This window comes from Myripristis murdjan, chromosome 2 (genome assembly GCF_902150065.1).
Source record: "Myripristis murdjan chromosome 2, fMyrMur1.1, whole genome shotgun sequence".
Taxonomy (NCBI): domain Eukaryota; kingdom Metazoa; phylum Chordata; class Actinopteri; order Holocentriformes; family Holocentridae; genus Myripristis; species Myripristis murdjan.
This window is the reverse complement of record NC_043981.1, coordinates 891,483-963,571: the sequence shown is the minus strand read 5'-3', so window position 1 is coordinate 963,571 and position 72,089 is coordinate 891,483. Positions and strand designations below refer to the sequence as shown.

General features: G+C 40.0%; 1 protein-coding gene across 1 annotated transcript; it reads right to left on the bottom strand.

The window, feature by feature from the left end:
* Window positions 1-24,629: 24,629 nt before the first annotated feature.
* Window positions 24,630-68,251, bottom strand: mdka (midkine a). The gene is made up of 6 exons (XM_030071366.1): window positions 68,109-68,251; window positions 32,508-32,546; window positions 32,054-32,133; window positions 26,661-26,828; window positions 26,126-26,287; window positions 24,630-25,057 (listed from the first exon to the last, which is right to left on the bottom strand). The coding sequence occupies exons 2-6, from the start codon at window positions 32,531-32,533 to the stop codon at window positions 25,029-25,031; spliced, it is 465 nt and encodes a 154-aa protein (XP_029927226.1). The 5' UTR covers window positions 32,534-32,546; window positions 68,109-68,251; the 3' UTR covers window positions 24,630-25,028.
* Window positions 68,252-72,089: the final 3,838 nt, after the last annotated feature.

The following is a 72,089-nucleotide window of genomic DNA, read 5'->3' as shown; positions in this document are numbered from 1 at the left end:
CATTAATAACATAACATCACTTATGTCAGCTCACACTGGACTTAAATTCAGGTTTCCAGGGTCCTCCTGCCTTCCTCCTAGCATGTATCAGTCTAAGTGATTACAAATATTTGTGTGATACATCACAAACAGATGTAATCCAATTACATAATACATTTCCCTCAAAACATAAATGAGAATGCGCTTTAGTTGTATGAAAACTAGTGATACTGATGAATTTCATAAACATTATTATCTTGTTCCTTGGATATTGCACGGAGCTTAGTGACCCACTGGCCTGGGGAATATTTCACGGAGGTGGTGGTGGTGGTGGTAACAAACTCAGAGCGTAACGTGGAGTTGAACAAAGCTGACATGGAAGTCCCCGAGTTTTGGGTTTCAGAACAGCTGAGAATGAGTACAATCAACTCTTGAGTTGAACCTGACTGAGGTGCGTCCAGATTGAACTTACAAAGCAAGCATTGGTGGAGCGCAGATAGAATTTACCATGGCAAATGACAACAAGGAAACCAGAGCTTGAAACCAAACCAGAAACCAAGAAACCAAACTGCTTAGTCGTTTTCATTCTGTTTGACTCTGTGTCACAGAAATTAGATTTTAGTTCATCTAATCTTGCTTCTTGAAACCAAAAATCTCAGGTTCCTGTTGACTCTGAGTTAACAAATTCAGGTTAGTCAGTAAATTACCCCCTGGTGTTGGTGCAGTGGTGGGCCAATCAGGTTTACATCCAAAACTCTGGATCCCAGTGTCAAAATTCATCATTCCCTAAAGATGAATCCAAACAGGACAGCAGAAGCTTAGAAACTGTTCATGATGAAGAGAATATGGCTCATCTCTTTTATGAGTTATTATCAAATGGGGAAGAAGCAAATTCCAAAGAGACCTTACTGAAAACGAAAGCAGAAACATTTTCCTTTCATAGTCAGTTGCTGTTCTCAATAAGAGACACTGGAGATTTAGCAGAAAACATCAAAAGCTTCTCCTCACCCTTCCCTTTATTCTCTGCCTTAGAGTATCTCTTCATTTTATCTTTATTCTTCTTGCTCTCATCCCCCTTAAACTCTCTGTCCAGCCAGGTTTCCGTCCAAGTATATTTATTTATTGCATGGTATGGTGTATTGAGCTAGAAAAGTGGAATGGAAACAGAAAAATTCCCTAAACCTTGCAAAAAAGTATTAAGAAAAACATTTTATCTTTAGAGACATTATGCAATAAATAAAAATATGGATTTGCCATCATCAGCTCAATCAGTTTTCACTGTACACAGTTCAAAAGTTGTTTTTGACTTTTTACACTGTCTGTAAAATATCAGTCTGTCTCTACTGTCATTGTGTGATCATTAGTTGGTGCATCAGAATATCACATATCTATCATGTGTCTTCATATGCCTTGTTTCTAACATATAAGTGTTGATTGATGTTGAATGACAGGTAGTCAGTACATTAGAATATTGTTGCTTCAGACTCCATAGTTGTTGTATGGCCATTAATGACACATTAGAATTTTGCCAATTGCATTGCCCTAAAATGAAAGTTTGAAATATGGCAACATTTGAGCTAACATTAGAATTCAAGGCCCACCATTTTTCTGTTGCATATGTTTTTTGACATTCAGGAAAGGTATTTCTTCACTTGAAACCACCTGATGGAAATGCTCCTGATTCACATTTATTTTCTATGGACACTTAAATGGAAACATAGTTTGTGTCTGTAGCTCACCCTGTTTTATGTTTCTCACAAATAGTTGGTTGCTGATTTTTACTCTTCTTTTTGATTCTGTCTTTTTTACATTATCTCCTCACCCTTATTTTTTTTGTACTACTGCTGTTTCCATTTATTTTTCTACTACCACCACTACCACTACTATTTCTCCCTTCCATGTGAAATCTAAATTCAGTTTTTGTGATACCTCTACAACTGCATTGGGTTCTTGGAATATATGTCATAAATCTAATCCTTTATTATTTTACTCTTATCCTGGTGCGTCCAGTAATAAGATTAGGGCAACAGCTAATGTCTTGAGACCGGCTGTTCAGTGTGATATGAGAGCAGAACAAAGACTAATGGGAGAGGGAGAGAATGATAGAGACACAATGAGGATGAATGGATTGGGGGATGAAAGAGTGAGGAATGGGGAGACAGCAAAAGATGAAACCAGACTGAATAATTGACTGTACTCTCATTATTATTCAGGGACTTCTATATGTCAAGGACAACTTATATTGTTGGCGGAAGTGACTGACAGACTGAATCACTGGCTGGTTGGCTGACCATCTTCCTGGTTGATTAATTTGCAGACTCATTAGCTGATAAGCTGACAGATTCACTGATTAAATGCAGGACTTGCAGAGTTGGGAAGAAAGTAGACAGACAGGCTGACTGGCTTGCAGACTATTTGAATTAATTAAAGTTGCACTGGGCAGGATTTTATGTAAAAGTCCATCTGTCTTATCAGCCTCAATCATGCACTATGGCTTCAACATGGAAGAGCACCCCATCCCTACTAATTGAGACTCTTGATTGGACACATACGTAGAATCTAAATTCTGGTGTTGCTACAGTATGGACACTGAGGGGAAAATGACGCATTAAAAGTCAGAGGAAAATTCCAGTTTTTACTTTCTTGGTGTACCCACTTCCCTTCACCTGCTATGTCTACTTGTGCTTAAGGCAGTGATTTCCAACATTAAATAAATACAGTAAATTAGTAAAACATTACATCATAGTACCCATGATCATTTGATCATGGGTACTGGGGACTTGACCATGACCATGGTCATTTATTTGTCTTTCTATTGGTCTGTCTCATGTTGATGCTCATCATTTAGGCCTATAACCACAACATTACAAGGCCAGCTTTAGTAAGGAAAAGCTGTCTGCTTCAGTGCCTTCTGCTTGCCTTCAAAACAGTCCATAACAGATGAAAATGTGAAACTCAAAGCATAGTCAAATACACCTAGAAACCAAGAAATCTAAAAACTTGTTGCAAACTGTGCTGTCTTCTGTGTTTTCTACGCCTTGCTTTGTTTAATTCCACATAACTATGCTGTATTCACAGGAAGTCAGACCTTAGAAAAGCTTTCTTATAGCATGAGGATGTTTTCCACCAGTCAAGATACAGCATGATTGTGTCAAAACTGGAAAAAGATGATTGATAGTTCCTGCCAATCAGGATTGTGTTCTGCAATTACCTTCCCGGATGATACACTGGCGTCCATAAAATTTCGATTACATGGCGTCATAGCAATGTGTATAACATTGGAGTTTTATTCATATTCAAGACAGCTAAGCTTACATGACAAGAAAAACACTAATTGAATTTCTTGAGGTCTACAAGAAATGGTTCTGTGACATTGTAATGGGAAAGGTCAGCATTCAGCAATGCAAGCTTGCAATTATAAAAATTAAATACCTGACTTTTACTGACCTTGAAAGACTTTGAGACTTGTTAGGACTTACTCTTAAGCAACTTAAGACTTGACCTGGACTTGCCCTTAAGTGACTTGAGACTTGACTTGGATTTGTCTCAAATGACTCTAGACTTGACTTGGACCTGTACTAAAAGACTTTAAAACAGCTCTGTATATGGGCATACAAATACAGCCTGCTAGCCAGCTAGTTTGTGGACATTAGATTGCTATGGGTTTTGGTGACAACATTCATGTTATTGAGAGCATGAAATCTGCCATTTTTGGTGAACCTATAACCTTCTTTCTAGTGCCACCAGCTGGCTGAATTGCCAATAATGTGTGGAGCATATCTCCAGATTTATACAATGGATCACCATGATATTTGGTGACAATATTCATGTTGACTAGTGGTTAAAATGTCTCCATTTTGGTGACCCTATTACCTTCCCTCTAGCATCACAAGCAGGTCAAATTGTTAATGTTTCACACAAATATTTATAAAAGGCTTCGCACTGCCATGGAATATTGTGACAACATTCATGTTGCCTAGAAGATGAAACCAGTCAATTTTGGTGACCCAATGACCTTCCGTCTAGCGCCACCAGCAGGTCCAGTAGGGTGGGACATATCTCCAGAGCTATTTGATGGAGGGCCATGACATTTGGCAGCAACTTTCATGTTGGGTAGAAGATGAAATCTGTCCATTTTGGTGACCCTTTGACCTTACCACTAGCACCACCAACAGGTCAAATTATTAATATTATATACTAACATCTCAAAAAGTTTTTCATTGCCATAAAATTTGGTGACAACATTCATGTTGCCTAGAAGATGAAACCTGGCAATTTTGGTGACCCCATGACCTTATTTGTAGTGCCACCAGTAGGACCAGAGGGGTATCTGCACTTCTTGTCATCTTATTAATGTTACAGGGTCTACAATCAGTGCCCCTCCTGGGCAATATTTCATTTGCACAAGTCTGGTCAGATCTTATATCTTATACATCTATACAGTCATTCAGACTCACAGCATCATATAGTCTTGTTAGAACACTATGGAGGCAATCAACACCAGGAGTGACAGTGACTGTGGGTATTAATTAACAAGTAAAGTCTACTTTGGACTACTGACAACATCTTAATACCAAATCTCTGTGGCAAATATGGAACAATCCGCAGACATAACATTAGCTGATAGAAATCATATTTTTTTGGCCATAGTTGGAGGGAAACCTGGTTGCCACTTTAAAATGCAGTGCCAATGTGTGTCTGTGTGGAGCACTGTCCTTACCACTGTACATATCAAAAGTAAATCCAGGTCATCATGACCAGATGTTGCTGGGTAACCACTGATGGTCAGTTTATCCTCCTGTTATTGTAGATTGTTTGACAAGAGCTGCATTTACAGAGAAACATAACAACAGCTTTTGAACTTTCTATATTACAGATTTTATCTTCTCATGTCTGGAGAAAGCCACACACAGTGCATTTCCTCCCTATTAAAACAGAGTAAGAAGTATCACATAATTTTAAAGTCAGATTTTCTGTTTCAGAGTTTTGAAAAAACTGTACAGCTACCAAACTGAATCAAACACCTGAGAGTACACCTAGGCTTGGTGTTTCCTTTAATTTGGTATTTACCTGTATATCACTGACCAGGTGATTTTTTTGTGTTGACCTTTAGGAGAAAACCAATATAATATATAATACAATGGTAGCAAAACTATCTCTAGTAAAATACACCACTGTATACACAAACATGAATTTTAATCCCACTGCTGTAAATACACAACACTTCACACATGGTTAAAATAGTTCTAAATATTTGAACTTAAATCTATCTTAACATACCGAGAGGCAACATATTCCTTGTGTTTGAGATATATTTATCTTTCGTTGACCAATGTATAGAGCATGTACTTTAAAGTGATCTCTTGACATTATGAATTTTATTCTTTAATGATATATATCACCCAGCTTTCCACAATGTGGGTAAAAAAAAAAAAAAAAAAAAAAAAAGACTGAATGAGTGAATAAATAAATCAGTAAGCTAACAATGCCAATAGTTAACTACATTTCAACAGTTTCAAAATGAAACCTTTTCACCACACTGTGACAAGCAACTGAAGAAGAGATTTTGAACATTCACAATGTCAAGGCATCCCTTTAAGAATATGCCAAATGTTTTATATCTGAGGTCTCTTACTAAATAAATAAAAATGGAAAAAAAAGAAAAAAAGAAAATAAATGAAATGCTAAAATAAAGGAAACAACTGCACAAAGAGTCTTAGTCTTGTTTCCTTTAATTTTGGCAAACATCTGTACATAGAGGGGTTTAATGTTGTTTGCTTAGAATTTAATATACCACTCAACCATGCCTGGGTTCCCAAAAGCATACAAGAAGCTACCAAAATACAAACAATGGAAATCCGTACAGTCAGGCAAGTACTTTATTTTGGTTGCAAGTAGAGGCTTTTGGGAAGCCCCCTAGATCTGTACAGTTTTGTCTCTATAATGCATTTCCTATTTCTGGTTGTTTGTACTTTTCTCTTGTACTTTGTGATTTAAAACACTGTTTGATTGGATGTCTCACTTTCAAAGTATCCGTGAGGACAGCCTTGGACAATACACATCTAGTGTTACCTGTAAATGAAATGTATTAAAGAGGCAATGTGCTCAAATGCAGGCAACTATGAAGCATATTGCCTCCTTCTGTTTCAGGGTAACGTGTTGTCTCAAACTGCACTCAATGATACATTGAAAATGGCATATCCTTTTTATTAAGTGTGCTCATGAATTTACCAATGGAGTATGTACAATGAATATACTATATATGTACATGTATTATGCAAGAGAGTATTTCAAAATTTAAACACTAGGGTCAGGGAGAGACATTCAAAAAGAATTTTAAATGAGGAAACTTGGTTGCATTTCTTTTTTCTCTTTTTGGAATGCCAATGGTGTTTTTTGTTTCTTTTTTGTCTTTTATCTTTGTAACCACGCAACAATGTTGGCAACTGGAGACAGCCCCTCCTAGTGGTGTTGTCAAGCTAACATCAAATGGTAACCAAGGTAACACATATAGAAACTACACACATCATTCCTGCCTGTGAAGGTTTCAGTGAAATGGAACACAGATTTCAGAACATCAGAGCTGACCTAGATCGGGAGGAGCAGTTCATTAGGAAATATGATGTGAAACACTGATCAACAAGACAAAAGCCTCAAAGAAAATCATACTAATTGAAGCCTATAAGATGTTAAGATATCAGGATTCAAGTATTCACTGAAGACTTGAATTAGAAGAATAATTATCTTGTTGTGTTGTAAAAATTGGTCTATTTTTACTATACTTTTTCTCAACTGATGCTCAGAAAAGTCCAAAACTTGACTGACATTGTGAGGAAAAGTTTGAGAGCAACATTGGGTAAAAATCTGCAGGACTGGAATGAGTAAAAAATGGTTTCTATTCAAGTGAGCCGTCTACAGCAGTAATATGGCTGAAGATCACGTTGTCATGGAAATGAGCATCAGTTGGTGCATGAGATGCAGAGAGCAGATGTGTTGCCATGGTGAAGGCTTCATCATCATCGTTATCAGCTGATCATTCCAGTCGTGTCGAGATTCCAGCTCTCAGAGTCTCATTATGGAAATGAATAATCGCTTTTGCCAGAAACATCAGATATTAGCTGGTAATTCTGAGGTCAGAGGATATTTCTGTGCAGTAGGCATGACAGACACACACACACATACACACACACACACACACACACACAGTGTGTACACAGTTAACTGAACTTCAATAAAGCTCTTGACCAACAAGTATGCATATGAATCTGTGTGGGTATATTTCAGTGTGTGCTTGTGTGTGTGTGTGTGTGGAAAGTACAGCAAAGGGTAAGGGAAAGAGGAAAAGGAAAAGGTTTATTTTGGGTTACAGTTAGGATTAAGAACTAGGGATCGATAATTTTCACTTCAAAAGACATCCACATCTAGCACTAATATACTGCATTAATATAGGATAAAGACAATGTAGGCTGCATTTTACATAGAAATCAAATATGACACTGCAAAATGTGCTCTATTAGCAGTATGTTTCTTCAAGTCAGTGTAAATCCTCTGTTCACCTGATATTCAATGACTGAATGATTTCAGCAACAACAGTGGAGGAAAGTGGCAAGAAAAGAAATGAAAAAGACTTCAATGTGACCATATCCACTGTGTGCTTCTGCTTCAGCACCTGTGGTGGCTTTACTGAATACCTCAGCCTCAGGCTAGATGCTGTTTAAAGTTAGAAAAAGTCATCAGGATGAGTGTAGGGAGGGAACTTGACAACTGAGGGGGAGTGCAGTGGGTATAATCACTGCCCCATGGCAAAAGTTTCCCATAGTAGCTTTGTAGGCACATACATGCAAAAATGCATATGGAAGTACAGCGTTATTATGGATCTATGAGGGACCAAACAGTCATCCAGAGGCAATGTGGAAGTGTGCAAAATTAAGTGTTTCACTTATTATACCCAAATGCTTGGTTATACATGGTTAACATAAACAAAACCAAGTAGGAGGATACATTTACAAAAAACGACAGCGATAACAAATAAACCAAACTACGTATATGGGTTGCTGCGGGCTCACTACTCAGACAAAAGGAACTATTAAACTAATGACATATATACTTGCCTGGTCAAGCCATAGACAACATAGGGGAAGACTAACATTAAACAATCACATTTCACCATTTGCTTTATCCATGCAGTCTTATTTTCTGGATTATTTTACATTATTTAACATTTTGATACAAAAGGCATTGGTTATCAATTTAGAACTGTGCAACAATCATTTCAGCTTCCTTCTACCCAACCAACTGCTACTCTTGGCTCCTTCCAATTACCCCCTTTTTACACTTTAGCCCAACCAGTTAATTCCCTTTTGACACCAAAACTATTAAAGGAAGGCTAAGATGGGGCCTCTGACCTCATGAGAGCTGTGGGGTACGACACATGCACAATGTATTTGGAGCTGCAATGGTGGAAGGTTACAGCAGACGGCGCTAGATATAAAGGGATGGTGTCCACTCAGGTGCTCTTCGGTTGTGTTTACGAGGAAGGTAGCCTTGGTATTATATAATTGGTCATCATCTGTTGAGCCTTTCTGCAAGTGCAGATCAGATTTTGTTGTACCCAAATCACATGATGCAGTATAACCCTCCTGTCCCCTCCTTCATGTTAGCCTCCTTGTTTGAAAGCAGGAGGTGGGCTCCAAGGCAGTAGGTAAACTTCCTCAAGTAAGCCAAAATGACCCATGGCTAAACTGAGAACTGAAAAAACTGGCTAAACTGAAATGACAATGGACGGCTTGCAAACTAATAGCTCAGGGAGTCAGTGAGAGACCGCTTGAATTTATGAATGAAAGTACAGTGGATACTGTTACGCTTGGAGATAAGCAAAACACTGCACTCATCGGAGATACTGGATTATACACCGGAAATCTGATGAGTCCATCAAACCGGTGAGACTGTTCTGATTTTAGTTTCCCTGGAGTTAACTGAATGGAGACGTCCGTTTTGAAGTTTGACTATGGATTACAGTTTTCTTGCTGTGGAATTATTAAGACTCTTACCAAGGATGTTTTTCTTGACTGTGGGAGCAGTGAGTTTTGGAAGTTATTGACTCTCTTTTTTTTTTGGAACAGACTTTCTGGCTGTATGGTGAGTGCACAGTGGAATAGTCAGTAAAATGCAGCTGGCGTTTCAGTGATCAGACTGAAATAATTTCACTTCATACAGTGTGTGGAAGAGCATAGTATTGCTTTTGTCATGACATATGGCAAATAGATCACGCTAACCTCTCAGTCTTTGACATTTGTCTCCAAATTCCAAATGTATAAAACTGGCTATAAATCCTAAATGGTTCATGCCATATTTTTGTTCAACCCCTTAAATCAAAGCTGAAAGTCTGCACTTCAATCACGTATTGATTACTCCATTTCAAATCCACTGTGGTGGTGTACAAGGGCAAAATTATGAATATTGTGTCACTGTCCAAATACCTACAGACCTATCTGTATAAGTGGAACCCGTTTAAAACACTCTCAGAGAGGCCAACCAGGTTTTCAAGGCACTGGATAAGAACATTATTAGTTGTGTTGAAAGCAATAATATAAACTTTAAAAATATCAGGAGTAACCCTCAGCAAAACATGCAAGGAGGACCAAAAAAACATCTTTTATCATTTTAATAAACTGACAAAGTGATTTCTTTACTCATCATGCAGCATTTAAAAGAAAAGCTAACTTCAAAAAACAACACAAAAAGTTTGGAACACATCAAAAACATTACGGTAAAATGATTTTATTGAAGTTAAACCAAATGTGAATCAGCGGATGACATAATGATAGCAGATATGAATCTGCTCTGTAGGGAGCTTTTTATTTCTTGATAAAGGCTCTCTTCTCCAGCACACATCAAAGACAGCATGAGCAAGACAAGGTGTGTGTGTGTGTGTGTGTGTGTGTGTGTGTGTGTGTGTGTGTGTGTGTGTGTGTGTGTGTGTGTGAGAGTGAGAGAGAGAGAGAGAGAGTGTGTGTGTGTGTGTGTGTGTGTGTGTGTGTGTGTGTGTGTGTGTGTGTGTGTGTGTGTGAGAGAGAGTGTGTGTGTGTGAGTGTGAGAGAGAGAGAGAGAGTGTGTGTGTGTGTGTGTGTGTGTGTGTGTGTGTGTGTGTGTGTGTGTGTGAGAGAGAGTGTGTGTGTGAGTGTGAGAGAGAGAAAGAGACAAACACAGGCCAAAGATTAAGTCACTGAGCCAAGATCAAAGTCAAATGTAATGAGCCCGTAGCAATCACAACCAACAGTGGTGCCATGTCACCTCAGATTTTTTGAACTCTTACTTGTGTATGTGTTGAGAGGGGGGTTGAAAAGTTCGAGTTTTTTTCTCGGAAATTTGCCACTTTAATGTCAGAGAATATTTGAGTTTTTTTCCCCTTACATTTTTTTCTCCATACAATGGCCCTAATACATCATTGTAGAGTCCTGTCATGTCAAGAAAATTATGTTGAGTGTTGTTGTGTCTTGTCTCGTGACTTCCTGTTTTATTTTGAAATTTAACTCTCTTCTTGTTTCAGGTCACTTGCCCTTCCCCCTCGTGTGTTTCCCCTGGTCTGATTGTCTGCCCCGCCCTGATTGTTTCCACCTGTTTCCCATTACCTTGTGTGTGTAGTTATAGTCCAGCCCTGCATTCCAAATCACATACTTATACTTTTTCTTACTGCAGCTGCCCTTACAAAGTATGTAGTTCAGTATGAAATATGCATGCATATGCATACTATTGGGACACACTACATACATCATCCCTGAAGTCCGGCCCTCTCGCTCACTTCCGCCGCCGTCCGTAGCGCCACATTTGAATGTTGTTGTCAAAATGCCGGTGCTGTTTCATACTGCGCTGTCCTCTGTCATATTTATTATCTTCTGTCTTCCTGTCGCTTCTGCTGTCACTGAGCGAGTTTTGTGAGATATGTGTTTTGTTGTCGTCCGTATGTGGGCGTGGCCTGTACACGCAGCTCAGTCAGTGCGACATAACGTCCGCTGCGCAAAGGATTGTGGGTCAGAATGGCCAGAGCAGCATGCTGACATGCAGACTGCGAAATCTGACCGGATGTAGTAGAACATCCTGGTACTCTTGGTTTACTGCATCTGACATACTATGTATTGGGACACACTAAATCTTTTTTTTCCTACTAAATAGTATGACAGTATGAGTATTGGAACGCAGGGCACTTTTCCCTTTGTCCCGTGCCAGTTCGTCTTGTGTCGTCTCGCCAGCAAATCACGCCAAGTCACGTCAGGTAGCCTTTGAGCCATTCTTGTATTTGTGCATTTTGCCGAGCCTCTTAGTTGCTACTTTGTCTTGCTTTGTTTTTCTGTTTTCTAGTATTCCTCGTTAGTGATTTTTTTTGTTGTTACTTTTTGCCATTGCAGTGTTTATTCCTCGAAAGACTGATTTTTGTTTTTTTGTGTTCTCCTCTGTAAGAGTGATTTTCAGTTGTTACTTTGTGTAATTAAAAGACTGTTTATTCGAACTCTTGTCTGGAGTCATGCATTTGGGTTCTCGTTTATGCTCAGCATTGTCAAGTCCTACTTATTGGAAAATGATTTTACCTCTTCCGGGGTATTTTTTCATCTTCAGTGACAGATATCATGATGTATCATAGCTGATGTATTTCATATTGCAGAATTGCATCCTTACTGTGGGTAAAATATTGTGATAGTATTGTGTCACCAGTTACCCAGTGATTCACAACCCTAATCATGAGCGTTTCAGTACAGCAACATGTCCCAATATCACGACCTAATGACCAATTTTTAACAAAGATAACATTATACAAGTAATATTTAAAATGATATAGCACACCCCTAAATTTCAATGGATGCTCTTCCTTCAAATACCAGGGGCCTCATTTATAAAACTGTGCGTAGGAAAGATCACTCCAGGTGGTGTACGGTGGAAACACAGGAAATGCGTGCACACAAAAACTTTCAGATTTATAACAGAGTGTGCACACATGTCCTACGCCTGCTTCCATTTATAAATCACAATCAATCCTAAAGTTGTGGCACGTGAGGAAGCGCTTTACCCCGCCCACATGGTGCCTATATAAGGTCAGGGGAACACCCTCGATGAATATGCAAATATACCACGGACACGATGGAGCAAGAGTCATTCATCATTGTGAGCCAATAGATCCTGTCGGTCTCTGAAGAGCCGCTCCCTCCGGAGTCTCCCGTGCGCCAAGTCCTCCAGCAGGGCCAGATAAGCCATTGTGCATTTTTACGCATTGTGAGTGAGGGCCCTTTTATACCCACCCATCACTTGATTTTCTGAACAGCAACAGGTGTTGTAGCCTAATTGATGAGCAGTTTTGCGCTTCATGTCATTTTAATTACAATTCTTATTCATTTTAAATGTTATGGCACATTTTGGGAACATGGTTAGGCTACTGTCTGCCTTATTGTTTAGGCTATGTGAATGGATTTCATACAAACATTTTAGTTTCACAATAATGTATAATAATGTATCTATATCAGTTATGCCTCGTTCTTCGTTTTCTCCAATATATCCTTCATATATAATATGTGATGGGTAATATTTGATTATTGATTATTTTATTATTTCTCCAGATTTTGTGCGTACGGCAGGGTTAGAGCTGCCGTGGAGGTGCGCACATTCTCCCGTCAAGTTTGTTTTTTATAAATCCAAAAAGTTGCTTACAAAGTGGCGTACGCCCTCTTTTGTGCGTACGCAGCGTTTATAAATGAGGCCCCAGGACTTGTGTATGTGTGTGAGTGAGTGATGGAGTGAGCCGTGTATGCTGGCCAGTGTGACCACCACAGGGATGACGGATGATACCGTTGCCAGGGTCGCTGACAGCCTGTCAGTGTCCTCTCTCCTGCCTGTCTGGACATTCAGGATGCTGCCAGAGCCAGCACAGCCTGAGAGTGACACACACACACACACACACACACACAGCAATGTCACACTGACTGCCCTTATGCATACAGTCTGGGCATACACAGACACTACAGTTGGTACTACCATATTATGAAAACCAATCAAATGGTCAATTTTGTTAGATAGTTAGATAGTTTAGTTAGAAATAAAATACCTGGCTAATAAATATGAGATGATAAATTTAAAAGTGGCTCATGAGAGTGTAGATTAAAATAGTCAGGTTATCATTCAGATGGGAGGAATGATGTGTCTTTAAGTGTCATACAACATCTTCGATTCACGTAAAAGACAGGCCAGCTTGTGAAGCCATAGCTGTACTGCAGTGTACAGTCCAGTGGCACTGAAGGATTCAAATGTGATCTTAGCTGTTCACCACAGCAGGAAAATTACCACCACTGCAAGACAAAATGATAGATTAAAACAAACACTGTAATTTAGTCTTAATGTTATCTAAAATTAAACTAACTGTCAGATAATTTAGAAGCACAACTGTAGATCAGATAATTGTCAGATAATTCAGAAGCAGGGTTGCACCGATACCAATACTGGTATCAGTATCTGTGCGGATTCAAACGTTATACACGAATTGGATTGTCATAATGAGCGTAGAGCTGGACCCACAATGCAGACAAAAACTCAACAAAAAGATTGATGCCAAAAAGAGTTTATTGTGAGGAGTTCTGATTGTCTTAGCTGGTGCTGGCTGATGTAGCTGGGCTGTGGAGATATGTAGAAAAACCAGGGAGAATCCAGGTGAGTGTGGGGAAGCAGGTCCAGGATCCAGAAAAGTGGTGGCAGGGAAAAAACAGGAACTGATGACTAGAAAAAACAGAGAACAAACAATATCAGGCAACAAGACTGGAATAAGCTAGAGACTTCAAAAATTCAATGAGCCAAGGTGCACTACCACAGAGGTTAGCAAACAATCTGGTGAGGAGTGGAGAGCTGAACCAGGCTTTTACACAGAGTGAAGAGAAGAAGGCTTGAGCAGATGGCTGGCAGGTGTGCAGGTGACTGTGCTCAGGTCAGCTCCAGACAGACAGACAGACAGGGAAAAACAAATACAAAAAGGAGGAGGAAACACTAGGATCCTAACATGGATATTGGACTGATGTTAGCGATCCAAGTAATGATAAGTGACAGATGCAAGCACATGCCTCCTCTAGTATTTCTATAGTATTTCTGTAGTCTAATCTACCACTACTGCCCCCACAGCAGTCTGTTTGCCAGGCTGTAGCTACTGAGCACAGAGGTCTTCTTCCTCAGCAGTGTGTAGCAATTTGCACTCCTACACCTGTTTGTACATGAAACCTATGTAACCTACAGTTCAAATAAATTCCTCTAAAATACATTTAATGCATTTGTATATTTTTGCTCTTTTAAGAAGTTTAGAAAGCTCTTAGAAGTTTTGTGTGGTTCACTAGAGTCTCATGTAACCTTGCACATAATACCAACAACCAGGGGCGGACTGGCCATCTGGCCATTCTGGAGAATACTGGGGGGGGGGGGGTCAACTTATCAATCACGGAATCGCGGAATTAGCCAAATAAAACGGAATCTATTTTTAACGCGGAATTTGACATAATAACAACTGCACCTGCACCGCACAAGTCAAAAGGCAGAGAAACTCTCCAGCTACAGCAGCACACTGACATAGATTGTCTAACAAAGTGAAGAGTTGCCACTCCGCTCTATTTTCACTGGCTAACAGCAGCACACTGGCTTAGCTTGTCTATTCAGAGAAGAGGTATCTCTTCGACTTATTTTTCAATATGTTGTCACATGCATACTACTGCTCATTCATTGGTAGTTGAATTGTTAGGTCTGTTTGATAAGTAATTTGCATTTTTAAAACAAATAATAATTTAACATATTGTTAAATTATTGGAGTCAAGCTTACTGGTAAACATCTACTCCTTCAAGATAATTTATTATGTTCTACAACTCATAAACATACACTAACACTACATACTGAGTGTTTGAGCAGCATATCTCCTCTGGGCTACAAAAGATCCGTGGTAACCCCCCCCTCCACCCTCCACCCTCCACCCCACCCCCCCCATGTGGACCTAAACATTCCACATGAGACTAACAGGGTGGTATCAGACTGTACTGGATGCTAAGAAGGTGTTGGTTAATATTTCGATCAGAATCATTCAAACTTTGACATCCCATATTCTATTGGTGGGATATCTGAGTTTGAATTATCCTGAAATAATGATAATTTAATTTGGCAATGGTCTGTGTGGACATTTGTAAACATTCCACAGGGTGGCGCGGCGCCACATCCCTCTGCTTTGACAATAAGATCACTATTTTGGATTCACCCTTACCTAAAAAAGCTAAGCAGGGTACAACGAATTCCCATGTAAAACAGCTTTTACTTTTAGTGCAAAATAGAACAAGAACAAACCTTGCAATATGTAGTGCAAATTTTAGTCTTTCTTTAGAAATTCATGATAACACGTATCAAATGAGAAAACAAGGAGATTATAAAAATATGTAACACTATCCAATACTTTTATAAAACTAAACAAGATTTCAACTTCAAATATTAGAATAGAACAATATCAGTGCAAATTTTAAGAACATTTTGGATTGAAAACTCACAATAATAATACTAATGTTGTACAACTGAGCTGCTTTGACCAAAACAGGAGATCAGCTCCTTGACTTAGCTTACTTTCTGTAAACAATAAAATAAAGTGTAAAAAAAAAAAAAAAAAAAAAAAAGGCAGCTCTGAATAATACTGCAGTCCCATGCTTTATGACTTCTTCTACAGAGTGAATTAAAGCAAAAAACAAAGAAATTGGGAACTGGCTCGTTCATTTTAAAGAGCCGGTTCACTCGTTCACTTGAAAGAGCTGTTCAAAAGAATCGACTCGTTCGCCCACGACCCATCACTACCAGCTGATACTCAAAGCCAAGATATCAGAACTGGATCGGAACAGAGAAAAAGTGGATCGGTGCATCCCTTTTTAGAAGTAATGTATACTTTGAGTAAAATATATTTAACAGTGGAATCTCAACTTTAAACATAACTGACACTCATACATCAATTGATATGGCACAAAGTTAGAATTATTGCCCAAAGCACATCAGCTGTATTAAGCAATGTCATATCAAGTAACATGTTTACATGTAAAACAGGAACTATACAATGTAACAGGCTAGGACGGACAAATAAGCAATTAGGTTTTGTTTATTGTGTTGAGAGAACTTTCAAATTCTCCCATGTACAGAGAAAGATAATTTCTCACTTTACCCAAGTGCAGTCTATCAATTCAGATGTGTGTTTTGTGTAATCTGGTGAGGTTTCCAGTCCAACCCCCTTATCCCCAATACAGCGGGCTGGATTGGTAATCCACATGACTTTGTGTCTGGGTAAATTGGCAAACTGGCAGCATTTCTACTGCTTATTCTTATATGTCAATTATGTGCTATTGAATATTAACTGACTAATGTTTTTATCATTGCTGCAGTGATCTAATGACTGATATGGATCCATGTGGCATGTGATTAGTTGTTTTCAAACTCTGCTTCTTTCACATCAGCTTGCCTGTCTGAAATCTTAATAAAGCTACAAAAAAAAGCTTAGTAAAGGTTTAACAATGACAGTTAGTTAAACTCAGTAAATTAGTTTGTAATGTTATTATAAATAATTATTTAAAAAAGCAAAGAATATAGATATAAAACAAAAATATATAAAACAAAAAACAAACAAACAAACAAAAAAAAACGAAATATACTGTATCTCTCTATACACAGACGCATAGATACATTGATACATCTGTGGTATGTATCTGTGGACTGTTTAAAATCTTGAGAAACCTGTGAGATGAGTGCTAGGAGGCTTGCAGTAAGACAAAAAGAAAGATTTTCAAAAAGAAAGAGATGCTTCATATGATAATGATGTAATTTCATAAAATGAGGTGGCCTTTGCAGTTATGAGATATTGGCTCCTGCCAAGGCAAAGATGACATGACTCATCTCAAAACAATGGCATTTTCTTTTAAAAATAGCAAAGAGTTATGTAAGGTGGTAGCTATATCAAAAACAGAAGTGCTACACTGTCAGGTTTCATGAAAAATATATCACATTTTCATCAATAAAACATAAATAAGATGTATTTTAATATCTACTGGTTAGGGAATTGCCTCAAGCTTCCCTTTTCTGACGCATTATTAAAACAAATTATATATAAAACAAAATAAGACAAACTGACTTCATGTCACAAGCTGATTTCAGAAAAACAGAAAGCCAGCAGCTATGAAAATACAAAGCATCTTAGAATATCACTGCTGATCAAAGACTTGTGTGGGCCTTAAAGGATAGGTTGGGGTATTTTGAAGAATATTCCCTTTATTCCAGTCATGGGCAATGTTGAGCAATTAAGGTTACATTTTCGCCTTGATCCATCCTGTGCACCATACTGAAGGCACAGTGTAAGCTCCACGACTACAATTTAATTCTCAAGTCTACTCGATTTTATCTTCAAGTATTGTGGGTTTTTGCATTGAAAGATGGGTGACCCTGTAAAATTAAATTGAGGTCCATTGCTCAACCATGCCTGTAACTGGAGTACAGGGACCTCAAAAAAGCTGTCCTTTAAGACAAAGTGGTTAATGTAGAGTTCCATTGTATTTAGTCTATTTGTGAACAGTCATGCAAACTGGTCTTGACCTGGCTTTCTTTCTTGCCATCAGATCTTCTTCTACTGTTAATATCATCAACCTGTGATGAATGCATTCCAGGACTGTTGTTATGATGAAATGTTACTTACTTCTAAGCATCCCCACTCTACCTAAATCTACCCTGAGGTACAGTAATTCAACCCCGGTATTTAATGTTTTTGCAGTCCAAGGTGGCAAACTAATACAGGTTGCTGCAGATGACATTACATAGTCGATGCTATTTTTAACAGTATTAAACTGCAATTCCTCCAACCTAATCTAAGACAGACACACAGAGACGTTCCTATACTGTATGTTGGTGTATACTGGACTGAGCCAAATCTTACTAGGCAGAGCAGATTTTTAAGAGTCGCTCATGATGACACTGGGTGCACGGTTTAAAAGGACCATACCAGTGATTTTGCATGTTTATCCTCATATCTACAAAAGGTATAAACTTGAACATTTCTGCTAGTCTTTACCCACAGCAAGCAGTAATGTTATCATTTTTGCTACCTATCACTGGTTTACATTTATTCCACTACAATATCAAAATGAACTTTCAGAGACTTCAAACTTTCTTCACCCCAGTATTCCATCACCATAATAAAGTCGTCCACATTAATTTTCCTAAAAGCAGCAGCATTGTTGTGTTTTGATGACTTAGAATTGGGCAACATAAAACGGTCTCTTAGCCGGAAAACAGTCCTCACAGAAGCATTTGCTTTACACAGCCAAGTATCAGTTCAGCAAAAGATGACACACAAAACATGTTACCCAGCAGGCTTTGCTGGCTCTAGCAAACTACAGATCGCATATCCACGTTTTTCTCCACATTTTTTTAAACATGGCAATGTTACAGTGTGAAAACATACAATACCCATTTGAGTCCCACTCAAGACTAGCTTTAGCACATACACTGCCCCAGATGGTTAGCTATCTGTGTAGTGCATTCTGGTTGTAGGTTTTCACTGCCTATTTTGCATTTTCACAAAGTGGTCCACCTCCTGACTGTGACTCAGCTTTGAAGGTTCTGCTAAGACAGCAAGATGGTGAAGCCTGTGTTGAAGAAAAACCACTGTAGTCCAGTCTAGGAGTTTGCTGTAATGGTGTGAGTTTATTAAAGTATACCGGCACACTGGTGAACTGACCGACACAGAGGGTATCTGGTACGGTGAGCTGACCAAGAGCAATGTCAGGACATAAATAGGCAGAGAACAAAAGGTGAGGGAAGCTATTGTAAGACAGTGATCAAGGTATTGTAAGGCAGTGATCAGGTAGGATGTGGTACCGAATGGGAACAAAAGACAGGGTAAGTGTTCATGTGCATGCCCACAGGATTAAAGGCCAGGCCCAGACGACAGGATGGGCCGTCAGTTAGCAAGTCTGAATCAGTCAGGAAGTCTGAGCCGCCCAAAATGTGTATTTTCCTTCCACACCTGTCTTGTCCCACTGTGCACCTCAGTCAAGTGTGGAGCTGTCTCACTGAATGACCATTCACATATTGTATGAGATGACTAATGTCCTCTGTTTCTGTTGAAACTGCCCCCTCGTCATCTTCATGTCTGTCATCTTCATGGTGTCATCTCTCCTGTCTCTCGCCTGTCAGTCTCCATACTTTCACTTTGCCTCGAGCACTCATGCACCTCCGTCTCTCCTCCTCCTCCCTCACCTCCTCCAGCACCTTGATGCTCATTCTCTGCAGCAGCAAAATCAAAAGCGCACCACACAAATTTATATTTAACAGACTTGCTAATAACATCGCTAGCTTAGCCGGCTAGCTTAACCGGCTAATGTATCACCAGACCTTGCCTCCCTCTCTCTCATCTCTCCTTACTGCTTCCCTGTCTCTGCGTCAGGCGAAGAATTTCATGCGAATGTCATGCGATGTTTCAGCTAGTATATCGTCATTTGGTTTCATTTGAAAAGTAATAATAAAATAAACTGACTGTTGTTGTGTCCCGTTACCAGACCTCAAACTGCGCTGTGCGCTCAGTGTCCCGCACCTGACACAAGGGACACGTGTGTGTGGTTCACCTGCTGCTCGTGCACAGTGACGTGCACTGACATATACAGAATGTGCGCGTGAGCTATACCCTCTATTTGGAGTTAACACTCTTGCTACGCATTTGAGTAGAAATATATATCTTTTCCCATCTGAATTATCTGAATTAATGTATGATAAACAGGGGCGCCGTATATGGGGGAAAAGTTAGGACAATTCCAAGGGCCCTTGCCTGACAGGGGCCCCAAAAAATAGGTAAAAACAAAGATAAAATTATTAAACCATCATTGGTCATATATATATATATATATATATATATATATATATATATATATATATGTGTGAGTGTGTGTGTGTGTGTGTGTGTGTGTGTATACAAGGATACAAGGATACAAGGAAGTTTATTTGTCATTATACAACAGGTTGAATAATGAAATTAAAGTGTGGTTCCCTCTTGATTGATTAATTGATTGTATAGAAAATAAAATTATTAAACATGGAGGAGTGCAGATGGTGCATTTAGTAGTCTCACAGCCTGAGGGAAGAAGCTGCTCTGTAGTCTGGTGGTACGGCAGCAGATACTTCTGTATCTTTAGCCTGACGGCAGCAGGGTGAACAGGCTGTGGCTGGGGTGGGTGTTGTCTTTTAGGATCTCACCTCACCTCCCCAATATCACTGAGGCTTGGTAGATGGGTGCCAATGATGTTTTGGGCGGTTTTAATCACTCGTTGCAGAGTCTTCCTGTCCTGGGCCGTGCACATCCCATGCCAGTTTGTGATGTTTCCAGTCAGGATGCTTTCAATCGCTCCTTTGTAGAAGCTGACAAGAACTTGGCGTGGGAATTTTGCTTTCTTAAGTTTCCTTAAGAAATACAGCCGTTTCTGGGCTTTTTTAACCAGGGCAGAGATATGTGAAGTCCATGTTAGGTTCTCTGTTATGTTGATTCCCAGGAACTTAAAACTGCTCACTTGCTCCACCTCAGCTCCATTAATGTAAATAATGTGTATGTATATATGTATATATGTATATATGTATGTATGTATATATATATATATATATATATATATATATATATATATATATATGTATATATATGTATGTGTGTGTGTGTGTGTGTGTATATATATGTATGTGTGTGTGTGTGTGTGTGTATATATGTATATATGTATATATATCTATCTATCTATATATCTATATATATATATATATATATATATATAGATATATATAGATAGATAGATATATAGATAGATATAGATATATAGATATAGATATAGATATATCTATATCTATAGATATAGATATAGATATAGATATATATATATATTTTGTTTTTTTTATGGGGCTCAAAATTCCTGGCGGAGCCCCTGATGATAAATATTTATTGCTGTTGAAAATTAATTGTAGCATTTACACTGGGACACAGCTCATTTACACTGGGACACAGCTCATTTATACTGGGGCAACTGCCCCAGTAAAGGGGGTCTGGTGACGCCCATGTCATGTACCAGCAATTTCAAAAAAATTTGAAATTTTTGGCACAAATTTGTGCCTTCCAGACAGACAGCCTGCTTTTATGAAAAGATCATCTTTCTAGCTATGAATTATTCCTTTAAGGACTGTGGAGTCTGTGTTACTAAACAAGTGTTATGGACATATTTGGGAAGTAATTGCTACTTATTTAAAGTGAGAAATGGGATTCTTATACATGTAATGGTATTTGCTAGTCCATACCAGTGTAATAGAACTTAATTTGACATATCGGCTCCCTCTGTGTCACGAGAATGAGCACTTCACTGGGACTGTTCTTCTCCAAAATTAAGCAAGTGGATCTGGCCCACCAAACAACAGGATTTTGAGCGGTGACCCAAAGCTGGAAAAATGTTTCAAAGGATGTACAACATGTTTCTTGGGATTCATTATCAACACATTCTTCCAGCCCTCTTACTTGCTAACTGGTGGAACTACTTTGTTTCTGTATCACTATTATTCTGTTGTGTTTTTACTTTTTTTTTTTTTTTTTTTTTTTGAAGATGAGAAAGAGTTGCCCTACCTTATACACAGTTTCTCTTCATTGTAGTAAATAATATGTCCAATACACTTCCCAAATTCAAAGACTTACCTTGCAAACAACAGTTTGCTGCAGGTATCCATGAGTTCAACAGGGAATTGCTGGAATACATTCAAATTAGAAGGCAGGAATACCCAAAACAGAATTGTCTGAGTTCTGAGTGCAGCTGAATGCAGTATAACGCCTGGGATGCACATGCTGTGTGTGTATTGTGTGTGCAATGTGTAACTCTTTGTTTTTCACTTCCAAGTCAGACGTGCCATATTTTGTGTGTGCCAAAGATAAGAGCACAGTGAGAAATGTACCTTTTGCCAAAAAGACAATGAAATAAGTCCTTTGTCCAATCCTACTATGCATATGTAATTAATTGCCACATTTTGTTGTTTTTATCTTAATTAGGATCTCAACAAAGTACTTAACCACATTATTTGAAAGAAATTCAACTAGAATAACAAGGGTCAAATATCCCAAGGTCTATCTCATCATACCAGAAGCCTGTGAAGGCTGCATGTCATGTAGTTGTGATAGATTCCACTGGTTTGATTTTGCAAGCTTTGGCTTCTAATGTTTTGGCTGGGATGTAGAAGAAACTACATTTGTTTTGACTCTGAACTGACAAGGTGTGACTAGGTTTCATTCTTCTACTGTATTTAATGCAATACACGTATAATATACACTATATTACCAAAAGTATTCGCTCACCCATTCAAATGATCAGAATCAGGTGTCCTAATCACTTGGCCTGGCCACAGGTGTATAAAATCAAGCACTCAGGCATGCAGACTGTGAAACAAGACATTTGTGAAAGAATGGGCCGCTCTCAGGAGCTCAGTGAATTCCAGCGTGGAACTGTCATAGGATGCCACCTGTGCAACAAATCCAGAAATTTCCTCGCTCCTAAATATTCCACAGTCAACTGTCAGCTCTATTATAACAAAATGGAAGCGTTTGGGAACAACAGCAACTCAGCCACGAAGTGGTAGGCCACGTAAAGTGACGGAGAGGGGTCAGCGGATGCTGAAGCGCATAGTGCAAAGAGGTCGCCGACTTTCTGCACAGTCAATTGCTACAGAGCTACAAACTTCATGTGACCTTCAGATTAGCCCAAGTACAGTACGCAGAGAGCTTCATGGAATGGGTTTCCATGGCCGAGCAGCTGCAGCCAAGCCACACATCACCAAGTGCAATGCAAAGCGTCCGATGCAATGGTGTAAAGCACGCCGCCACTGGCCTCTAGAGCAGTGGAGACGCGTTCTCTGGAGTGATGAATCACGCTTTTCCATCTGGCAATCTGATGGACGAGTCTGGGTTTGGAGGTTGCCAGGAGAACGGTACATTTCAGACTGCATTGTGCCGACTGTGAAATTTGGTGGAGGAGGAGAGTTGGGCTTGGCCCCTTAGTTCCAGTGAAAGGAACTTTGAATGCTTCAGGATACCAAAACATTTTGGACAATTCCATGCTCCCAACCTTGTGGGAACAGTTTGGAGCGGGCCCCTTCCTCTTCCAACATGACTGTGCACCAGTGCACAAAGCAAGGTCCATAAAGACATGGATGACAGAGTCTGGTGTGGATGAACTTGACTGGCCTGCACAGAGTCCTGACCTGAACCTGATAGAACACCTTTGGGATGAATTAGAGCGGAGACTGAGAGCCAGGCCTTCTCGACCAACATCAGTGTGTGACCTCACCAATGCGCTTTTGGAAGAATGGTCAAAAATTCCTATAAACACTCTCCTCAACCTTGTGGACAGTCTTCCCAGAAGAGTTGAAGCTGTAATAGCTGCAAAAGGTGGACCGACATCATATTGAACTCTATGGGTTAGGAATGGGATGGCACTTCAGTTCATAGTATGAGTAAAGGCAGGTGAGCGAATACTTTTGGTAATATAGCGCATTTGCCACTATAGGCTGGGGTTTTTCAACTGATTGTGACCCAGTGACCACCATCCTGACTAAGAAGCAATCCAGGGTCTGCTGGACAGGTGCCAACATTGTTGCAGTAACCTGCTCAAAAGGTAAGTTTGTCCCTCCAAAAATATCTCCCTTTTCCTTATTTGTACCTTTCACCAAATTATTTGGCATAATCAATTGACTATTTTTAGATGCTAGTCAGTAAGGTAATATTTTTGGGTGCATATATGTAAAGGGAAGCCATGGGTGCTATTTGTAATCATGACCCAAAGAAGACACCTTGACTTTTCAAAATTTTATATATTTGAATTAATTTGATTATTCACAAACAAAGGGACTGTTGAAATCCCTGAAGTTGGCTGTTTCTCTTTAATGATAGCATGGTCAGAGAGTGACCAGTAAGGTAAAGGTTAAGGCTTGACAAGTATTCACACCCTGAGAAGGTAGTCTATTTGAAGCTCTCTGCATACTTTAAAAATAGTCCAAAACATAAAATTCCCTTCAGATGCATAGATTCCATGGGGGAAATTAAATGGACAAGTGATCCCTTGATTAGTGCCTCCAGTTGCTCCATATTGTAGGCCTACAGTTGTGTACTTCCTGTTGTTTGAGAACTGATAGTGTAAACAAAAACATTTTCATTTTATTTTTCACTTAATTTCGAGTACTTCCTACTTTTGTCAAAGTGTTTTTTGCACTTGAGCATGTTTATGTAAATCACCATTTTTTCAAATTTTTTCATCAGTGAGCATGTTGGACTTTGTCCCTTCGTGGTCCTTCATGTCCTCTTTCATCAGTCTTTAGTTTAACCCTCAGAGGGTAAACATACACTATCAGTCAAAAGTTTCGGCACACCTTCTCATCCCATCGTTTTTCTTTATTTTTATTATTTTCTAAATTGTACAGTAGATTAATACTGAATACATCAAAACTATGAAAGAACACATGGAATATGTTGAAAACAAAAAAGTGTTAAACCAGAATATGTTTTATTAATACAAATAAAGAAAAAACATTGAATTAGAAGGTGTATCCAAATTTTTTGACTGGCACTGTATGTATTTATTTATTCATATATTCACTCATTTATTTTATTAACAGTTATTGAATGATTTACATTCTGATAAACATAACGCATAGTGACTGGTTTGACCATTTTACTTGATGTGAGATGGAACTGTAGTTAGGAAGAAGGTCTAGCTCTTCAGGATGCAATAACGAGTAACAGAAAAAACTGACTTTTATTATTTTGTGACAAATTTGATATCCTTCTGACAGCCTATCTCGTGTTTCTCATGTGGTTTAAAAAACCTTGAGTATTAAGATTTACTCTGCAAAGACTTGTAAATCCATTCTTGTGAGCCACTATCAGGCTATTACTCCTTCTCTTTCTTTGTCCCATAAGACTATCTTGCGGCTTGCTGGAGTGTCCCCTCTCCTCCTCCCTTCTTTAGTTCTCCTTCCCCCTTCCCTTCTTCCCTGGAAAAGATCAAGAAGACACGTACAAATATTACTCATAGGCTACCATTCATTCACATATTAACAATAAGCCCCCCAACCTATATGACCACATAGGCCGTTTGTTCCAACCCCCTAATACAACCAACAGGAGTGTTTCCTAAATTAGTAGCCCTTACAAAAATGTCACATGTGAAATACACCTGTTCACATGTAAAAATTTTAATTTCACATGTGAATTTTAACTTTTCACATGATTTGCTTTGACATGTGATTTTCAATTTTCACTTGTGAAAAGAAATCAGTGTTATGTGTGAGCTTGATATTTTCACATGTGATTTGCTGTTTTCATAAATGAATTTTTCCACGTGATGAAAATTGGTCACACAAATTCACATGGAATTAGCATTTTCACATGTGATTGGCTTCTAAGCTCGAATTTCCACACATTAAAAAACAGCATGAAATCACATGTGAACTATAATTTTCACATGTGAAAACAACATATTTCACATGAAATCTCGTAAGATTTACGTCTTCACATTAATTCCACACCATCACATTTGACTGGATCCTCTTATGTGGAGCATTATATGTGAAAACACGTCACATGAAGTCACATGTTGAATTTGCATTCTAACGTTTGAATTTCACACATTCACATGTGATGGGATTCTTCTCATGTGGACTGTAATTTTCACAAGTGAAATAATTATATGTGGTTGCAGATCACATGTGGAAAATCCAACATGAATCCTTTTAGATTCTCCTTTCTAAGTTATGAAATACCACTCTGATTGTGAAAGGGGTGCTCTGCACCATATACCAATGGTATATAATGTGTAAATGCTAATTGCCTAGAAAACATGTTAACCAGAGGTCAAGGCAGCTGACGAGATACTGTGGTTATCAAGGTGACATCAACTGCGAAAGAAATCCATCTAATCAGTTTCAGATCCGTCAATGAATGGTCAGTACTCAGATAAAAACATCTAAGATATTATTCTGTTCAGCAGTGTGGAGAAATACAATCAGACATAACTATATTCACTATAGTCAGATGAAATACGACCAAAATCAAATTCTAACCTTTGGTCTTTGTCTTGGTTTTTCCAGGGCAAGGCTTGGAGACAGAAATAGTCTGTTGACACTCAGCATTATATAGAGCCTTCTTCAGCATCCCTACTCTGATCCGTGAGCCAGAGCTTGGATCACACTCTCCCCAGCTACCAAAACGATACTTACAGTCAGCTAGAGGAGACAGAGAACGAGATGCTGAATTATAATACCAGGTCTTTTCTCATTCTGTGCATCAAACAAACTATCATTCAAACAAATGAATGTTGCTCCATAAAGCAAAACTAACTTTCAAATTGAATCAGATGCATTCTGTTGCAGAGCAATTTACATTTCATTACACACAACTAAACACTGCTCATTCTTCCCACACATCTGTCCATATATACATCTACCCATGGATTTATCCATCCAGTTTCTAATATCACAGTCCATTAGAGCACTGTCACCCTGTGTGTGTGTGTGTGTGTGTGTGTGTGTGTGTGTGTGTGTGTGTGTGTGTGTGTGTGTGTGTGTGTGTGTGTGTGTGTGTGTGTGTGTGTGTCACCTCCAAAGTCTTTTTTCCAGTTGCAGGGCACTTTACATTTCATCTTCCTGGTTTGTTGGTCACATGACCCCTGTCTAAAGCCCACCCCACAATCTCCATTGCTAGGGACACAGTTGCCATAGCGCCAGTCAGTGCATTCCGTTCCAGACTTGGGAGGTTTGACTTTCTCTGAAGAGACAGGAAAGATTTATTAATTTTATAATACATTGTTTGAATACTTTTTAAAAATTATTTATTTCTCTATGCTTTACATTCACATTTATATAGATCCATGCATTCACACTGGGAGCTGTCCAGTTTAAACACAGCAACCCCATTGGAGAAATTGGGAGATCAGTGCCTTGCTAAAGGATACTTTGGTGGGAGGTTACTGCTTTGCTGATCAATGTTTCCAATAAAACTATCAAATTCAGAAGTTGTAATAAACCACTGTGACAGGTCTGGCCTCAAGTGAGGATTTGCCCAATAGGGATGATGGATGTGGTTTTCATTTTCTTTTCATCAGATGCTTGACATAAAATTATTAAAGGTTTGATATCTGCACTTTCTTTAGCAATGGATTAACTTAACACAAATTTGCATTCACAATTGACCCTGAATATATTTTGAAATTAGTCCAACTCCTAAAAGCAGTCAACACTGGAAAGAGATCTACTGGCTTTCCCCTCTTTCAAAACAAAAGTTTTTTTTCTGGGCTTAACTGGGTTTCTGGGTTTCGAAGTAGTAGGCTTTCCATAGGCTGCTGTGCTTCTAAACTGAGTGATGGTCACATTGCAGGACACAGAACGATGCAGGACACATTGCAGGACATAGAACAATGCAAGTCCAACATAAGGCTGTATAGTAACACTATTGGTGATAATAGCAGTAATGACAATACTAATAGGTTCAAGGTTAATAATTTATTGTCAATTACGACAATAATTTTATGGTCGTAACAAACATAAAAAACATGTTGGGAATGAAATTTGTTACCCATGTCCAACAGCGTACATAATAAATAATGAATAACTAAAAAACAGATCCAAATATATCAATAAATTACTAAATGAATAGTTACAGCAGTAAGGTGCAGTAAAGTGCAGAGGACAGATCTTTTATGCCAGAGAGTTTATCAGTCTCACAGCCTCTGGGTAGAAGCTGCACTTCAGCCTTGTTGTTCTGGCTTTGAGGCTGCGCAGCCTCCTTCCTGACAGGAGGGGGGTGAACAGTGTGTGTGCCGGGTGGGTGGAGTCCTTCATGATGTCTGTCGTCCTGCTTATACACCTGCTCACATAACTGTCCTCCAAGGAAGGGAGGCTGCTGTTGGTGATTTTTTGAGCAGATTTAACCACTCGTTGCAGCGCCGTCTTGTCAGCCACAGAGCAGTTGCCGTACCAGACAGTGATGGATGATTTCAATGTGCTCTCCACCACACACCGGTAAAAGGAGGTCAGGACACCAGGGCTGAGGCCGGCCCGCTTCAGCCTCCTCAGGACATACAGGCATTGGTGGGCCTTCTTTATAATGCTGGCTGTGTTGGTGGCCCACTTGAGGTCGCTGGAGATGTGCAGGCCCAGGTATTTGCAGTAGGACACCATCTCTACCGCTGCACCTTCGATGTAGAGGGGATGGGGGTGTAGCCTCCTTTCTTAAAGTCCACAAACAATCTCCTTTGTCTTCTCCACATTGATGCAGAGATTGTTGGCTCTGCACCAGTCCACAAGTTCTCCCACCTCCCTCCTATACATAGACTTGTTGTTGGAGATCAGTCCAACCACAGTCGTGTCATCAGCAAACTTCACTATATGATTGCTGGGGTACTTTGCAGAGCAATCATATGTGAGGAGCCTGTACAGCAGGGGGCTCAGGACACATCCCTTTGGGGAGCCGGTGTTGAGTGTGATCGTGGAGGATGAGATGCCATGGATCTTAACAGACTGTGGCCCGTTTGTCAGGAAGTCCAGGACCCAGATGCAGAGAGATGGTGTTAGTCCCAGCCGCAGCAGTTTATTGACTAAGGTCTGTGGAATGATGGTGTTAAAAGCAGAACTAAAGTCCAGGAAGAGCAGCCTGACAAAGGAATCCCTGCCCTCCTGGTGGGTTAGAGCAGAGTGGAGCACAACTGACACTGCATCAGACACAGACCTTCTTCCTGTAAGTGTACTGATGGGGGTCCTCATTGATGTTGACAGTATTCTTGATGCAGGCCAGAACCACCCGTTCGAAGCATTTCATGACAGTCGAGGCGAGGGCCACCAGACGATAGTCATTCATGCCTCTTACAGCTGAGCATTTGGGAACTGGAACAATAGTGGATGTTTTGAGACAAACCACCACAGCTTGGGAGAGTGAGATGTTGAAAATATCCATCAACACCCCTGTGAGTCCCTCAGTACCTGTCCTGGGATGTTATCCGGGCCTGCTGCTTTCCGTGGGTTGACCTTCTGCAGGGGATAGTAAGGTGCTGAGCTGTCTGATACTGCATGTAGGTGGTGTTGTGGACTGATATAAAGTGTATGTGCTATGAGTTCAGAATCCGTGTGGCCTGGGGGAAGAAGCTCCTTCTCAGCCTCTCAGTCCTGGCTTTGATGGAGCGAAGCCGCTTGCCTGAGGGCAGCCACTCGAACAGTTGGTGGTTGGGATGGTGAGTGTCTTTGATAATCTGACTTGCCCTGGACCTGCACCGCCTGGTTGTAGATGTCCTGGAGGACGGGCAGTGCTGTTCGGGTGATGCGGTCACTCTGTGCAGGGACTTCCTGTCCTGGGAGCTGCAGCTGCCGTACCAGGCAGTGATGCTCCCAGAAAGCGCAGACCCCACTGTGGCGGTGTAGAAGGTTTTCAGCAGCGAAGTAGAGATCTTAAATTTCCTCAGTCGCCTGAGGTGGTACAACCGCTGCCTAGCCTTCTTCACCAGGGTGGTGGTGTGTGTAGTCCATGTCAGATCCTCAGAGATGTGAACCCCGAGGTACCTGTAATTGCTTACTCTCTCCACTGGGGTCCCATAGATCCTGCACTGCAATCCATGGCTTCTCAGTCTGTGACAGTTTCCCTACAGCTTCAGATTCTCAGTGTAATGGCCAATGGTAAAAGTGGTTTTAAAGTGGTAAATGGAAAGGCTTTGCTCTCTTGAAAATAGCCCTGAAAACTGGCCTTGATAACCATCCTCATCTCACTGAACAATATAAATATCAAATTCTTTTAGATCACATTCATCATTCAGGAGGATATAAACTGGCCAAATCAAGTATGGATGATGCAAGACTTCACTCCATGGCTCTCTGAGCATTGCAAGAGAAATATGGTCAATCACAACAGCTTGTCCAAAGGGAAATTGGAGCCATTTTGAATTCCCCTGTCATTCGCATAGGTGAAAGTCCGTTTGGTGATTTTCCCTATCCATTCATGCTTTAGTTAGAATGCTTCTGTCTCTTGAGGGCCCACTGACTAAAATGTGGCTCTCATGTAGACTGTCTCATTGACTCCTTAGTAAAAATCCAGTACAGTACAAATAAGGTTTCATTGAACACTATTAACCATGGAATTCTGACTAGACAAGCAAACCAAGCATATTTTCTGCAGTTATAGTGCAGAACCAAAGAAATTTCAGAGAGCGCTGTTGAACTATACAAAATGAAAAACTCTAGAATGGGTACTCAAAGCCAGCCCTCCAAATGAGCAACTATTCTCTACTGTCAAAGAGAAACATCATCAGAATCAAAGAGATATGAGAAGGCCCAGTCCTTACTGTCCTTACTGTCTCAACTGTGATCATCTTCTTGGCTAATGTGTGGAGTTCAAAGAACTTCAAACAACACAAAAGACATTATAAAGTGGGTAAATGAAAAGGAAACAAGTAAGAATTGTGGACAGTTCACAGAACTGACATTTTGTAGTTTGAAGAGGCCATGCAATACTTGCAATGTGCTCCATCAAACTCTCTTTCATGTTGCTGTTGTAAACAAGCACGTCCCTGTTATGTTGACATCAGCTCCGTCTTTTTTATGGACAAACCTAACAGTTCCCATAAAGTCATGCTGAAGGCGGCCAGCGTTTGTCTCCATTATGGTGAGAAAACTTTAACAACTCATGCAGTTTTAGATAATGGTGCAGACAGGTCAATGTTCCTCCACAGGCTGTTCAGGACTCGAGCCTGAAAACCCAATCAGAGAAAATCAGTCAACCAGCCAGCTGGAAGATCAAGATACACACACATTTACCCAAGAAACTCTTGGACTTTGAGAGCATACATACGGTGGGAGGCAGCTACAGCAGCATTATCACCATGTGAGAGGTTGAACTCTACAACCTGTTGATAATGTGCATCCTCTTGTCCTTATAGGCTCAGACAATACTCATCACAGTTACATAGCCAGCACACATGGGACTGCCTAGTGGACCAGTGGCTCTTCACAACAAGCTGGAATGGGGCCCTCAGGGGCCAACTGACATAGTTCAGTCTCAACACTCTTTTCCATTGCTACCTGTCTTAAAACTGAATTGCTCAGGAATGTGAAGAAACTACATGAATGAAAAGGAAGGAAGGAAGCCTTGAGGTCAAAGCAAGACCAGCTGGTCTGGATTTACTAAACACAAGGACAGTCAGAGTAGAGATAGATGGTGTACAACACTATGCCAGCCCCCACTCCAAATAGCCCCTCCCCTAAAGCTCCAAAGAAAACTGCTCTGCAATCTACCAGCCAACAAATGAACAGATTTGCTAAATTTGCTAAATAAACTAGACCTACTGACTTAGGGTGCTTTTGTGGCCCAAACATGGAACAATCCAATAACCCCACTGCTCTCCCAAGCCACCCACCCACCCAAACACACACACACACACACACACACACACACACACACACACACACACACACACACACAGCCATTGTATCTTACATCTTATATCTCATGAAAATCAAAGTGTGTTTATCTAATGTAACTGCTGACAACTGTCTTAAAAACTGGAGAGATATATCAAGGAGGCATTTAGTTATCACATTTGATGTTTACAGCCTTATTTGAATCCAATTGCCCAGACCTTTAAGCATTCTTCAGTGTATGTAGAATAGTACATTTTTACTCTTCAATGCATTGTACAGTGAGTATTTATTATGTTTACTGTGTCAGATTTGTCATCCACACTCTTCCTGCATATGTGCCTACAGAAAAAGCTGTTCATAAAATCCAAGTAAGGGTATACATAACAAAATAATAAGGTTTCTCCAGGAAAAATCGACCTGTGTTAACCGGGTTTCTCTGTATCCCCTAACCCAATAATGAAAACTGGTTTTCTTTGGTTTTCTTTTTCAAATGGCAATTGAGAGATCAGATAAGTGCTGATATGGTGAATAATGCACTTACTAAAATGCACGTAATCGCAGTGATTGAGACAGAGTCAGAGAGAGCTTTACCTTTCCTGTTTTTTCCACCAGCCGCTACAGTATTAACTGCGAGAAGAGACATCAAAAGCAGCAGCAGCACAGCCCTCATCCTGTAAACACACAACAGAGAGAAAATAAATCACTAAAAGCTTTCACACAGATCTGAGCAAAATATTAAACAGCAACCCTAGATTTGGTTGTTTTATATGAAATCATTCTCTTGCCCTCTTATTGCCATTATAACAGCTCATAATAATACAACAGAGGGCTTTGGAGCTCTGACTGCCTTAAAAAGAGAAAGATGTCTCACTGATATTGTTGTGGGGCTGCAATCATATAAACATCTTTACGCTCATTTTTAAAATTATTTCAAGATATTTGATCTTACCCAGTTGTGTGTACAGATTACAACATCACAACACAATTATTCATAAAACATCAGAGTGACGCTCTACCTCAGGTTTACATTTAACGTGTGGATTACCTGCTGGTTATGCTGAGGTATTGCATCCTTGAACTGCACCTGTGGCATAAAGTCATATGATTTATTCAAGTGACCTAACATATTAATGGTGCTATTACCATTCTGCAAAAGACTTTTAATCTTATATAAAAATCGAAAGGCTTATGACTTAAAACCATACAACTCAACATGGTGGCACAATCTTTAGTAAAATTATGATTCTTTAGACTGTATTCACAAGGTCAGCTAATTGCAAGCATGTTCATGTGATCAAATTGACATTCATCTGTGATTTTTATACATTACCATTCTTACACACACATACTAAAAATAATTGGCCCAAGTACGCTGTCATAGAATTATGTTTAGGTTAAGGGTTGAGTTTAGGCATGTGGTGGTTATTTTTTGTCTTTTTTTTAATTATTATTTTTTGTTATAGTAAAGAATTGGGGAATAAATACAGTCAAGGAAAGGATCTGGCAAGTATAGTAAGACATGACACAGGCTGTGTGGACATTGTAAAGCCAGATGAATGGTATGATATGGTGCGGGGAGGGAAGGTTTGCATTTACAAATAACCAATAAAAAACCAATAGGAGACATCAAACCCTAACACTAACCCTAACCCAACAGGATATCAGTTTGGGTTAGAGAAACAATTTTATTTGAAGGGATAGATGTATGAGAGAGGATGTTACAAGATTTGTGAAGGTTTTATTGATCGAAATTTTAATTCACTGATTGAGAAATCTGCCGGGGCAGGGTGAACAACAGAGAACCCACAGAAATAGTTCTGGGTATACTTGGGAAACCTCACGGTGCCAACAAGAGTCCTGGTAAGTATACAACCCTCCTGGGTCTCACTTGGAGACAGCACGTAGGAACGGTGGCCTCAGGGTGTCAGAGGCCTTAATTGTGACCCAGTCTTCTACTGGAGGTTAGCTCCAACCACACAACAGTCCAGACTGCACCACACACGCTGATCACTACCCTCCAAATGAACAGCCTCTAGTCCAGCTTAGAGGACTAGTGAGGTTGCAACGGGACCATAGTTGTTTTTTGTAGAACACAAAAATGTTTTACAATGATCCACACATGCAGGTAAGTATAAGCAGTCAGGCCCAAATCTTGGTCAAGGAGCCATTTTGTGTTCTTGGGCAGTCGACCACTTTTGGGGTTGTTGTGGGGAGCCATTTTGGTTTTCCTGCCAGTAGGCCATTTGGCCTTTTCTGCCTGGGAGCCACTTTGTGCTCTCGGTCAGCTGGCCTTTTTGGGGCCACACATAGCTCAGCAAATAGGACTCCGAGCATAGAAAAATGGAGGATTAACCAAACCTAACCATAAGCTTAATCCCAGTGCTAGTCCTAAAACCTAATTCTGTATGCAAGAAACCGAAATAGAAATCACCAAACTAAATAACTAATATCTGGAACATTAGCTGGGACTTGGGACTAAGGGAGCCATTTTGTCTATTCGGCCAGGAGGCCATGTTGTTGCCACACAAATCTTAGCAAATAGCACCTAGCCCTCATCCTACCCATAAGCCCATCCCAAACCTTGCGCGAGTAGCATGGAGGAGGCAACTCCTCCCGTACCTTGAATCAAAAAATCCCTAAATAATATACAGTTACCGGACCTTTGCGATAGCATGGGGGGGGGCCTATCCTCCTGCAAACCCCATAATGAAGAAGCGCTATCACACGTAGCTTTAGCAAAGGACCAGGGCCTTAATTTGTTGCAACACGTAAAGACTGGAGGGGAAGGGGTGATTCCATAAGGCTGGATCAAGTCTGACAGTTCCTGACTCCCAGTTTGGTTTGACGCTAACTCTGAACCTCTGTCAAGGCGGGTTGTTCTTCAGGGTTTTGGCAGCTCAGTAATGGACGTGGGTCAGTGCCCTTTCATGTGAAAACTCACGTCAAAAGCCGCTTGTACTACCGAAATTGGAGATGGGGTCGGTGTGAGATATCGAGTGTATTATTTCCTAACCTAACCCAATAGGATATCAGTTTGGGTTACAGAAACAATTTTATTTGAAGGGATAGATGGATGAGAGAGGATGTTAAAAGATTTGTGAAGGTTTTATTGATTGAAATTTTAATTCACACCCACTAGTGCAAGATGATGCCACTATTTAAGATGCTCTGTTTTACAAGAAGTAGAAGTCATGTCAGGTCATTTCATGGGGACTGTTTGTTATTGTCATCATTGGGTGTAAAAAAAAATTTTTTTTATCAAAGTGTGAAGTCCGTTCTATGCAGAGAGGCCAGTGGGTTGATTTCTCCTGACTCAAATGAGTGGTTTTGCAGACGATACAAAGTTACTTTCATATGGAAGAGTGAAGAGATTCAATCAGAACACCACGTCAGTTTTTAATCCTCCCACCCGTTAGATTGACTCTTCAACTGCACCTGCTATCCTGTGCTAGCATGCGCTAACTTCAACAAACTAGAACCTATTATCATGTCTTGTTAGCATGGCATGCTAGGGATTACATGAGAGGACAAGAAGAGGCGAGGGCTAGCAAAAGTCATCATATAGTCAGGGTTGTATTATATTTGGGCCGATGTGATTAATTGTTTTGAAACAAAACATGGCACGAGTTGATGGTCTACTTTCTATGCACTGATTTTCAGTAAATGGAATAACCTCTTACTTCAGCATTTAAAATTGAAATGATAAAAACGAGTCATGGGAGAAAAACATGTATCAGTGACAAAATTTTTTTTATAGTATTTAGCTAGCCATGAATTTTATGACTTCTAAACACACTGCTGTATTTCAGAGATGAAAAACCCTGGTCAACAGACAGAAAAAGTCTTAACTCCCCCAAGTGACTTTTCTTCTCTCTGCTCTGATTATCTCTGTCAGTGCCTAGAGGTCCATCATCTGCCAACACAGAGAGAGAGAGAGAGAGAGAGAGAGAGAGAGAGAGAGAGAGAGAGAGAGACCTGAAACCATGTTCGTACTTTCTTATGAACATGAAAGCAAACAAAGAAAACATTTCTTAAGGGTCAGCCATACTCTTGGTATGAGAAGATATTTTCCAGATGGATTGAGTGTCTGAGAGAGCAAAAGAATAAAGGCCATCTCTCCATCCCCTTCAGTGCATTTTACAGGGGTGACCATGGACACATTTCCCTAAATATGCGACTCTCAGACAGAAGACTGGGATGACATAACGACACGTCACCACTTTATAATTCTGGGTTTACCTATAATAAACAAGATCAGCTCTAGAATCATACAAAATATCCACAGAGATCCGAGCAAATCTGCTGTGCTTGATCCATAACGTGAATCACTGGAGCAGAGGGAACAATTACCTACTTTCCAGTTAAATGGTAAGTCTCATATTAGGTTGGGTAATAACTGTGGAACACTTGCACCAGCATTACACACAACATTAGAAAATAAGTCCACGGGGGTTATCATTTCATATGTGGCAGAATGCTCAAAGTCTTCCATTGCTGAAACTGAAACTGTTACAGCTAAACATTCAGGTAGAGAATCAAGTTTTTTTCAGAATGAAAAATTTAAAAAAGTTAATGACTTTCATTAGGTTTTGAATTCCAGTTTCAATGGATTCTGCTAGAGGTGAAAACTTGGAAAATGGTATGTCACCAACTGAATTACTGACTGACTTTTTTTTTTTTTTTTTTTTTTTTTCAGAACAAACAGTGGAGTCCCCTAGAGGTGACAACACTTGAAAAAATATCAAAAAAATATCATAAGGTCTTCATGTACAAAAACAAAGGTTAAAATATTGTAACCCTAGTTTTATAAGCACAGGCAGAGCTCTCTACTAGACTCTTTGGGTAATACTCTCCTCCAATCATATGTACAGACTAGCTCACTGAAATTTGCATAAATGCAGTCGGCCAGTCAGGACAGCTTGCTAGTGTCTGCATGGACTACATAGTACACTCCTGATCAAAATCTTAAGACCAGTTGAGAAATGACAAAATATCCACAGAGATCCGAGCAAATCTGCTGTGCTTGATCCATAACGTGAATCACTGGAGCAGAGGGAACAATTACCTACTTTGCCATTATGCCATTATGCAAATGGCATAATGGCAGCTGATCAAAAGTTTAAGACCACTGCCTTTAAAAGCCCAAATCTTGGCAAAAATGTGGATTCAGAGTCATTTTCTATCAGGTATCCACACTGTTATGACCTCCTGATGGCAAAAATGTAGGTCTTAAGATTTTGATCAGGTGTGTATATAAGACAGCATACAAAGCTGCCTCTGCTGTATCCATAACGCTCTTCAGTGAGCTGTTTAGGAGCGGCAGGGTAGTTAGGGGACTCTGCCAATGCTTGTAGAGCTGGGGTTACAATATCTAAACCTTAGTTCTATCTCACACAGGCCTCGCTCTCTACTAGACTCTTTGATCTGATAAATGAACACCCTGACTTACCATCAGAAAACAGCCTCACTGATGGTTTTTATGTATTTTACTTCTGTGTCCCATGACTTGTGTTGTTTTTCTCTCCATTGTCATGTATTTCTTCACTTTGCTGCTGCTTGTGACATTTTAAATTTCCCCTTGGGGATTAATAAAGTAATCTATCTATCTATCTATCTATCTATCTAACTGATAGACCACAGGTTAATTGCATTGGGCGTCTTATTTTTCAAAGTCAGACCACTTAAACAGGAAAAAATAAGGGGCCCAATCCCTCCCAGTGCAACCAGGTTGCCCGAACCTCACAGACATCAAAGGGTCATGCCAGAGACACCCTGCCCATCTACTTACTTACTTACTTACCACTTACCCAGGTCATCAAGGAGCACAGGAGAATGCAGGTGACATGTACAATGTCAGGTGTAAAAACAGCAGATACAATTCCTCACAGAATGAACTCCTTGTGCTCTTGGGAACAAAGGTGGACTTCTGAAAGTAGCACCACTTTGGTCACCATGAAGTAGCATGCAGCTGGGGTGATCCAAAAGGGCACTCATTCACTCTCTCAGCCAAAGTCAATGCAAGCAACAAAGCTGTATTGATTGACAGCACCCTCAGTTCCCATCCGGGGATAGAGGCATGCATCACTGGGCGTTGTCTCTTGAACCCTTGAAGGAAACATTTCACAAGGGGGTGGGCAAAACCATTCTGTCATCAAAACCCTTGTGACAGGAGGAAATGGCTGCTGCATACACATTAATAGTGGCATGAAACCATCCTTTCTCCAGCAGATACTGCAGAAAGGAAAGAATAGATCCGACTGCACAAGTCAGGGGAAGCCCAACCATTTTGCTTTACAGCAGGCAATGGTGGATCCAGCCATAGCTGCCTGGATACTGTATGGCCCCAACAGACAAACCAGCCCACATTAGCCTGTTCCTCTCAGGAGCCCAGCCTGGAGAGGTTCACCCAATATGTGGCATCATGCCTATCACATCCGCCTCCTGTGACAGACCTCTGCAGAATGGGGGCATTGTCCAGGGTTGGGCTGCCATCATTTGTGTCATCTCTGCATACCAAGGCAGGTGTGGCGGTCCAGGGCTACCACAATGACCATAAGTTGCTGTTTTCTTACTAGATTCAATAACAAAAGAATGAGGAAGAGAAGGGGAAAGACATAGAGCAGCTTTCTTGGTCATGACACATGCAAATGCATCCACACCCCAAGGTAGAACATCTTGTGTGCATGTTGCATCTGTTGGCTAACAGGTTCACTTCTGTTTTCCCAAGCTATGTCCAAGCTATGTCCTGCTTACCCACATCAAGGTGAAGCCGAGGTGAAGGTTCTCCAGACTCAGCATGTGGAGAGCCTTCAGAGACAACAGAGACGATGAGTGTGATATTCACAGCAGCTGGCACAGTGTCTCCATGTTTGTCCACATTCGCATACTGAGCGAGATGCAGACACATCGCCCACTCTCTCTGATGTGTGTGCAGGCGCGTAGCCAGGGGGTTGCTTGCAGTTGCTATAGCAACACCAAAATGTGGCCCTGCAACCGCAAAGCAACCCCAAGGCTGAAAACTAAAATGCAAGGTTTTTTTTTTTTTTTTGTAGTGTTATAAAAAAAGGTGATAATTTAATGAAACATTTCATGTGTTTTTGTTATAACTAAAAATAAAAGGCAAAATATAAAACGATGAGACTCACGAGAACTAGCCTATCAGAGGTCACGTTAATGTTACGTCGTTAGCTATGAAAAAGAAGCGGGACCGTTGAAACAACAGAGACTCAACAACAAAATGCAAACATGAATTGATATCTGCTGAAGAGTAAGGCAACTGAAATTGAGCAGCAATCTGAATCTGAGCAATCACAAATAGAAACGGACAATCCAGAAGAGGGCCAAGAGGAACCTGTCTGCTCAGACGAGGAGAATGGGCAAGAACATGAAGAACAGGTGCATGCAACGATGAGCGTTGCCACTCCCCACACCGTAGCTGACATTAGCCAGACAGCTAGCGAAGGACCTAGGCACCCATTACACCAACGCTATCCTCTGAAAAAATACGGACTTCAAACTAGAGCATTCAATCGGCGGTGGTATGAAGGTCATAAATGGATGGAATATTCTCTTTCAAAGGATGCTGTATTTTGTTTCTCTTGTCGTCATTTTTCTCACGAGGGCCACGGGTTTCACAAACAGCATTTACCCAAGACGGGTTCAGCACCTGGGTCAAAGCTACTCAGTCATTCCAAACACACGACAGAAGTGCCGGGCACAAATTCGCCATGGATGCCTGGTCAGAGTTTAACTTAAGGAAAAAGAGTGGCTCACGGATCGGAAATGCATTCAGTGAGGGACATTCAAAAACAGTGACTGAGAACAGGGAGTACATGTGGGCTGTAGTTGAGGCTGTGCGATATACAGCTTGTCAAGCTATTACACAAAGAGGGCACAGGGAAGGCGAAACGTCCACCAACAGGGGCAACTTCATGGAACTACTAGTCTTACTTGCCAAGTTTGACGAGAAGGTGGCCAAGAAATTATCCGAAAACCCAAAGAATGGCAAGTATACGGCCCCTGACATCCAAAACGAGCTGATCAAGATAATGGCAAATATGGTAAGGGACCAAATCAGTGAAGAAGTAAAGGATGGCTTATGAGGGAGACCAAGAGACAGCAAGAGGGAGAGGCCCATGAATAATTGTTTACTCCCTTCTTCATATTATTCATAACAAACTTTATTTTAGTAACAATTAGTGTTGCAAAATTCCCAGAATTTTCAAAGTTGGAAAATTTCCATGGGAATTTTCGGAAATTAATGGGAATAAACGGGAATTCATATTCACTGCATTCACCTGGTCATATCCATGTAAACATAATAAACATTTTGGTTTGTTATAAGTAGATATGCATGCAAACATGTTACATTATAATGAATTTCCTGGGAATTTTCAGGAATTTTCCCCAGCTGAGTCAAACTGTCGTGAATATTGGCATAACTGACACAAATATAGGCATGAACACTGTCATAAACAAACACAGGCCTACATAACATGCGAATATGCCTGATACAATATTTACAAATGACACAAATCAGTGTTTATAACTGTAAATTTTAATGTTTTCTTTCACAGAACATTGACGAACGCCATTTTACTTGCCCCTCAAAAAATAAAAGCTTCAGCTATTAACATTAGCCTTAAAGTATTTCCCCTTAACACCCAAAAAAGTCCCATTCAAAAATGTCTCCTCAGTACTCCAAAAAAGAAAAATGTCAAATGATTTAGCTTCTCCTGTGCCATACTTTACTCATCAAGGACCTGGACCTCATCTTCATCTTCCCCAATATCTAACTGGTCATCGTCATCATCTTCAGTTTCAGTGTCACTCAATGCGGTTGAGGATAGCTCACTGTGAGGCTCAAAAAGCCGAAGGCTTGCACGGATGGCCACCAGTTTTTCAACCCTCTTGTTGGTGAGCCGGTTGCGCTTCTTGGTGTGCGTGTTTCCGAACTGTGACCAGTTGCGCTCAGAGGCGGCTGATGTTGGAGGGATCGGAAGGATGATGGAGGCTATGGGGGAAAGAGCCTCAGTTCGACAAAGTCCCTTCCACCAGGTTGCTGCAGGGATGTGCTGAGATGAGTTCCATATCCCATCCCCTTTCCACAGGCCTTCTTTTGTGCGGTATTTTGCCAGACTCCCGAAGACTTTGCCTTCATCAAGACCCAAGTGGCAAGCTATTGAGGTTATGACTGTAAAAGCACTGTTGGTATCTTCACCAGAGAGCATTTCTCCACCATCTCTGTACTTTGGGTCCAACATGTATACGGCTGCGTGGATAGGTTTCAAACAGAAGGTTTGCCGTTTCTCCAGGGCTTTGATCACAGCAGTTTCTTCTGCTCTTTGCAGCAGTGACGTTGGCAGGGCAGCTGTGATTGCTTCTTTCATCTCGGTAAACAGGTGTTGTACATCGGAAAGGAGAACACTATCCCCCTCGATCCTCGTGATAGCTGCTGCTATGGGCCTGAGGATCGTCAAGCTGCTGGTGACCTTGTCCCAGAACATGTCATCCAGGAGGATCCTCTTGATGGCAGGATCGATGGCTGCAGTTTCAGAGATGGCCATCTCTTGAAGAGTCTCCTTCCCCTCCAGCAGACTGTCATACATTATGACGACTGCACCCCATTGAGTGATGCTTGGTAGCTTCAGTGTTGTCCTCTTGTTTTTTTCAGTTTGCTTGGCCAGGAAGACTGCTAATGGAACCTGTTTGCCTCTGACATACGTTACCACTTGTTTTGCTTTCTTGTGCAGAGCATCCATCGTCTTCACTGACATGATGTCTTTGAGAAGAAGGTTCTTGGCATGGGCAGCACAGCCGATTGGTGTAATATGTGGGAAGGTCTCCTCTATTATCCCCCAGGCAGCCTTCATATTTGTAGCATTGTCTGTAAGCAGGCCAAACACCTTCTCCGGTCCAATTTCATTGATGACTTTCTTCAGCTCGTCAGCAATGTAGGAGCCTGTGTGCCTGTTGTCCTTAGTGTCAGTGCTCTTGAAGAAGACTGGTTCTGGAGTAGAGACGATGTAATTGATGATTCCTTGACCAGCCATCAGAGATGACTGCAAGGCAGTCTGCATTTTCGATGGTATCCTTGACCTTATCTTGTACTCTGTTGTACTCTCGATCCATCAGATTAGTAGACATAGCATGTCTGGTGGGAGGTTTGAATGCTGGGTGAACAACATTGAAAAATCTCTTCCAATAAATATTCTCGGTCAGGTTCAGAGGGCAGCCAGTTGCATACACAGCTCGGGCCAAACATTCCTCAGCATTTCTCTGGGTACTCTCATCCATGTGGTCAAAGAATCTTCCGATTCCAGAAATAGTGGAGGTGGAGCCTGAGGTTGATGCCGTTGAATCATGTCCAGTAGATTCAGTAGAAGCAGCGGAAGCCCTGTCTGAGGAAGGCTGATGTGATTCCCGAGGAACCCTTGGGCATTTGTCAAAATGCTTCTGCAGCTTTGTGGCATTTTTGACATACTGCTTCGAGCAGTACTTGCAGAGATAAACAGCTTTCCCTCGTACAGTAGCCGCATCAAAATGTCTCCAGATATCAGAAGGAGCACGTGGCATTGTTCTGTGAATGAGAGAAAAAGTTTCAATGCACATGCACAATAGTAAGCTAAACAATTGATTATTAGCCAAATAAGCAGTCCACTATCCATTATTTTATGAACAAACAATCAGATAGGTAAATGAAAGCTAGTATTCATGAACCAAGCTAGCTAGCTAGCAACATGCACTATTTATTTAACTTAAGGTCAGGAACTGACAAAAATATTTTTATTTCTAGCTAGCCATAGTGGAGCCAACATAATTCATTGCAAGTTTCACAAAGTTAGCTAGATAAGATCACTACAATGCAAATGGCTTACCTCTGTCAGTTGGTGGTCTAATCTGGCTAAGCTAACTGAAAACTGGCTAGCTAACTGGCTAGCTAGCCTAGCTAACTGGCTAGCTCGCCTCTAAAATTATACACATTTGATGAACATTTGTTAGTTTAACCTAAATATGTCCATAACCTAAAGTTAAATCATACTATCAAATATATTTACCTCAGAATTATCATGAAAACCTACCTTGTCAGGGCTTCTATACTCCAAATCCAGAATTCTGTCTGTCTCAGTGGAAGTGCTGTTATGTATGTCATATGTAGCCTAGTGGAGTATGGGCTACGAGTATGATGACCAAATGTGCTTGAAATTATTTGCATATGTGAATCATGGTGCACAGTTGAATTTGCATTGAATCGTGCAACATATTTTTTTCCACCAAAATGCAAAGTTGACTGTTTATATTTAAGTTTTATATTTAATTTTTATTTCACACACTTGGGTATGGGGATGATGATTTTACAGTATGCTGGCATTGTGGCCTTTGGGGTTAGGTAGATTAGGGTTTCCATTTCCAAAATGGTGATATTGATGTTGACATTCATTTTATTGATTATTGTTTATTTTTGCCCCATTCACCTAAAGTTAACAACAACAAAAACGAAAATGTCCAAAATTCCCAAGCTTAAAGTTCCATGGAAACTTTTTAAAAACCTCATTCAAATTGATGACAAGAAAAAAAACGAAAATTCCCCAAATTCCCAAGCCAAATTTTCCCAGGAATTTTCGGGGAAATTGCAAAAAAAGTGACAGCAAAAATCTGAAAATTTCCAATATTCCAGAGTGAAAATTCCCACGGGAATTTTCAGAAACTTTCCAGGAAATTTACCGGAAACTTTCCACCCCTTTGCAACACTAGTAACAATATTGAGACATTTGTCTACTCGTGTTGTTTTTATTAATAGTCTTAACATTTAACTAGCCTACGTTTTTGATACATTGATTTGATTTGATGATGGCACCATAGTAGGCTATGTCTCTTCAGAAAATATGACTTAATAATGATGGAGACTGAGACTAGAGAAGGAGGCAACGAGAGAGCAGAAGAGACTTGAGACATTTGCAAACCCCATAAAGAATTGTTAAGCACTGTTAAGCACGTTATAGACTATTCATAACCAGATAGGGATAGTCACTGACATTAATACTTCTAGTTCAGGGCATATCCCTCAGTTCAAAACCCCTGCCATCATTTATTTTCTCTGCTAATTGGCAGTGAAACGCATTGATTTTATGGAAAGCTCAGAAATGACTGTTTGAGATTTGCAGTATTCAACAGTGTATTGTAGAGTGGCGTAGAAAGTATGCCTTCTAGTTAGGCCTACTTCACATTCTTTTTCTAATGAATATACTGTATTTCAGCAATGACCCATTCCCAGCCTTACATTTGCCCACTGAAATTTTCTTCAGTATACATTTAGATACACAAGGTGTTAGTTCTAATGATTTTGTGTAGTATCATTACATACAAAAGACAGAGACAGGGATTTCAAAATCTCCAGATGAGGATGATGATGATGATGATGAAGTTTATTCGTAGGATAAACCCCTTGAGTTGTCGCAACTCGTTTTCGCGGGGGTCCCACACACATCACTTACAAAACAAGCAAACAAACAAACAAAAAACAAGCATGTACAACCCAGTGCAGCGCAATATGAAAGAGTAAGATACAACACAATAAAAAACAGACAATACAATGGAAAATAATCTAACAAGACAGGACAAACAAACAATCATTCAAACAAGTTGCAACCTCAGTTTCTACAAAATGTCAATAACAAATGGTGACAGATTCAGTGAAAGCAAGAACAAGTTGTTTCCAAATAGGAAAACAGGGCTCGTTTAAAACAGTTTAAGGATGGAGAGGATCTAATACCCACAGGTAGGTGATTCCAATCATTTGGAGCTTTAAACATAAATGCTTTTCTACCAGACAGGTTATTTGTACGTAGAACATAGCATATTAGCATATTAATTCGACAGTTAACCTTACAGAAAATATAATCAATGTGCACTTTAAATGATAAGGTAGGATCTAGCCATACACCAAGGTAATTGATTTTATCAAACATCTGCAAAGGAGTACCATCTTTACATGATATTACACAAAGACCTGAAGTGGATTTCAACTTATAATTAGTACCAAAGATCATGGTGAAAGATTTGTTTTTATTAAGAAGTAGGCTAATTTGTTATCGAGGAGCCAGTCTTCAAGTCTGCTGAAGTCAGATTGAATATATATATATATATATATATATATATATATATATATATATATAAAAATTTATTTATTTATTCCTTCTTAACAGGCGGCATCATAGTCGAACTATGATATCAACAACATAAGTCACGTAGAGGCGTTAGAGGAAATGACGCGTTTGTTCTGCGACAGTCAAAATGTGAACACAACATGTGTAGTAGAGCTCAGTTGGTATTGGCCATGTATTGCGGGATCATTAATATGTACCCACAAAGAAATACACATATTACAGACGTATCACACATAATACTTATGAGAGAGCAGAGAAAGTCATAGTAAGACGAAGAGGAGAGAAGAGTGGGCCAGTCCATTCGCCAGCTCAGTTCACCGACAAGATGCTAGCTAGCAGGTGAAGCTAGCCAGCCTAGCATTACAAGCCAGGTCGGAGCCAGCAGCTTCAGCCCTAGCACACACTTTGGGGAGAGCTCGGTGAAGATATTAGAGCAGCCCCAGCAAGCTTTGGACAGACAAAACGTTCTTCTTTGCCATCAACGGTGACACACAATGTGCATGGATAACGAACAAAGTACTTGAGCTTACGTTCACGGAGCTTGCGTTTGACGTCGGCGAAGCTCTTGTGCCGTCTCGCCAAGTCTGCGCTGAGGTAAAATGCTTTCACCCGGAAAAGGAACTTCATTTGTCCTTGGTGGCATATTTGCAGGGTCAGGAGGGTTTCTTTTAAAATGTATTCCATTACAGTTTACTGAATACAAAATATAATATTCCAAAATATAGGCTAATCTGCAATGTATACCTGATTGTAATTACCAAAAGACAGTGATCTTAATCTAAATACTTTAGATTAAGTGTTGGGATAGTATGTTTGTGGCTGTATACAATAAAACAATTCTCAAAATCAGTACTTTTGTATTTGTTTTATGTTCATTTCCAGATCATTTCCAAATTCAGGACAAGGTGTAGGGCTATAAGGAATAAAATATGGGATTATGTTTTTCAAAAATGTAGTGGGGTCAAAGTATGAAATTCAAAGTACTTACAAGTGCATGTATAAAATAATCAGCACTGACTTTTTTGCATTTTTTTCCCTTGAACTGAAAATTCACACAGTGCTTAATGTGTTGAATTTTTTTCAAGACCCCGACACCCCTGGAACCCATTCAAAACACACTATACTGTTTGAAAAATTCTCAGCCTTGAATCTAAAAATAAGTCCTGTAGAGTTGGCATTTTAGAGGCACAATGTTCTTATCTGACAGGAGCAATAGTCATGGTTTATCATTGAAGCAACACACATACACATACACACACTCACTCACTGTATCATAATGAAAAGCTGACAGTCTGTATTTCTGCCACATATTCATGTTTTAATCTGAAAAGCAAATGAGAGAAGTGTGCAGTGAAAAAGACCAATTTTGTCCCCCAGCTGCCCAAGTTTGGATTCTGACCATATTATTGGAAAGGGGGTGTGGAGGAATGGGGATAAGGGCTTGAGAGCTGGTGTGTGCATGTGTGTGTGTTGTTGTTGTTGACTGTATAATTAAGGATTTTGAAAAGCAGCCAAGTGGAAATGACTTTCTATCTGTCCCTATATGACCCACTAACTATACTGGCCAGTCAGACAAGACAGAGAGAGAGAGAGAGAGAGACACGGGAGAGAAAATAGGTACATAGACAGATAGGGAGATACTTGTTTTAACTACAAGTTTATAAATACACGTCTGGCACCCAAAACTATATCCACACATGCACACATTGCATTTGTATCACTATACTCTTCCCAATGCAAACAATCATATTTTAGAACACCGATATGATTCTTACCTTTTATCCAGTCATTGGTTTCCATTCATTCCACTACAATATGAAAATAAACTTTCAGACTTCACACTTTCTTCATGCCAGTGTTCCATCATCATAAGCAAGTCTTGTACATTTGTTTTCCTAAAAGAAGGAACACAGTTGTGTTTTGATGACTTGAAATTGGGCGGAGTGAAACCATGTCTCCGTTGGAAAGCAGTCCTCAGGGAAATGTCTCATATAGTGGAATGAATTGAATCCAATGTCTGGATAAAAGGTAGGAAAAATGATATTGGAGTTCTAAAATACAGCTGCTTGTGAATGTGAAGTATATGCATTTTGTATATATTACACTTAACATACAAATCACTGGTATGGTTCCTTTAAGATTACTGTAGCCTTCAGAATCAAGCTCAGTAAAAAATACAAAGCACAAAAGAGAAAAGAGCAGAAGCGAATATGACAGGTCACTGACATACTGCTGGATGGAGTAGTGCATTGTCAATCTGCTCTCTTTACTCTCCTCCTCCAGTGTGCCACTATTACCAGTGTAATAAGCATTTCTTATATATATTGATAGCTGAAAGAAACACGAGAAAAGGTGTAGGGATTCCTGTCCATGCCTACTTTTATTACCTTCACGAGTGGAAATGGATGGGGCTTATGTTTTCACCCCATTATGTTTTTTTTTTTTTTTTTTTTTTTTTATTATTATTATTTATTATTTTTGGATTTTTAGGATATCTCAGCAGAATATCTCAAAAAGTTATGAACAGATTAACATGAATGCTGAATGATTGCTCATGGGCCAAGGAAGAAGTGATTCGATTTTCACATTGATTGGCTGAAGTGGGACATGGCAGTGGGCTTCACAAAAAATGCAAATAACTTTCAAAAGGATTCACACATCATAAAAATTTGGCGAAAAGGTTGATCATCTGGCAAGGAGGGATTGGCAAGGGAGTGTGGCAGTGGTGATTAACTTTCAACCCAACATCTGAAAGTGACATAGCCATAGTGCTGGCAGACGTATGCACTCTGCTAAGTGCTTTTTACTAGTTAGTGTACGATGAGCTCCACTACAAAACCAAAAAAGTAGGTGAATTTTCCACTCTGTATTAGCATGTTTTGTTTGTTAATTTGTTTTTTATGCTTTGCTTCCAAATTGTGCATTTCCCATTTTCAATCAGGATATCATGGTGGTTGAGAAGCTGATAACAATTTCCCTATTGGATTGTGTTGAAGGTTAGCTCCAGCAGAGTGGTTAAGTTTCTCATCAGGAAAGACAGAACAGGCTGGAATAGACTTTCCGTATTCCAATCAACACTGATTACCACTTTCTGCAAGCAGTCACAGCATAACATACAGTATATGGACACAAGTCTTCATCATTGAATTCTGATCTTTCATTCAGTCCCATTGACACAAGTGTATAAAATCAGCCAGCTACCTATGCAGTCTGCCTTTACTAACTTCTGTGAAAGAATGGGTCCTTCTAAAGAGCTCACTGAATTTGAGCGTGGAACTATAATAGTATGTATGTAATGTAATGGGAAGCCACCATTGCAACAAGTCAGTATGTGAAATTTTATCCCTCCTATATATTCCACAATCAACTGTAAGCGGTACTGTTGCAAAGTTGAAGCGTTTAGGAACCACAGTAGCTCAGCCACAAAGTGGCAGACCACGGAGATTTACAGAGTGGGTTCACCGAGTGGTGAGACATCAAAGTTGCCGCGTTACCTCTGCTGACTGAATAACTGCAGAGCTCCAAACCTCCTCTGGCATTAACATCAGCACAAAAACTGTGCACCGGTAGCTTTATGGCATGAGTTTCCATGGCCGAGTTGCTGCATGCCATCAAGTGCAATGCCAAGTGTTGGATAGAGTGGTGTAAAGCACGCCACCACTGGACTGTGGAGCAGTGGAAAAGTGTTCTGTGGAGTGACGTATCATGTTTCTCTATCTGGCAGTCTGATGGATGAGTCTGGGTTTGGAAAATGCCAGAACATTACCTGCCTGCTGCATTGTGCCAACTGTAAAGATTGGTGGAGGAGGGATAATGCTATGGGCTTGTTTTTCTGGGGTTGGCCTCAGCCCCGTAGTTCCAGTGAAGGGAAATCTTAATGCTTCAGCCTCCCAAGACATTTTGGACAATTCTATACCTCCAACTTTGTGGGAAAAGTTTGGGAAAGGCCATTTCTTTTCCAGCAAGACTGTGCCCCAGTCCACAAAAGAAAGGTCCATAAAAGGCATGGTTGGGTGAGTACTTCTTGAGGAAACTTAAGAAAGCAAAATTCCCATGCCAAGTTCTTGTCAGCTTCTACAAAGGAGCAATTGAAAGCATCCTGACTGGAAACATCACAAACTGGCATGGGATGTGCACGGCCCAGGACAGGAAGACTCTGCAACGAGTGATTAAAACTGCCCAAAACATCATTGGCACCCATCTACCAAGCATCAGTGATATTGGGGAGGTGAGGTGCCTGCGCAGAGCCAAAAGGATCCTAAAAGACAACACCCACCCCAGCCACAGCCTGTTCACCCTGCTGCCGTCAGGCAAAAGATACAGAAGTATTCACTGCCGTACCACCAAACTACAGAGCAGCTTCTTCCCTCAGGCTGTGAGACTACTAAATGCACCATCTGAACTCCTCCATGTTTAATAATTTTATTTTATTTTTTTATACAATCAATTAATCAATCAAGAGGGAACCACATTTTAATTTCATAATACAACCTGTTGTATAATGACCAATAAACTTCCTTGTATCCTTGTATCCTTGTATCCTTGTTTGGTGTAGAAGAACTTGACTGGCCCACACAGGGTGAGTCCCCTACTCTACACCCTCTACACCCACGACTGTATCCCCACCCACTCCAGCAACATCATTGTTTCCTTCGCTGATGATACTACTGTTGACGGGCTCATCTCTTGGGGGGGGGGGGGGGGGGGGGGGGGGGGGGGGGGGGGAGTCCACATACCGGGATGAGGTGTAGCACCCTTCACTGTGGTGCAGAAGGAAAAGGATAGGTATTCAGTCCCTGTTCATAGGTATGGACTGTGTGGAGAGGGTCTCAGACTTCTGGTTCCTGGGTGTTCACATTGAAGATGATCTGATCTGGAGCATCAACACCACTGCTATCACCAAGAAGCCACAGCAGAGGCTGCATTTCCTGAGAGTACTCAGGAAATACCACCTCACTCAAAAAACTGCTTGTGTCCTTTTTTTGCTACATTGAGAGCAACCTTATCTACTGTATCTGTGTGTGGTTCTCCAGCTGCATGGCTGCAGACAGGAAAGCACTCCAGAGGGTTGTCACCATGGCCCAAAGGATTATCGGCTGCCCTCTCCTCTCCCTGGAAGATCTGTACAGGTCCCTCTTTTTCACAAAAGCACATTCTCATAGACCCATCTCACCCTGGATATTCTCTGTTTAAACTTCTGCCCTGAGGCAGACACTTCAGGCATGGACTACCAGAAATTAATAACATGGTGGAGGCAGTGTTATGGCATGGGCATGTATGGCTGCCAGTGGAACTGGGTCACTGGTGTTTATTGATGATGTGACTGCTGATGGAAGAAGCAGGATGAATTCTGATGTTTATAGGGCTCTACTATCTGCTCAGATTCAGCCAAATGCCACAAAACTGATAGGACAACACTTCACAGTGCAGATGGACAGTGACCGAAAACATACTGCGAAAGCAACCCAAGAGTTACTGAAAGCAAAGAAGTGGAATATTCTTCAATGGCCAAGTCAGTCCCCAGACCTCAACCCAAGTGAGCTGCTTTTCACCTGCTGAAGACCAAACTGAAGGCCGAAAGGCCCACAAACAAGCAGCAGCTGAAGGCAGCTGCAGTAAAGGCTTGGCAGAGCAGCTCAAGGGAGGAAACTCAGAATTTGATGATGTTGTCCATGGGTTCCAGGCTTCAGGCAGTCATAGACTGCAAAGGATTTTCTCTTCAAATATTGAATACAACCCTTATAATTATGTATGTTATGTACAGTTTGTCCAATTACGTTTGAGCCTCTGAAAATGTGGTGACAATGTATAAAACTGGCTGTAATTCCTAAACGATTAATGCCATATTTCTGATCAACCCTTAAATTAAAGGTGAAAGTTTTAAATACATCTTGATTACTCGATTTCAAATCCACTGTGTTGGTGTACTAGGGCAAAATATATTCCAGAAAAATAACTTGGACATTCTCTTAGATTAAAGTAGTAAATTTATGCAAAAAAAGTTTTTCATATACTATGGGACTTAGTAAGAAGGAAATCCTGGGGATTTTTTGCCTAGAATCAGAATATTATGCATCTGGACTTTGAAGGAACATTGCCATGACTTGGGCTTTTTCATAATAAACAATATTGTGATTATGGCTAAAATCACCAGGGTTTCCTTCTTACTAAATCCCATTGCAAAGTAGAATTTGAGGAGGTCATCAACTGCAGGCCTGATAGACAGCAAGCTGCAGCATCTGCACTGTGTGGTTGATCCAACCTTGAAAATTGAAAATTTATGACTTTATAATCTCAGCATTTTTGAGTTTTTTTTGTTTGTTTGTTTGTTTTGTTTTTTATACATAAATAAAACCAGTGCCCTCCTATCATTCATGCTGGCTCACTGGAAAGACTCTGGTACAGAGTGGAAGTCAACATGAGATCACCAGCTCCAGCAGTGCAGCTCTGTAGCTGACCTTGAAATTTCTAGTTATGTCTGGCAGAAGATGACATACCCTGACAGGCAGGAAGTAATAGCTGACCACATTACATTATGAAAAATTGTCGTATTTGGTAGCATTTTTCCTGCCCAAGAATCAAGAATTACTTAAGGAGGTGGGGTTAATAGGGAATATAGATACATAGATAGATACATAGATACACAGATAGATCAAATGATCACCTATCTATGTATATATACAGTACAGGCCAAAAGTTTGGACACACCTTCTCATTCAATGAGTTTTCTTTATTTTCATGACTATTTACATTGCAGATTCTCACTGAAGGCATCAAAACTATGAATGAACACGTGGAGTTATGTACTTAACAAAAAAAGGTGAAATAACTGAAAACATGTTTTATATTCTAGTTTCTTCAAAATAGCCACCCTTTGCTCTGATTACTGCTTTGCACACTCTTGGCATTCTCTCCATGAGCTTCAAGAGGTAGTCACCTGAAATGGTTTTCACTTCACAGGTGTGCCTTATCAGGGTTAATTAGTGGAATTTCTTGCTTTATCAATGGGGTTGGGACCATCAGTTGTGTTGTGCAGAAGTCAGGTTACTACACAGCCGACAGCCCTATTGGACAACTGTTAAAATTCATATTATGGCAAGAACCAATCAGCTAACTAAAGAAAAACCAGTGGCCATCATTACTTTAAGAAATGAAGGTCAGTCAGTCCGGAAAATTGCAAAAACTTTAAATGTGTCCCCAAGTGGAGTCGCAAAAACCATCAAGCGCTACAACGAAACTGGCACACATTAGGACCGACCCAGGAAAGGAAGACCAAGAGTCACCTCTGCTTCTGAGGACAAGTTCATCCGAGTCACCAGCCTCAGAAATCGCAAGTTAACAGCAGCTCAGATCAGAGATCTGAGCTGCCACACAGAGTTCTAGCAGCAGACCCATCTCTAGAACAACTGTTAAGAGGCCTTCATGGTCAAATAGCTGCTAGGAAACCACTGCTAAGGAGAGGCAACAAGCAGAAGAGATTTGTTTGGGCCAAGAAACACAAGGAATGGACATTAGACCAGTGGAAATCTGTGCTTTGGTCTGATGAGTCCAAATTTGAGATCTTTGGTTCCAACCGTCATGTCTTTGTGAGACGCAGAAAAGGTGAACGGATGGATTCCACATGCCTGGTTCCCACTGTGAAGCATGGAGGAGGAGGTGTGATGGTGTGGGGGTGTTTTGCTGGTGACACTGTTGGGGATTTATTCAAAATTGAAGGCACACTGAACCAGCATGGCCACCACAGCATCCTGCAGCGACATGCCATCCCATCTGGTTTGCGTTTAGTTGGACCATCATTTATTTTTCAACAGGACAATGAGCCCAAACACACCTCCAGGCTGTGTAAGGGCTATTTGACCAAGAAGGAGAGTGATGGAGTGCTGCGGCAGATGACCTGGCCTCCACAGTCACCGGACCTGAACCCAATCCAGATGGTTTGGGGTGAGCTGGACTGCAGAGTGAAGGCAAAGGGGCCAAACAGTGCTAAACACCTCTGGGAACTCCTTCAAGACTGTTGGAAAACCATTTCAGGTGACTACCTCTTGAAGCTCATCGAGAGAATGCCAAGAGTGTGCAAAGCAGTAATCAGAGCAAAGGGTGGCTATTTTGAAGAAACTAGAATATAAAACATGTTTTCAGTTATTTCACCTTTTTTTGTTAAGTACATAACTCCACATGTGTTCATTCATAGTTTTGATTCCTTCAGTGAGAATCTGCAATGTAAATAGTCATGAAAATAAAGAAAACACATTGAATGAGAAGGTGTGTCCAAACTTTTGGCCTGTACTGTATATCTGTGTGTGTGTGTGTGTGTGTGTGTGTGTGTGTGGGTGGGTGTGTGTGTGTGTATTTTTTGTTTGTTTGTTTTTTACACATACATACATGTAAGATAGATAGATATATAAGTAATTATTACTATTACTGCAAAACAGCTATTAAAATGAAGTGTTTTGCTCTCTAAAGAACTTTCACATATTACTGGCACACTTTTAGCTTACTGACAGAAGCCACATGCACTGCAGTTACCCAGCAGAATTGGTAACAATGCTGCCAGTTTTGAGCAACCCACTCTCAGTTGTGTCAGAATCACAATAACGTCTTGCATATTAAGTAGCAGGCGTGGCAGTAACTGCTGTAGTGCACATGCCTTGTCATCCTGCAAAAAACTACTCCCTTTTGCATTCTGTCGAGATCAACTGATTACCTGTGATTTCACTCCATAAATCTCTCTACCAGTCTGGTAAGAACTGTGTGACCTCAACTATTAGTGTGATAACCTGAGAGCTAGAGCATCCCATTTGCATTCCTGAGAATGATGAAAGGATCTTCCTTGTAAAGAATCCATAAAGCATCAATATTAATCCCTGTTTCTGGCAAACCTTAAGGCACCAGGTTGTCTATGATGAGTCACACTGGCATGTGCTGAAAATAATATGAAGTCTTTGATAAAGACTCATGGGGCCTTTCTCTTTTTTTTTTTTTTTTTTTTTTTTTTTTTTTTTTTGGCGTATCTGCAGTATTTTATATCAGATTTATTCACATTACTTTTCGTCTCCTCACAGTCATAGTCATGTTTGATACTTCAAGTCACAACTGTCAACTGTACTGTGAGCTAAAATTACTTTTTGTGCATATGGAAAGATCTCTCTCTCACCTTAATCCTTTGAACCAAATACATTTGATTTTTTTTTTTTTTCAAAAATGTGGGGAAAAGGGCAACCAAAAAAAATAAAATAAAATAAAATAAAGTAATTACCAGAAAATTAGCTGAACATTAGCAAAAACATATTTGTAAGAATTACAAGAAAACTGTATTCATAGTTGTTAAATAATATTCAACATCACTGTAAATGAGGGCCAGCCCTCAATAGGTATGTACCCGAACCCGAATACGATTATTCGGAAGTACACAAATAATGCTTTGATCCCGAATAGTTTTTCTGTCCGAAGTTTCTCCTCATTATTCGGGAGCTTTTTTCTAAAGAAAAAAAAAACGTTTGGATGCGTGTTTTGAGCATGATTTTGAGCCAATTACAAGAGATTAAAACAAAATTACAAAAGATTAAAACATGATTAAATTATTTTATTTTCGTTCTAGTTAGCTGAGAGCTAAACCGGAAGTTAGCCAGCTAGCTTGGCGGAAGTCTCTACTGCACCCACTTCCTGTTTCTTCCCGAATCTGAATAACGAATCGGAATTTTTTTTTTAAAAGCCCGAATCCGCTGTACACCCCTAGCCCTCAATGACTTTAGAGTTTAAATAAATAAAGGTACATATATCTACAATGCATTCAGAAAATATTCAGACCCCCTTCACTTTTTCACTTTTGTTATGTTGCCTGATGCTACAATCGTTTAAATTCTTTTTTTTTTTCTCATTAATCTATGAAGTCAAAGGAACTCCTTGCAGAGTTCAGAGAGAGGGGAAAAATATCTATCTATATCTATAGATACAGATAGATACATATATATATATAGATGTAGATATATATAGTGTGTGGGTGTGTGGGTGTATATATATATATATATATATATATATACATACACATACATCCACACACACACACACACACACACACTTTTTTTTTAGAAAATTGCTGAGAGTATGGAATTATTGCTTCTTAATGTTTACATTACAGTTAGTAACAGGGGCAAAAACAGTAACAAGAGCTTCAGGTGTATTTGGGTACAACAAAAGAAAAAGTGAGAATTGCAAAGAAAAAAAAAACAGATACCAACATTAATGAACCGATGAAGTAAAGAAGTTGGAGTATTCGCAGCTGAAAGCCGAAACATTGCTTAAATAATGAAGGAACAAAGGAGAGACTTCAAAAGATAAAAGGCTCAGCCTGAGTGAAGTACAAAGTTTGCAAGTCAGCCTCTGGATTCAGTGACAATTTCTGCTGGAGTGAAGTTGTTGATTAGGTCAGCTGGGCAGAAAACATAGGTGAGTAATCAATTCTACAAACAAACAAACAAAACAGAAAAGAAAAACAAACAAACAAAAAAGACAAAAGAAGGAACAATGAAAAAGCAAAGCAAAAAACTTTGAAATGAAAATATAAATAGTGTCAGAGCCACACACACGTGTGCTTGAGGGTGGAAGCAACTTGGGTGAATTACTGAGTCTCAAGAGGGTGCTGTGTGAGCCGTTTGAGTTCAAATTGTCCAAAAAACCTTGCCCACCCTGTCCTTACTTTCATTCAAGTACAACAATCACCTCTAAACAGTTCTACTCACTTGTGCAGAGATGTCAACCTCTCATCTAACCTCCTTAAAAATAGCTACTGTCAAGTGCCCTTACTTTCTCATACACACGATATTCTCATTTACACTTTGAGGATAACATACTTTGTAATTGGGTTACATTTATTTGTAACATATCAAATGAACATTTGTGATCCCTTTTTCTGAAACCCGCACTTGGAGGAATGTGAGGTGGCAGATGCATCAAACAACCAACTTTCATCCCAACAAGCAGAGTTCAAGTCGTGCATGAAGCGTCACTGGTGTGTCACCAGGTGTTTTTTAATGCCTAAACCTAACCTTTCTCTAACCTTAACCAACTATTGTTATGCATAAACCTAACCTTTCCCTAGCCTTAACTAAGTTTTATTTATGCCTAAACTTAACCTTTCCATTACCTTAAGCCATGCTGCAAATGCATCAAAACAGTAGCAGTTCAGGTTACTCTTGGTTGAGTTTAGGCACCAAAAATACCTGGTTGCGGCTAGGGTATGGTTGAGATTAAGGTTAGAGGACTTTTGACATCATGGTAAGAATAATAAACACTCAGAAACCAAGAAACTGTAACACCTGGAAGCAAACACTGGACATGTGTCACGCAGGAATTGAACACCTGTAGGAGTGACTCACCCAGCACCCATCCACCTCACTTCCCTGACACATTGTGTTATTATTTACATGACCAGTACAAGACACTTTAAAATATAACTATGGGTCGTAATAACCTGCTTGCACAAATTCCATATAAACTGATTTCTAGTGAGTCACCAACTCTGTGAAGTGAGAGGTTTTGAAACAAAGACCCAAATAGTGCGAGTATGCTTACAGTTTAGTTTTTATGTACTTGCTGGAGATATACTTAACAGCATTGTACTTAGGTATACTTGGTTTATACTGAAAAGTATAGAAAAGTCTAAGTGTCTATAGCCTATACTTGGACTATCTTTTGACTGACATATACTACAGAAAAACAAGTATTCTTGCCTTACAGAAAATCTCAGTTTACTTGTAGTACTGTAATACTTTGTTCCACATATTGGCTTCTTTGAGTAGTACACCAGCATATGTTTTACATATTATCTTATAAACTTGCATGCTTTATGCTCCATATGTAAGTTTATAGTAACAAGTCAGCTTCTATGTACACAGTGTTATTAACCACACAGAAACATCAACATTTGGATTTTTTTAATATAAAAATCAATTTGACAATTCTTCCAAGGTATGAGAGTATTGTAACAGACTTGATTCATACTGGCTGCTATTGTATCATCACAAGAATATCTGTCTATCTATGGATATACATAAATCTGATCACAAAACATCAACTCAAACGGGTTTCATTGCTATCATATCAGGCCAGATGGCACTGATGTTCCCAATCTTACTAACCTCATGTATGAAAGTACTCCGAACTTTTTTGAAGTACACCATCTTTTTAAAAAAAAAAAAAAAAAAAAAAAAAGATGGTGCCAAAGGCCACTGTGAGGTGGTGGTCTTCAGCACGAGAGAAACTCTCTGGATCTTCAAATTCAATGCCATGGCCTTTCCAGGCTTAAATGAAGAGATCGACTACAGACCTTTTTTTTTTTTTTTTTTTTTTTTTAATATAATTTTATTCTTTTTTTCTTTACTACCACAGTCACACTTTACATCTTTTTCATATTTTTCAACATCAACTTTCCATTTTTACTTTTAATTTTTTTCTGCAGATTCCAGAAATACTTTAATTTTTCAACTGGAAGCGCCCACTACTGTAAGTCCCCTGCACACCTGTGCACACAACTTTTGTCCTGGCGAAGGCCTCAGTGCTGAAACACGTTGGCTTTTCTATTACTCTCTTTACTCCTTTTCCAATTTTAAATTTTCTCCCTCCATGAGTGTTGCCTTAGACACACTGAAGACCGCCACCTCACAGTAAGTGGCCTTTGGCACCATCTTTTTTGTCAGTTTTTCCCCTCACCAAGTGCACCTCAGATACAAACAAACACAGGCGTGCGCACACACGACCCGAGCACGCCAGTCTCTTGTTTTTGTTTACTCTGAACATGTACTTGTGAATCTTTACAAAAAGGTCTACTAGATGTAGCAAGTACCCCAAGTGAAATACAGCAATGTTTGGTACGTGCACAACATGCAGGGTTTTGATGTGCACACTCTTGTTTAAAAATGACTAAGTCATTCATTAAACACAGTGTACTATCTTTCAAGTACACAGCCTTGCTGCATCTCTTCTTTAGTCAGTCATATTTTTGACTGTGATACAGAACTCGATCAAAGAAAACGGTTGAAAGCCCAAAAGTAGTTACTTAGATTTCCACATAACTTGGCAATGGCAAGCCTACATGTAGCTGTGATATTTTCTTGCAATGAGGGATGTCCAAAACCTTTAACACTTTCATTTAGGTTGTGACATTTTTCGGTTTGACGCTTTTTAAGATAAAATTCTTCAACAAATGACTGAATGTTTGCACTTGCTGAGGTGACAGTATGCTTGGCCTTTTCTGGCAATCCTCTCCACAACAGAAATTTTCTCGGTATTTGTGAAGGGACATACTGTGTTCCATGAAAATTCTTCAATAGAGTGCCATATTGGATTCAGATGCAAAAGTTGAGGTGGCCCATAAAGGCCCCCAGTGTTTCACACTTTGTGTGATGTGTGTGAGCAAGTGTATGTTGAAAGTCATGTGGTCTTTCCCATACAGTCTTTGAAATTCAGTGACAATTTTTTTAAGATTTGATCTTATCCTGTGGTAGTTTGTATATATGCCAAACACCAAAAGGAACAGATGATTCCAAAATGTGGCAGGGAGTATGCCTTCCAATACAGGCAGAGCACATACGAGGAGAAAGGCTCACCTCTCAGAAGCTTTCCAGGACTTCCTTTCACTCACTGACCTTGGTGTCCCAGTTATCTCAACAGGAGGTTTTATTTTTACAAATTGTTTGCCAATGTATCAGGGGGCTTCACCGTTTGCCATATCAAACCACAAGATATTTACACAAGTAGATTTTTAATATACAGTCATTATAAATGTGAATATGATGATTAAGCAGGTACGCATTTTTGTGATTCAATAAAAACAATGTGAAAAATGCTGACACAGTAGTGCCCTAATAGGTGTAATATGTATATACCTATTTAATGTCTTCTTAAAGTCTTCATTGTCCACTTAATTCTTTTTCTTCTTCACTGTTGGAAGTGGTGTTAGTCATGCCATCTCTGGTATTTACTTGATCATGTTGTCGTTCTACTGGTAGACAAGGAAAGAAAGAAAGTGGAGGAGGCAATGTGAAAGAATAAAAAGGCATTTTTTCCCTCAAGGTTAATGCTTCTGTGCATCACAGGTAATGCAAATACCATCTCAAATAACGTTTTAGTTTATTACATCTCTCTTAAATTATGTGTGCAGTATTATGAATGCCTGTTTATTAGGTGTGTCTTTAATTAATGAGTATTAGCTAGGGCTGAAACTATTAGTCAATTAATAAATTTGTGGATCAACAGGAAATTCAATGATTCTAACTTTTATAATCAATAAGTAGTTTCAATCATTTATCAAGTAAAAATTTAAATACAATGAATTGTTTCTGATCAGATTCAAATAGCTATTTGAAGACCTAAGTTAAGAAACTGGGAAGGTGTTCTCATCTGTCATCAATAGACATCCCCCATTACTGACCACGTTTAGCAAACGGTCACCACAGTCTTCATTATCTGCATTTAACTTGGCACCTTCTTAGCACCTCTACATTTTAGAGACGCTTTAGCCAAATAGCTAGCTATTGTGCTATTTGTAGTTAAGAAGAAGCCAGTAAGGTTTTCCTGAAGCAGCTTCCTCTGACAGACAAGGAGTACAGCTGTGGTAATCTGACACTGAACAGCAATAAAAGCAGTCTTAAGTCTTGGTGAAGTGAACAGTACTGCATGTTAATTTGTTACCAAAGTTACTTACTTTTGATAAAGTCCATCTGAACTTGGTCTCACACAACGGCTACCAATGAAAACTGTGACCAAAACAAGAGGTAGCCACCGCGGTAACTTTCTCCTCATCCTTCTCCCGCTGGACCTCTCGAATCCCGAATCCCTGGCTGGAGGCCACGACCGCCGCCGCGGAGCCAAGGGCGAGGCATGGGCGCGCCGCAAGACCCCGGAAAAAAGACTCATGGACGCTCGGGCCATTTTGCCCCCTGAAGGCTTTACGAGGGTTAATTAGCTAATAATCTTAAATATTTGGCAATTTAACATTGTTCCCATCAAGCTGGCTGTGAGTGTTCATCATGGAAAAGGTGAGCTGTGCTGAGATCCCACACAGCCCTGAGGAGCCTCAGCTAACGTTACTGCACGAGGCTTCGGTCACTATTCAGATTTCCCTCATTTGAAAATTTTGTCATCTACTGTTTTTTTTTTGTTTGTTTGTTTGTTTGTTTGTTTTTTACCAGTTTTGTCACAATTTTGTCATTCTAGTCAGTTGATACTAGAGTCAACATTTTAGTTTTAAGTTAAACATTTTCTAGAACAGTTTCATAAATGTGAAGATTTGCTTGCTACAATATAAAATGACTTCCATTAAAAAATAAATACTTGAGGGGTTTTGCCTGCTGGACAGACTAGCAGTTTGGACTCCATGTGGTAAAATGAGCCTTTGTCTTTATTTATGGTATTTAATAGTTGATATGAAAATACTGTGTGTATTTTCATATTCATAGAATACTCCTAGTGTTATAACATATCTGTGTCAAATTTCTGCATGAATGTTACTGTATTTTTTATGCCTGGGACGTGATGTCCAAATAGATCCTAAAATACCAAACAGAAATTCGTATTAATTTTCTAGTGAAATTTTAAAAGGAAAAAAATATATATACACATTCCTATTATGTAGTGAGCAGAAGAATGTAATCCACTGAGAAAAGCAATCCACATAGCTGCATGAAAATTTCATTCTAAAATATATTCCCACACATTACTTTTTGTTTTTACAGAATGACTGCAATATTCTATGTTGGAGGTGATATCAATTGAGTTCAGTTACTGAAATAGTTTGAAATCCAGTTTCAAATTAGAAGAGGCGTTATACTCAGAGAGTATAACACTGCAGAAAGGTCATATATGACTTTATATTAGTGTTTAGAGAGAAGACAGTTGCTGACATTTTCCTAAAGTAGACAAGCCATTGTATACTGGTGCATAGCGGTCACTACAGTGGACAGCTGTTTCAAAGTCATTTTCTCCTAAATGCAGTGGTTTCTATGGTGGGATTGCATATCAGCTGTTAGAATGCTCTCTGCTGCTCCCCTTCACTGAGATTTATTCAGTGGTTAGTTGTTGTAACTACGAGTAAACTTCCTCTGAATCCAAGATGGCTGACAGACAGCCACACATGTTGACCCCTGCCGGAATATCCTGTCAATCCTTTTATACCAGGAGAACCCTAGAGGTGAAAAAAAAAATATGATGATATGCAGGAACATCTAAGTAACAATATTTTTGTTAGTTTTGAAAATTGTATTTCAAATAATAAGTAAATTGCGATTAACCATGTGTCCAACGAAGTGGACGTCATGCATTGTAGATGAAAGTAGTAGTATAGAAGTAGAAGTAGAAGTATATTTCCAATACAAGTCATGTAGTTGTTTTACCGATGGTTATGGCTATCTTGGTTGTAATTTACTGTACTTTTGGTTCATTTATAGGTTAGTTATTTAAAATTATACATTTTGTGCAGACTAGTTGTAGTTTATGTTGGTAGCACTTATTATTTTGTCATATTTTGTAGACCGCAAGTGCAGCAAAGAATAGGGAAGCCTACAGAATAGTCCAGGACATTCCCTCCGAATCCAGTGATGATGATTGCAGTGATGACAGTGATGATGAGTGGCTGCCAGAGAAAAATAGAGACATGGGAGCTGAGGATGCAGTAGATGCAGACAGTCAGGATGATGAGGGCACTGTGGAAGATGTTCCCATGGTACCTGCCCGGCGTGCCCGCACTCAAGCCCGTAAATATGTATGTAAAGTCCAAGGCAATGACTTCGATGGAAACTTGCCTCCTTTTCTAGGAGACTGGAGAGTGAATGTGGAGGGAAGAGAACCAGTTGATTTTTTAGGCATTTGTTTCCCATAGAGCTCACTGATAAGATGGTACACAACACTAACTTGTATGTTCTGCAGAAAGGGAAAGAAAATCTGCCAGTGACAAGTGAAGAAATGCAGATTTTTCTAGGGATCAACATGGTCATGGGGTACATTCGGTATCCTAGGGAACGAATATACTGGTCCAGTGAGGATGGCCTTTGTCTCGGAATCATTGCAAATGTCATGTCTTGTAAACAGATATGAGCAAATTCTGAGTTATCTGCACTTTGTGGATAACTATACTTACCAGCCAGCAAACACAGATAGGCTCTTCAACATAAGACCAGTGCTAAGTGCACTTCAGGAAACATTCCAGGCAGCAGCAGACCCTGAACAATTCCACTCAATTGATGAGCAAATCATTCCCTTCAAAGGCTTACTGTCCATCAAACAATACATACCAAAAAAGCCCAAACCCTGGGGAGTGAAAGTGTGGGTGAGAGCAGGGACCTCAGGCTATGTGTACAGGCTCGAAGTGTACCACGGCTCTGCAAATAGGGGTCCCATCAGTGGTTTGGGAATGGCAGGAGATGTAGTGATGCGCCTTTGTGATGACATAAAGCACAAAAACCACAAGGTGTTTTTTGACCTTTTTCTCTGCAGCATTCCACTTATTGAGGCCTTGAAAGACCTAGGCATCTATGGCACAGGTCCATGCAGAGCAAACAGGCTGAAAGGAGCAAATCAGAAACTCAAGAGTGAAAAGCAACTGAAAGAAGAGGGCAGAGGGGCTTGCTCTGTTGTCAGCACTAATGCCAGTGTCACTGTCACACGTTGGCTCGACAGTACAGTCATCCACATGGCGTCGACCTGTGCTGGCCAGGCCCCTGAAGACGTGGCCAACAGATGGCTCAAGGGGGAAAAACGATGGTCAGGGTCCAGAGACCCTTCTCGGTGGCCCTTTACAATCAATACATGGGTGGGGTGGATCTTCTTGACCAGTGTGTGGCAATGTATCCCCACAGACGTAGGAACAAGCGGTGGTCCATCTGAGTGTTTTTTCATTTTTTGGATGTGACTGTTGTAAATGCCTGGCGCCTCTATCTGATGTCTGGATTAGAAAAGATGAATCTCCTCCACTTCAAGGCTTCTGTAGCCTTTGCACTGATAAATGCTGGCTCCCTCCAGCAAAGCAGAAGAGGAAGACCCAGTGGGACCCCACCTCCAGTGAAGCGCAGAGCAGTCACCACAGTACCCCCTGAGGTCAGGGCCAGCACAGGAAATCACTGGCTCCATCTCACCCAAGTCAAAAATGCAAATAGATGCCACGATGCTGCATGCACACGGAAGACCAAACACGTCTGTGCATCTGCATTGCTCTGTGCCACTGTGCCCTGGATTCTTTGCCAACTTTCATACATGAACTGAGCATATACTGAGGTTTATTTGAAAAGAAATGTTCGGAGATGCAGATGTTCAGAGATGCAGAGATTGTCAGTTCTTGTTGATGAAAACATTAATACTAGTATGACATGATAATACCTGTCCTGCATCCTCACAAAAATGTTCTTCGTTTTGGAGATGTTTTGAAACATCTCCAAAAAAGACTTAGAAGGAAGCTTCACAGTTGTGATCGCTGTTTGTTCTCTTATTGAGGCCTAAACAGTAGGCCCATACAATTTTGAAAATGTGTGAAAATATGTTAAAATGTTAAAATAAAATAATTGTTCATGGGTTTATCATCAAAGCCATTCTTAGTTCATTCTTACATTAAGCTTGTACAGTTTTATGTTGAGTGCTTACGCGCATGTAGTCCACTGGAGTGGACATGTCTGTAACTTTCTGAAAAAATCATATTTTTGAAAAAAAAAAAAAAAAAAGAATATTTGTTTGTTTTTTTTCATGCCCTAAGAAAAGTTAGAACACATGAGAAAAATCTTGACTCAGGCTTTCATAATTCTCACATCAGAGGGTTAAGCAATGCACTGTGTCCATTGAAATTGTCTGTCCAATCCCAGTGTTAATGCTGTGCAGCTGCTTTGACTGTTTTATTGTGTTAATTTTGGATGGTGGATTTAGGATTATAGGGAAAAAAGTTAATGTAATGTTTTGTTTGTGTTTGTATGTGTTGTAACTCACAGGCCATGCTCTGTCAAAGTTGTCAAAGCTGACTGTGTGCTTCTGGAAACATGTCCGAACTGGTGAATAAGAAAACAATGCGCATGCATAGTCTATTCTCACGCTGTTTTCAACGGGCATCATTTTAGGCACAGCGCTTCTCTTCCTTTTTGGGGGTTGGCTTCCTTTGGTAAGAGCCGGACAGACACAGCGCTGGATGAGCAGCACAGGCTCCACATCAGTGCACACTAGTGCTGGGCGATATGACCAAAAATTCATATCACGGTATAAATTGCATCCCTCACGGTAACGGTATATATCGTGGTATAAATGTTGCAGTGTAAAACTTATCATGGAAGTGTTTCTAAATGGGTTTTTTAGGCCCTTTGCAAGGCTAAATTGTTTTAAAAACAATAACAACAAAAAAAGGAAAGATATAATGTAATTTTTTGGGCATTTATTGTCCAAAGAACAAGAGAGGTACAGATTTAGAAGTACAAAAATTCTCACAAAAATAAAGTGAATATTGTAAACAGTTCTCTTGTGCAAAAAGTGTCACAGAACATTTGGTTTAATATTTAAAATTAGCTGCAAACATAAACACTGAACTTTGGTTCCTCTAGTCCAAAGTGCAAAATTTTGGACTAGAGGACTTTGGGGGGTTACGACGGATCTTTTGTAGCACAGAGGAGATACGTTGCTCAAACACTCGGTATGTAGTATTATGAGTTGTAGAACATAATGAATTATCTTGCAGGAGTAGATGTTTACCAGTAAGCTTGACTCCAGTAATTTAACAATATGTTAAATTATTATTTGTTTTAAAAATGCAAATTACTTATCAAACAGACCTAACAATTCAACTACCAATGAATGAGCAGGAGTATGCCTGTGATAACACAGATTGAATATGAAAAATAAGCCGAAGTGATACCTCTTCTCTAAATAGACAAGCTAAGCCAGTGTGCTGCTGTTAGCCAGTGAAACTACAACAGAGTGGCACCTCTTCGCTTTGTTACACAATCTATGTCAGTGCGCTGCTGTAGCCTGGAAAGTTTCTCTGCCTTTTGGCTCGTGCGGTGCCGGTGCAGTTGTTATTATGTCAAATTCCGAGTTAAAAATAGATTCCGTTTTATTTGGCTAATTCCGCGATTCCGTTCGCAATTCCGTGATCGATAAGTTGACGATACCACGTTAGAGCACAAATCTCTACCGTGGCTCAATTTATATCGTTTCTACCGTCATACCGTGTATACCGCGCAGCACTAGTGCACACAACGAAAAGGTAAAAGCTAACAGGGAGATTTAAAAGCCTCTCTCTCTCTCTTTCTCTCTGGTTATAAAGTCTTCCTATGTTGTGCTCGTATGTGAGTGACTCAGTAGCTTTTTAGGCTTTTCAGACATAGTTGTGCTTGGACGTTTAATGGTGTGTGATCAGAGCGGGCGGTGTTTCTAATGTATAGTTGTTGGTCTTATAGACTACACTGGAGCTGGAAGTCCTGTGTTGTTGATTCAGCTGATTTCTTGTTGTGAGCTTGTCTTTGGGAGCTCCCGGGCTGTAAATCCTGCAGAAATGCAGGTGAATGTTTGTCTCAGAAAATTAGTTGGCAGTAATTGTGTGTGCGCTATAATCCGCCGATGTCAATAACTACATTTTTGACAGCGGCAACTTGATTGACTTTGCAGTGGTTTTAATATTGAGTTCTACTTCATATATATTTTTGTATACATGATGTACTATGTGATTTAAGCTCTGGCTGATCCTGCCCACCCAGCCACGGACCACACTGCGCGTTAATTCATGATATACATTGAAACGACAAGTCCAAAGCATTGATTTTTAAGACACCTCAATCAAGGTGATTGATTTTGGGCATGTGTGTTTGGGTCAACGGGAATGAGCCAAACATCATTTTATTTTTTATGTGTTGCAATATAGTTGCATGGATGACGTGCATGGAATTGAGACACTGTGAATGAGCTGAACACACAACATGGCACTTTTTGGCCCCCCCTTCTTAAGTGAATCCGGCGCTCCTGATTAAAATAGTACACTTAGAAGTATATTACAAGTACATTGATATTAGCGTACTTTCTACATGACATATACTTCGAAAATATACTTGAACTTTTCATAATTTTACTTCATAAAATTAACTTAAAGTATACTTCTTTTTTGTAAGTGGTTTTCTATGGCTAGCCAGCTGTTAGCCCAGAGGCTAACAATAGCTCCTTGGAACAGAACTAGAACTAGCCCAGCGTCTTTAATTTGTTCATCCTTATTGGCTCTTCAGCAGTGTGGAGCTCTTTGTTTTCTGCAGCAAAGTGACTTGGCATAGATGGCACAAAGCATCAACATCTTCTAACATTTTTGAAGGTGGCTGAAGTTGCTAAGTGAGGCCCTGTAAACTGGCTAAAGCAGCTAGCATGTTGACTGAAAATTATGCACGGACGCTGGATGTGTCAGTCGCTAGTGATCGGTTAGTGGGATTCTATCTTCTTGAATCCCAGTACCGGGCGTCGGGTTCTGTCACTTGGTCTCATGGTTTCACACCAACCCTGAACCTCTGTAGGAGCGTGTTGTTCCTCAGGTTTAGGTTATTTTTTCTCTGCTGTTTAAACTGTTCATATTTCTATTTTTTATATATATTCCTTTTTATATATTCCTTGTTTATAGTGTATATATTGCTTGCTGCTATTTATCATCTGTTTATACTGTAAATTTGCACATTGCCCACATCTATGCACATTGTATACATCGATGCACACTGTTTTTTGGGGGTTTTTTTATCATCTATTTATCAGCTATTTATCATCTGTTTATACTGTAAATTTACACATTGCCCTCATCTATGCACATTGTATACATCGATGCACACTGGTTTTTTTTTTTTTTTTTTTTTTTTTTGGTTTTTTGCACATTGTTTTTTGCACATTGGGTACTTATCTTTAGATCTCGAGTGTCATCTTTTATTCTTTATTTTTTTTAATCTTGTACTCTGTGGACACTGCTGAAAACTGTGAATTTCCTTCGGGATGAATAAAGTATCTATCTATCTATCTATCTATCTATCTATCTACCTACAGAAATGATAGGAATTGTAACATGGGGGCAGTTTGAGGCTGAATAATGGATGTGGAAATGGAATGGTCATTCAGTCTGAATATCAGCCTAACATTAATCGATAAATCAAAGAAAATGTAAAAATGTAGAAGTAAAAATAGTAGTTGCATGAGCTGTAAAAGTGTTAACAGTTGTATCAGTGGAGGCATCAGTATTGTAGTGGTGGCTTTTGCAGTCGTTGTAATAGTTGTAATAGTAGCTGCAAATTGCTGGGGTGGAGTCGGAAGTAGTTCAGGTGAAATAGTACATGTGACCCTTGACGCTTTTCTCTGTGTTGTTATATTTTTATAGGTCTACTCTGTACCCTTGGCGTTTTATGCAAGACAAATTCACTTGAGGGTAATAAAGGTCCATTCAATTTTTATTGGATTGCACCTGTCAGAATACCTGCCTGTCTGCTTAATTGCCCATAATCTGTCAGCAGAAAGGGAAGCTAATATGTAACATTCTCTCTCAGCCCCTACCCTCTCTCTCTGTGTGTCTCTCTCTCACTCTCACTCTCTCCCTCTCTCTCTCTTGCTCACTCACACACATACACTGGAAATGTGCTATCAAAGCCGAAAACTTCCACAGTAACACCTGTGGTATCAGCACAAAGCAAAAACATGCAATTGTAATGTTTGTTTTTTTTCATCAAAATCTAAAAATATCCCATAAAGATATGTGAGAATAGCATTACAGCAGCACACAATGTCCCGATTCCCCATGACTCCCTCTCTGAAAAATGCATTACACACGACATAAATGTCTCTGTATAGAAGAGCTTTACTTGCACTATTCCAAAGTTGATATGTCTGGAAAGTGCTGGGATCTGGCACAAAAATGGGGCATTTACTGACTCAAATGTACAATAAAACCCCGCAGGCAGATGATCAGCAAAAAAAAAAAGAAAAAACAGACAGAGAGAGAGAGGAGGAGAGAGAATAAATAGGGAAAATTCAGCATTCTCCATTAGAGTTAAATATGAATGGAAAAAATATGTTGTTTAAGTGTGCTTCAAGACAAAAATCCATTAGAACATGATTACTGAAAAAAGTTTCACAAGCATGTAATTGTACCAGTAGACATCACTCCAAGTCACAAATGATATAACACACAACACAGAGAACCTTTAAGAGGACGTCTTCCTGTAAGAAAAGGGAATGCTTTTCTAACGGCAAACTCCAGAAAATCTCAATTTCATGAAACAGAAAAAAACCTGTTTGTTTTGCGGAGGCTATGTAAATTTGTGGAGATTAAGTTGCAGCTGTGACACACGTGAGAGCAAATTCTTTTTGTGCTCCAATACAACAATGCTCCATGTTGACTATTAGGATTAAAAATGTAACACACCAAAAAGTAGTGACAGGGAAGTAATTAGAGTGAGGAAACCGCATGTGAAAGATGACCTTCAAATGCAGTCTTGACGACTTACTTGTTTTCCAGGCTGTGTTTTTTTTTAAGTTGTAGTAGTAGAAAGTCACTGGGGAATTCGAGTTTATAGGTGAAGGAATTTGACTCTGAAGCTCTCTCTCTCTCTCTCTCTCTCTCTCTCTCTCTCTCTCTCCCTCTCTCTCTCTCCCCCCTCTCTCTCTCTCTCATTTTGTATAACTCTCACTCATACCCCTCTTTTAGCCCCCTGCCTTTGTCTCCCAAACCAGTTTATTCTGGCTGTATTAGACCCAGTTCACTCTCCCTCACACAAATACACACACACACACACACACACACACACACACACACACACACACGCATGCACGTACCCCTTTCTCTCCTGTCCTTCTCTCTCTCTCTCTCTCTCACTCTCTCTCTCTCTCACACACACAGACACACACAGACAGACACACACATGCACACACACCAAAATCCTGTCCCTGCAATGAATGACTCAGCCAAGTTTATCTTCTGTCAATTGGTCTGTAGTAGTTATGTTGAATACTTAAATATACATTTGAATTTATTTGTATTTTTATTTATTTTTTTAATGAATGAATGAATGGATGAATGAGTTTTTTAAGGCTGTCATAATACTAAGTGTGGAAACAATTACTCTTGTTATTGTAAAAGGGTAGCATCAGCATCAGAAACTGGTAAGTGGTCAATTATATCTGGATCAAATATTTTCATTTTATTCAATAATGAGGGTAAATATTTCAATTAAATAGAATTTTGTCTTATTAAGTCTTATTAAAATCACATGTTGATTTTTGTCCTCATTAATTTTACAATTCCGTAAAAAAATCATATGGAACCACTGGGAACCATAATTTGTCAGTTTTATCTATTTGGTACTCTCATCTGATTAAATTTGAATATGATCATATTTCTGACCCTACGTTCAGTTCCCACCTGTTGTTACATATGCATATTATATTTAATACATATTAGCAACAGCAAATAATTAAAGTACCACAACTTTTTCAGGAGGAATCATTTTAAAGTGTTGAAGTTTGCTGAGGTTTTGCTATTTCTTTTGTAGGATATCAAGCACTATTTTATCTGACAATGCTGAATCAATTCATATTCATGCCTTTCATCTTTCACATCCATTATTTAGATTTGGATCTATATAACAGCACATAATATCTGATTTTGAGTGAATGAACAACTGACTGTGAGCTATATTGTAAAGCTTACTGTTGGATTTCAAGCTATTCGACATGGTACTGTTTTCTTGGGGGGGAATTTACTCTTAAATTGATATTCAAATAACAGATTTGTTATTTGTTATTATAAACAACAAGATAGAAAGTGAGAATGAAAGGTGACATTTTGGTCTTTACATCGAGCACTTCTTAACACACGGTTATTGTGCCTAGAGTATATACATATCTGTCAATCAATCTATATCTATATATCTATATCTGTGTGTGTGTGTGTGTGTGTGTGTGTGTGTGTGATGGTTATATGTTTTTATGGGAATCCATGGCCCCTCTGGCCAGTGAGCCAGTTCTTCTTTTGCCCTGTGACCAATATTCACACTAAGTCTCATGGTGTGATGAATCTGTTCTAAAGTTGCATCAGTTTTGATGTGAAGCCATGCCCACTATCACACCCCACTTTGGCCAGTCAGTGTGGAAAGTTCTCGGTTCATGACCAACCACTCCACAAAGTTTCATGCAATTCTGCTCTGAATTTCCAGAGATATCCTGCTGCCAAACAGATGGAAAAACAGACAGACAGACATACGGACATAGACAGATAAACAGACAAAGGGAATGCAGAGAAACATAACCATGGCAGAGGTAACAATACATAGGAGATGCATGGTTCAATGAAGCATTGTCAGAGAGTATAAGAGAAGTTGGCAGTGTGTCATATTCATGATCAAAGATACCAAAATAACCCTGGAGCTATTGCTTTAATCCTTCATAAGAAATTAGCTAACATTTGTCAGTGGGAATATTAATGGGGATTTTCTCAGGAATTAATGTAACCATGAGGAATTGCCTCCTCCCCAACTGTTTGAAACATAAACTCAATACCAAGACATGTAACAAAGTCTGACTTTAGTGAATCATTCCACTCCCAGTGTACACTAGGCATGCTGTTTCGATATTCAAATAAACTCTGTGTCACAGCTGAAGCTGGTCCATAGCGTGGAATTCACTTCACTACTCAACAGGCTCTCTCTCAAAATATGTGCCTGACAAACAATCAGGGATGAAAATGCAGATAAAACACAAAAAAGAGGAAGAAATGTTAAAAAGAATACTCTTGAATCATTTGGCAGTATTTCTGCCAGACAAGGTTTGATGTCTTCCTCTCTGATACAGCCAGGCACAAATAGTCCTGTAAAAAAATCATTGGCTTCTGAATGAACAACAAACAAACAAACAAAAAAATCAAAATCAAAGGTACTTAGGGCCCTATCTTGCGCCAGAGTCCCTAAACCTGTTATTTGGGGATTTAGCACTGCGCAAGACGTGTTGCTATCTTGCGCACTTCCCGTTATCCCTAAAACACCTGCGCTACCCGCTATATTATGCATAGGTGTGTTTTGGGCGTTACGCCAGTTAAACCAATCAGTGTGCCAGGTGCCATTGTCTTTAAGGGCAGGCTGCACTATCCTAAATCCTAAATCCTAAACCCGCGATGGAGAGAGGGAGGTAGATTTTCTCAGGGCTTCTACTGAGGCTAAAGCAAGTTGGCTTTATATATACACTACTCACAAAAAGTTAGGGATATTTGGCTTTCAGGTGAAATTTATGGAAAATGTAAAAGGTTCACGCTACAGTGATATTATATCATGAAAGTAGGGCATTTAAGTAGAAGCATACACTGGTGATTTCCTCATCTCAAACAATTTCTTGAAACAAAAGCCAACAACAGTGGTGGATATACCACAACAAAAAATGTCAATGTCTCAATAACTTGTCATGTGCCCTTGAGCATCAATTACAGCTTGACAACGACGTCTCATGCTGTTCACAAGTCGACTTATTGTCTGCTGAGGCATGGCATCCCACTCTTCTTGAAGGGTGGCCCTCAGGACATTGAGGTTCTGGGGTACAGAGCTCCGAGCCTCTACACGGCGACTCAGCTGATCCCATAGGTTTTCTATGGGATTCAGGTCTGGAGAAAGTGCAGGCCACTCCATTTGAGGTACCCCAGTCTCCAGCAGCTGTTCCCTAATGATGCGACCTCGATGAGCTGGAGCATTGTCGTCCATGAAGATGAAATTAGGCCTGTGTTGTTCATGCAGGGGCACAATGACTGGATTAATGATGTTATTCAGGTAGTATGGGCTTGTCACTGTATCATTCACAAAGTGTAGGGCAGTTCTGTACTGACTAGACACACCTGCCCACACAGTAACACCACCACCACCAAAGGCTCATCTGGTGATAACAGTGGCTGATGCATAGGGTTCTCCTTGACGTCTCCAACATCGTTGGCGGCCATCATTTCTGCTCAACATGAATCGGCTTTCATCAGAGAACAGCACTGAGGCCCACTGGTCCCTCGTCCAGCGTAAATGCTCCCTGGCCCATGCAAGACGATGACACCTGTGCCTGGTGGTGTGGTCAGGTACCCTTGCAGGTCGTCTAGCACGCAGACCATGCTGATGTAAAATGTTTCAAATGGTCTGATGTGACACTTGGGTGCCTCTCACCTTCCTTAAACGTGCCTGGAGTTGAGTGGCATTCATCATCCAGTTCCGCAGGGCACTGTTCACAATGAAGTGGTCATCAGTGTGGGATGTGGCCAAAGGACGTCCACTTCTATGCCTTTCTGTGACTCTTCCAGTCTCTCTGTATCTCTGTTGCAACCTGCTGATGACACTCTGTGACACTCTAAGCTCAGTGGCCACTTCCGTCTGAGAACATCCTGTTTGAAGCCTCGCAATGGCGAGGTACTGTTGATCAATTGTTAGGTGTCGTCTTGGTCTCATGATGTCAAAATGTGAACAGCA

Bases quoted from the DNA above. Each gene is read 5' to 3' on its own strand.
- mdka (XM_030071366.1), bottom strand. From the start codon at position 32,533: ATGCAATACCTCAGCATAACCAGCAG. The intron at 26,829-32,053 runs GTAAAGCTCTCT...CTGTCTCTTCAG, and splicing joins TGGTGGAAAAAACAGGAAAG to AGAAAGTCAAACCTCCCAAG. The intron at 26,288-26,660 runs GTGACACACACA...TGTCTCCTCTAG, and splicing joins CTGGAAAAAAGACTTTGGAG to CTGACTGTAAGTATCGTTTT.